The 72,089-nt window shown below is 33.9% G+C and overlaps 5 protein-coding genes across 6 annotated transcripts; 3 read left to right on the forward strand and 2 right to left on the reverse strand.

The window, feature by feature from the left end:
* Positions 1 to 9,045: 9,045 nt before the first annotated feature.
* On the forward strand, positions 9,046 to 9,654 carry LOC133297701 (uncharacterized). Its single transcript, XM_061496878.1, has one exon. It carries the CDS (start codon positions 9,046 to 9,048, stop codon positions 9,652 to 9,654), a length of 609 nt encoding a protein of 202 aa, XP_061352862.1.
* An 18,854-nt stretch (positions 9,655 to 28,508) lies between these two features.
* On the forward strand, positions 28,509 to 30,987 carry LOC133297705 (expansin-A4-like). Its single transcript, XM_061496885.1, has 3 exons — positions 28,509 to 28,659; positions 28,891 to 29,209; positions 30,584 to 30,987. The coding sequence occupies exons 1-3, from the start codon at positions 28,521 to 28,523 to the stop codon at positions 30,891 to 30,893; spliced, it is 768 nt and encodes a 255-aa protein (XP_061352869.1). The 5' UTR covers positions 28,509 to 28,520; the 3' UTR covers positions 30,894 to 30,987.
* A 2,599-nt stretch (positions 30,988 to 33,586) lies between these two features.
* On the reverse strand, positions 33,587 to 37,667 carry LOC133297704 (receptor-like cytoplasmic kinase 176). Its single transcript, XM_061496884.1, has 6 exons — positions 37,262 to 37,667; positions 36,254 to 36,576; positions 35,778 to 35,913; positions 35,315 to 35,457; positions 35,097 to 35,220; positions 33,587 to 34,266 (listed from the first exon to the last, which is right to left on the reverse strand). The coding sequence occupies exons 1-6, from the start codon at positions 37,311 to 37,313 to the stop codon at positions 33,809 to 33,811; spliced, it is 1,236 nt and encodes a 411-aa protein (XP_061352868.1). The 5' UTR covers positions 37,314 to 37,667; the 3' UTR covers positions 33,587 to 33,808.
* Positions 37,668 to 49,710: 12,043 nt separating this feature from the next.
* LOC133297706 (protein ENDOPLASMIC RETICULUM-ARRESTED PEN3) lies at positions 49,711 to 53,052 on the reverse strand. The gene is made up of 2 exons (XM_061496886.1): positions 51,575 to 53,052; positions 49,711 to 50,476 (listed from the first exon to the last, which is right to left on the reverse strand). The coding sequence occupies exon 1, from the start codon at positions 53,018 to 53,020 to the stop codon at positions 51,599 to 51,601; it is 1,422 nt and encodes a 473-aa protein (XP_061352870.1). The 5' UTR covers positions 53,021 to 53,052; the 3' UTR covers positions 49,711 to 50,476; positions 51,575 to 51,598.
* Positions 53,053 to 67,172: 14,120 nt separating this feature from the next.
* Positions 67,173 to 70,194, forward strand: LOC133297703 (transcription factor AS1-like). Of its 2 annotated transcripts, none has more exons than XM_061496882.1 (2): positions 67,173 to 67,650; positions 68,857 to 70,194. In XM_061496882.1, the coding sequence occupies exon 2, from the start codon at positions 68,913 to 68,915 to the stop codon at positions 69,915 to 69,917; it is 1,005 nt and encodes a 334-aa protein (XP_061352866.1). In that variant the 5' UTR covers positions 67,173 to 67,650; positions 68,857 to 68,912; the 3' UTR covers positions 69,918 to 70,194. The 2 variants fall into 2 exon arrangements, with proteins under 2 accessions (XP_061352866.1, XP_061352867.1); XM_061496883.1 differs by having other exon boundaries at positions 67,173 to 67,472.
* The last annotated feature ends 1,895 nt before the right edge of the window (positions 70,195 to 72,089 follow it).

Consider the following 72,089-nt stretch of genomic DNA (forward strand, 5'->3'; position numbering starts at 1 on the left):
AGTCAAACTAGCAGATGGAATGGCTTCACCAGCACCTGCATATCCTGATCAAGAAGAAACCCTCTTACATGTTATGAGGGATTGCCCCCATGCTCGTGGCATATGGCACCATTGGATCAGTGGTAGAGAGGCTCATGATTTTTTCCAAACTGATTTAGACAGTTGGCTTTGGAAAAATATGGAGAAGAAAAGCAATAATGTAAATCAGAGAGATTGGAGAGATGTTTTCTTCACCTCATGTTGGTTTTTATGGAGTTGGCGTAATAGTTCCATCCATGAGGCTGAATTTATTAGACCCATTAATGGTTATGGGGTGATTGCAGATTATATAAATTCCATTAACATTTCCAGAAGCAGAACTAATACTAGGATCAACATATCTAACAAAGGATGGAAGCCCGCTGAACATGGTTTTTTAAAACTTAACGTGGATGGTGCTTCCTCTAGACATCATCACTTTGCTGGTTGTGGGGGACTTTAGAGAGATAATCTAGGTAGGTTTATGGGAGGTTTTGTCCAAAAATTGGGTTTTTGCAATCCACTAGAAGCGGAGCTTTGGGGAATTCTGAAAGGTTTAGAGCTTGCTTGGGGAGCTGGAATCAAAAAATTATGTCTGGAAAGCGATGCCTCAGAAGCTCTACATATTATTCAAATGGATTCAGATCCTTCAAGAAATTCCCGAGTGATTTCCAGAATTAAAGACTGGCTCAAGGAAGATTGGATTATTACGATGAGCCATACTTCCAGAAACAATAACCATTGCGCTCACTTGTTAGCCCAGAAAACATCAAGCATGAATTATGGAACTATGATTTTCATGGAGCCACCTCAAGACTTGCAGCAGCTTCTGCTTCAAGATGTTAGAAGTATCCTAGATCCTGTTACTTTTGTTTAATCTCTTTTTTTTGGGGCCTAGCCCCTCCTCTTGTATTAAAAAAAAAAATTATTCCTGCACTAAATCAATTCTGAGTGGCATATACCCTGCAAGGCTGCAACATCATTTGACAGTATAGAATTAGAGGTATGTGATGAATATATGAGGATATTTTAAAATAAAATAAAAAAATCTGTCTAATTCATGAGAAGATATTTATATAATGAAAAATGTTAAACTCAAAAAAGTTGCAAATACTAAAGGTCACACATTGTAGAAGGTCGGTGGATTACATGTGGATCTATGTAAAAAAATGTCGATGCAGCCATGCCCATATTTTCATCTGTGTTTAGTTTTGGATGTAGCATTACTCATATAAAATACAATGGAGGAGAATTATCATGAACAGTACACATAACCAGCTAAGATTGTTGGACAGGTCAAAAGATGAAAAAGTATTTACATAAACAGGCAGAGTCAAATTTCAGCATAAACCTCCATCTACTATTTGCTATATAAAAATAGAACTATCAGCTTATTTTTAATTGTCATGGCGCCCTTGTACGAATCCAGCATTACTTGCCTGGGTTGTTCGAATCAGGTTTCAGTCATAATATTCTCCGCAAAAAGAATGGACTCGACACGAAACAACTGAAGGTTATGAATTGCTTGGAGCTACTGACGCTAGCTTCAACAGTTAGCTCACCATTAATAGGACCATATAAATAACACAAAGAACACTAATTCGAAGTACTGCAGATGCTTATACAGTCTCATTATTTGGTTTCTAATGAGACTGAGTGAAGATCTATGGGGAAAAGAGTGAATAGAGACTTATTACATTACATTTATCTTAATTTATTAGTATAAGAAATAAGGCTTTTTGACCCTTTTGCCCCTCATTAATTAATTAATAACCAATTTGTCCCTGATCAAGAACTATCCACCAACCTGCCCCCTTTTAGTCGACTACCTTGCTGTTTTAGTCGAGCAAATGGTCAATCTTCAGAAAGTGGACTACCGCAAATTTAGTCGACTAAAAAATCATCTTAATCGACTACATTTTTGGGATATTTAGTCGACTAAGTATCGATATTTAGTCGACTAAATGTCGACTGAAACCCTATATTTTCCATGTTTTCGGTCTCATTTCGATTGTTGTTGTTGTGTAAACCTAAATAGCTCCCTTTGTTCATGTGTAATCCTCTCAATCCGATTGTATTTCATCCCACCATCTCTACAGACCTAATATTGTGAAATCATTGTCATTGCCCAATTCCAAACCCCAAAATCCGAACCCAAACCCCCAATTTCAGAACCCAAGTCCCAATTTCGTGAGGAAGATGAGCACAAGTCCAAACATGTATGTGACAATGATCTACTATGATGGAAAGCATTATGAAGGCCCCAATGGTGTTCAATTTGAAGGAAAAACGAAAATGTTGAAAATCAAACGGGGCACTACATACAATGAGTTAAAGGAGAGAATTCAGCAAAAATTGGGTTTGCAAGGCAGCCAATGCGTTCAACGGATGATTGCCAGGGTAGAGACAACAGTTGGTAAGGATGCTATTTACTACATTGGTAACGATATATGTGATGATGAAGATGTCGAATGTGTCATAGATGCAATTGTTGACCGAAAATTTCAAAATTTTATTGAGATATATGTTGAATTAGATTGTGGTCAATCTTCATCTGCACCCATGCATACAAGAAGTGAACCGTATTTTGGTCATGAAGAAAGAGTAGTCGATTTATCTGCACCTGCACATGTCATAAGTCAGATAACACTGCGGGAAATAGATGAGGATGAACAGGATGCCGATATGGACAGCGATGAGGACGGTGAACCTGAGAGTGTTATTCCACTAGGTGACACGTCAGATACTGACGTAGAGGGTGATTTCGACGCTGACACAAGCTCACCATCCCCGGGTTCGCAGGTTACGAGACCACTTCGTGTTGACCCTGTTAGCAGTGGTAAGATTTGTTTTTTAAAGATTTAATTTAGCAATTATTTTTTTTGTTATGAATGGTATTGACGGTGGCATTATAATGCATCCGTAGGTTCTGAGGTCGAGCCATTTTGGAATGAAAGCTCACATTATACCTTCATTAATTGGGCCCACCCTAATGATGAGACGGAGATATTGTATGGTGACGATGATGATCACGGTGGCTGGCAATTAGGGGATCCTTTATATTTGTATCAGGAGTTTCGTAGCAAATCTGAAATGCAACATGCAGTCAAATTATATTGTATGAAGGCTCACCGTACTGCCGTTGTGGCAAAAAGTGATGACCATAGATTTGTGATGAAGTGTCGACACCATAATGATGGATGTCCCTGGTATGTGAGGGCATTGTTGCCGAAGAATGGAAATACTTGGGTGGTTAGTAAATGGGTTAAAGAACACACCTGCCTAAACCAAGGTCTTACCCGGGATCATAGACAGTTGGATTCTGATGTGATATGTGCAACCATTATCAGTATGTATTATTCGATATATCTAACTTCCTAAGGTATGTTAACGTTAATCAGTTGGATTCTGGCTGTATCCAAAGATTTTGGAGCACATAACGGCCGGTTCAAATGGTCACGTACGAATGAAGCGTGGACGGCAGGGTCGTCCTCAAACAGATACCCATACGGGAGGTCAACAGTATCAGGCTCTTCGTCTTGTCGCCTTGACGAAGAAGGCCGCTCTTGCCTATGCTTGGTGCGTCTCTCAAGTGACTCATTGCCCTCATCGCTTGGTCTTCTGCGGCTCGTCATTTGTTTAGGGTACCTACAATGAAACATGTCAGCATTTAACTATATGAAACATGTCATGATGGTAATGAAAACTTGCAACATAAGCGCTGTAAACCAAAAGCAAACTTTTGCCCCATACAAACTTTTCAAACAAAAAAATTCACACAATGCAAAAAAATAAACCTTAGTAGATTAGGGTTACAAAACCTACAACAAACGCTTTGATTAGAGTTCACAAATTCGGACAACAAACAAATACAAAAAATTCCTAAACCTAAAACACAATGCAAGTTAAGAAACCTTACCTATCCTTCAGATTTCACGATTTGGACCAAATTTGGGGGCAATCCACACGCCTAAAGGAAGGGTTTGGGGCGTTCTTCAGCTGCTCCTGCGGATTTGGGGTTTGGGCCGCCTCCTTAGTCGATTAGGTCATCCTACTCCCCCTCTGCCGAATGGGGGGGTTTTAAAAAACAAATCCGTCGATATTTAGTCGACTAAATATCGATACTTAGTCGACTAAATATCCCAAAAATGTAGTCGATTAAGATGATTTTTTTAGTCGACTAAATTTGCGGTTGTCCACTTTCTGAAGATTGACCATTTGCTCGACTAAAACAGCAAGGTAGTCGACTAAAAGGGGGCAGGTTGGTGGATAGTTCTTGATCAGGGGCAAATTGGTTATTAATTAATTAATGAGGGGCAAAAGGGTCAAAAAGCCTAAGAAATAATGTTGAGTTTCCAAGCAAAAGGTATAAGCTAATTTTTTAGGAAAGTAATTATCAGACATAATGAAAAGTAAAAGGCTATAAAAATATCTTATGACCATATGCATGTAATTGGTACCTCTGCTGAGAGGAAAATAACCCAATTGGAGAGTGTAATTAATAGTAAGATATAAGAAATTGAGAAAGATTAGACACTCGAACCTCAGTATTGGTGCTCAAAATGCTATTGACTCAGAACCTAATTATATTGTGGTCATAGCATACTGGCCATTGATTGCACATGAAGTGAATTATGCTGAATTGAGGATATGGATTTACAAATGATGTCCCCTCAAATGCCTCCTTGAAGATGTGTAAGACTTCCTTGCAATTAGGTTTGAATGTAAGGAATACGTTAGAGATATATTCAGCATTTCAAATCAAAAGCATGCAAATAACAAACCCAGGTAAATTAATCTGTCGCCTCCATTAAACAAACAATAATTATGGTAATTTTTTTAATGGAAAAATCGAAGAATCAGAGAGAAAAATACATCATATCCGCAATGGCTCCTTTTGAAGATCGATCTATACATCATATTATAATTTTGACAAAGAGAGATGTGAGATGGGTTTCAGGAAGAGGCCACCTTTTGTTGGATATTTGACAAAGACAAAAGCGGCAAAGCGCACTTGGCCAAGGGCCAGAGGTTTGGATGACGACCTTGGCGGAGGAGAGGGTGGATGGAGGTGAAGCGATTTGGGAACGAGCAGAGAGGGAGAAAAGAGCCTAGGAGGCCAATAGATGTTAGGAACGGTAACAATGAACAAGTAAACGATTGGGAATGAAGAAAATTACACTCTGCCTCATAGCGCGAAAAAGAAATTTCACTCATGCCCGTTGTTGCTAAAACTAGAGCCTACTAGAAACTGTAGGGATGAACAAAATCCTAAAAACGTAAAGTAAGAGTCTACTTCATACAAAACAAAACTAAATATCCAATATGGGATATATTTTTCTTATGTTGTAGGAAAAGAATTACCTCATGTTGTAGAAATAAAAGTATAAGTGGGACCCACATGTAAGAGGAGAGAGAAAAAAAAAAGTGGTGGGACCCAACCCTTTTTGTGTGTGTAGGAGAGATGTTTATCTCATGTAAAATGAGATAAACATAACTCATCCAATATATATAACTCCAAAACACATCAATACATAACTTATCACATATAAGTCTATACAAAGGAAATAAAATTATAAAAGAGATCCAACATCTCTAATTTATGACAAAATAGATGTGACCAACAAAGACGCTAAGTGCAAACACGAACATTAAAGACTCGAATAGAGTTCATTTTTTATTTTCTTATTTTGGGGAAAACTGATTTTTTTTTTAATATCGTCGACTCAACCGAATTTAAGGAGTTGACTTGCCGTTTCAACCGAGTCAACTCAGTTTCCATTTCTACCATCATTTCAACACATTTCTGGATCTAAAAACATAGAAACGACCGAGTCAACTCTACATTTTAACAACACTGCTCGTGTCCCTTTTTGACATACTTTTAAGAGAGTATAACAACCAATTAAAATTTCGTAATAGTTATGAGAATTACTCAAATTTTCAATATAGTAGTTTTTTTCTAAAAAAAATATTAGTGCTTTTACAGAAAAAAAATTAACACTTTAAAAGTAATAAAAAAATATTAATTATTTTTTAAATTTCAATTTTTTTTTATATTTTCATTGAATGTAATAAGAAAAGATTTATTGAGAAAAAGGTTAATTTGACCATATAAAATAATAATTTTTAGAAATTTAAAATATTAAAAAAAATTAATTTATTATAAAAATTCAAAAAATAATTTTTTAAAATAAAAAATATTTAATTTGCTCTTGTATAATACCTTTATTCAGTGGTGAAGTCACTCCTATGCCAGCAGGTGCCTTGGCACGTGCTTGGTTTTAAAAAAAATTACTTGTTATATATAAATATATAATTAATTATAATTAACTAAGATTAAATTTGTAATTTGGCACCACCTAAATAAATATAATTATATTTATGTTTTTCAATCAGAAAAATAAAACCCAATACCCAAACCTTTTTACCTAACCCATCAATTAAAATTACTTTCAAAGTCTTAATTTGTGACTTACAATTGCAATCATAATAAAGGCTCAAATTATTCTCAAAGAAGAGATGCTACTTACTTAAAATAATTCGTAGTGAAGGCTCAAATTACTCTCAAAGAGAAGATGCTACTGCAGTTTATAAGATGATCAATTCTTTTAAATTTATCTTTAATTTATTTTTGATGAAAGAGATAATGAGCATCACTGAAATTCTTTTTCAAGCATTACAACAAAAATCTCAAGATATTTGAATGATATACAATTAGTTTCAAGTACAAAGTAACTTATTCAAGAATTACGAGATTCTATCCTTGAAGATTTTGTCAGTTTAAAAGAGCGTCGTTTACAATTTTAGGTATGCATTTTTCTATTATATTTTAAATTATTTATTAAATGTTATTAAGCATATATTTATTATATTTGTGTGTTTTCATATCCTTAGGACAATGCTTGGTCCATTACTTATTGGGATAGGTTATTCTACCTACTATTTTTCTGCCTACCTTTGCTTACCACTCTTCAATACCATTGGATCAGAATCTCAATTACATTTATTATTTCTTTCTCTTATTAAGATTCTGATCTAACGATGTTGGAGAGTGATAGGCAAAGGTAGACAAAAAAAATGGTAGATAAAATAACTTATCCCCTACTTATTATGTTGTGAGAGGAAAGTGAAATTCTTATGTTTGAAATGCTTATCGAAAAGGTTAGTGCATTTTTATATATTTGCTTTGATATATAATCATTGATAATTGTTCATTTGAATTTTCAATGTTACGTGATATTATTTAATACATAATTTAGATAACTATGTTAGAATTTATAGTAAATTTTTTTCCTGATTAGTTTGTGTAATTATAATAAATATTTTAATAATTTAATATGTTAAAAAAATTTGTCACCACCTAAAATTTTGATGTGGCTCCGCCACTGCCTTTATTGTATATTATTTGCCCTTATACTTAACGGGGGGTTTAGATTGATTATTAAAATAAATATTTTATATATTAAATAATTTCGATGGAAATATTTTCGCCTATAATTTGGACAGAAATTTCAACTCTCTATGAAACGTTTACGTCTCTAATTGTGATGAATTTAATTAGAGATAGAATTATATATTTTCATTTGTACTTTTGTCGCTGATAAAGTTTTTCCATCGCTAATTTATGTTAATAATACCAATTCACAAAATTAGCGATGATCGGTTAGAAACGATCGTGTTTTTTTTTTTTTCATTTCAAATTCTGTCATCATTAATGATGAAAAATATTTTCCTTTCTAATTATGTCTCTATTAGAGATGAAAAATAATTTCATCCCTAGATTTATCCCCGTTTATGATCAAATTATTATTGTCACTAAATTTATTTTTATTTAAAATAGAAATATTTTTTGTCAAAAATTCCATTGATATTTTTTATGTAATTATTATGTCTCTACTTTCTGTCGCTAATATATGTTTTTCTAATAGTGAATGCTTACTAATATTTTAAAAAAAAATTAAAGTTTTTTAAAGTTATTTTTTAACTCTTTGAAAAATATAGAATTTCTTTTTTTGAGGATTTATTTTCTTTAGGCTAAGGAATAATATAAAATAATAATATATTTTCACCTACTATTTTTTTTTAAGTTATTAAGTTGTATTGGTTCTTTCTATTTTTTCAAAAGAATAAATTATCTAATTATTATAAAACACTTAAAAAAACATGATTTTTTTTTAAAAAAAACTACGAAGTAATCAAAATAAACACAAACAAACATATTCTTAATTAAAGAAACTAACCGACTACCAAAAAAAAAAAATTTGGAATACATCGGTAGAAATTAAACACATAACCTAATATATCCTACTTAAACCATTCACCACTATACCAAACCTAATAACTTAACACAAAAAAAAAAAAAAAAATACTAACCAGTCACCCCAGAGTTTGACATCTGACATTAGCTTGTATTTGTGTTATGTATATTGTATAAAATAAGATCCTAAATTGAGATTATAATATTGAAATACGTTGAGAATATTATGGTTTTGAGAGTATTTGTGACAATCATATTTATCTTCATATACTTTTAGGCTGACAGATGAATTCTTGTGAGACTTTGTCGTTCCAAAAGATAACAAGCCGGCGCAGTGCAAGATCACTGTTGGATCCTTACGTCGCCATAACATAAAGGCTTTCCACATGGCGCTTTCGTTTGTGTTTTGCCTCCAATTATATTTTTGGGGGCAGAAAAAATTAAAAAAAAAAAACGGGTAATCAAATATTCAGTCAACACATGTCATAAAATCCAAAAAATAAAATAAAAATGGGTAATCAAATACTTAATCAACATAAATAAAAGAAAGAAATTGTCTACCAAAAAAGGAAAAACCGTGTGATTAAGACTCGATTACTCATCAATTGGCTGTTGTATTCAAGGCGCTAGCTATATACACAAAACCTTCTACCTGACCCTTCATTCGCCTCCAAAATAATAAATTCTCCAACTCCTAATTCATTCAGCTTCTGTAACTGAAAACAACAAGATCGCGCAGGTACCGAGCCTCTTAGTTTTACAAAAAAATGGCCAAAGTTTCTAGGTCAAGACATGAAACAATTGACCAAGAGACAGCCATGTCCTGGCCCAAGCACAAGAAAGAAAGCAAATGTTTCGTGTACATGTTAGCTGCCTTTGTCATCTTTTGTGCAGGTCTATTGGTTTTTGCATGCGTAATGCGTGTGAATAATCCAGATGTCAAATTAACGTTAGCTACGCTGAATCAAATTAGTTATAGGGCTTCACCATCATCTTCTTTTAACGCTAGTATGATCATCCATCTCAGAATCAAGAACCCAAATCATGGTGGCTTCCGTTACGAGAATAGCAGTGTGAATTTGCTATATCGGAATGTAAGGGTCGGTGGTAGGGTAATCCGCAGTGACAGAGTGAAGGCCAAAGAAACCAAAGAAGTGACTGTTCCGATGGACGTGAGGTCCGTTAAGTTGCCCGTTAACGTTGCTGGGATTCTTTCTACGGAAATCAATTCAGGGACGTTGAATCTCACAAGTTATGCCAAATTTAGTGGCACGGTTACACTGCTGAAGATTATCAACAAGAGAAAGACCATAGAAATGGCTTGCATCATGAATTTCAACTTGATCTCCCACTCAATTCAGGGTATCCAATGCTAATCACAACTTTTTCCCCTGCTCTTTTCTTCTTCTTTTTTTCTTTTCACTATGTTTGATTTTGATTTTTGTTCTCCAAATTTTTAGTTACGAATTTGTCACGTGAAGTCTAATTCAACTTGATGTTGATACACTATTGATTAGTTTTTTCTTGCCAAATTATTTGTATGATTTTTTTTAATATAAAGATTCATATATTAGAATATGGGAAATGATACTGTGACAACCAAGTTGTGTTACTACCAAGTGACTATCAATCAATCTTACCGTTAGATCGATTATATTGATTCAACGGTTATATTTATTTCCATCTTTGTATGGTCATCATTCCCCAAATTTAATACTTTATATTTATTTTTATTTTTGTATGGTTATGATTTCCCATTTTTAATGCTTTCACTTTAAATATGGGAAATCATGACCATACAAATATGGAAATAAATATAATCGTTGGATCAACATAATTGATCTAACGGTGAGATTGATTGGTAGTCACTTGATAGTAACACAATTTGGTTATCACAATATCCTTCTCCTTAGAATATAATAAAAGTATCTTAAAATATCTTGATTGTTTATTCGAATGTTTTTAGAATATTGTTCGATGATCTTTTGGAATTAAGGTTTTATTTCCATATATTTGATGATTTGTTTCAAGAATTATCTTTTATATCACGTCAATCAATGATATCCCATCACATTATAATAATAAATTTTATTCAGTCGCTACTTTCTCTTTTCTCATTCTCTACCGCCTTATAATTTTAAGGTTATATCAAAATTCAAATATCGCGACCCTATTTGTGAAATTAAAATAAGCATAAATTTAAATTAAAAAAATAAATTAAAATTGAACCTATGCAATTTTCACGTTTCAAGTTCAAAGAACTCTTACGTGAGGAAAGTTTATTATAATATAAACGATTAAAAAACATCTTTCGCCCAACATATTAAAAAGTATCCAATCTAAAAACTACAGCTAGATTGGATGCTCTTGATATGGATGCTAGCAATAGGAATTCCTTGGAGGCACATGCATTTTTGCAACTTCTAGGGGGTGTTTGGTTGAGGAGAAATTTTTTGAATACTAGAAAAATATAATTGATAGGGAAATGGTTGGAAAGTGAGTTTGGTAGAAAAATTGAAAAAAAGTTGTTTGGTTGACCAAAATTTTACTGGGGAAATTGAGTTAAATTTTGTAAGTCTATGTTTGGATGAAGATAAAATATTAATGGGAAAATGAGTTACAATTACCAAAATAACCCTTTTAAAATTTTTGAATTTCAATAACCCTCTACCAAAAACGTACATCCATGATGCATTGAGTAATTGGTCTTTACTTCAGTGATAAATTCTTTCTCTCACACTCACTGGATGTCTCATCTTGAAACATCTCAAATGAAACAGAGAACCCTCTTCTCTTCTTCTCTTATGAACATGTGAGTACAAATAAAAAGTGTTATAACAATACATCCATATATTGATGACCATGGAATATTGTTTGTTCAAAAATAGCACTTAACAATATACCATGTGTGCATGAAAAGAAGCGATTCCTGCATGAGAAAAAAAAGTAGCAGTTAAAAAAACCTAACGTTAACGAATATAAATAAAAAAACACTTCATTGCCATTTTTTTTTGTCTTTACCTATACCAAGGAGTGATGTTATCTCATAGTAGACAGAAGGAAATTCACGACATTAATCTTTGAAATACTTCCTTGTAAATTATATTAAGGGTACTATTTGTAATACAACCGTTTTCATTAAGTATCAATATCTTTAATCCATGCTTACTCTTTACTCTAGACAGTGTCACATATAATTACCCATGAGTGAAGACAGACTTGGGGAGATAAATTGCAACATGAGAAAGAGATTGTCCTTGGCTCTTATTGATAGTTATGGCAAATGAAACAATCAGGGGGATTATCTTCTTTGGAAATTTATAGGAATGTGTGACTTGATGGGCTCATCGTCATTCTAAGTTTTTATATTTTATCTCAGAAATGAACTTTCATTTACTACAATCAGATTTATAAAATAATAATAAATTATTATTATTTTTGGAAGGATTTGTGTCGTTAGTCTTTGGAATTTCACAAATTTGTATTTACAAAAATTGAAATCAAATTTAGTAATTTAATTATAAAAAAATAAGGATAAAATTTCAGTTAAATTATAAAAATATATTGGCGGGCCGGCCCTCCGGGCCGAGGTCAGTTTTCCACCTCTAACTGACAGCACTTTATATAAATATTTATTTTTTGCAAGGATTAGTGTCGTTAGCCTTTGGAATTTCACAAATTTATATTTACAAAAATTAAAATCACATAATTTTCCATTTAATTTATTTCCAGATTTTGAATTTATTTTACAATATAAATAATTTTGTTATTTTACAATTTTTTTAATGTTTTTTGTTTTTTTATGCAGCATTAATACGACTAACAAATATCCATGCAAAAAATAGTGGGACATTGAATAAGTTGTCTGCCACCATAAATGATTAACTTATTTTTTTCATTGATTTTTTATTTTGATTTTTTTTAAAAATTATTATTTATTTAATATTTTATTTCCAGATCATTTCCCACCATTACAATTTGAAATTTAAAATTGAAATTCAAAATTTGAAATAAATTCAGAATTCGAATTTCAAAAGAGTTATCAATTTCAATGCAGAAAGCATTTAAAAGAGCTTAGTAATTCCAATGTACAAATCAGTGGGACATTGAATGAGTTGTCTGCCACCATAAATGATTAACTTAATTTTCCATTGATTTTTTAGTTCAATTTTCAAAAGAAATTATTATTTATTTAATTTTTTATTTCCAAATCCTTTTCCACCGTTACAATTTGAAATTTAAAATTGAAATCCAAAATTTGAAATCAATTCAGAATTCGAATTTCAAAAGAGTGAGGGATGAGAAGAAAATCGAAATACGTGCATTAAATTTTATAGGTATTAAATTTTAATAATTTTTTTTTTAGAGAATCATAGATGTAATTTTTAAATTTTTTATTAAAATTTAAAATTTAAATTCTTTTATATTAATTATACCTATTTTTTTTAAAGTAAGTTTTTTCTCTTTTAATTTAAAATTTTATATTTTTAAAATTGGTTATACATATAAATTAAAAACGTTTATATTAATTTTTTATTTAAAAAATACTCATACGAAAATTTTTTCTTTTTTTGAAACTTTTTTTAAGTTAAATTTTTAATTTATTTTCTTTTAAAGTATAAATATGTCATTTCATTTTTTTTCATTTAATTTCCAAATTTAAATTATTTTGTATTAACTATATTTAAATTTTTATAATTTGAAACATTTTTTTTGTTTAATCTATAATTTTCTCTTTTAAATTTTAATTGTGTTTTGGTAAGAAATTGATTGACTAGTAAATGGCAGCTTATGGTGTGTTGTTATGTCTGATTCTTTAATCAGTCTTTTAAAATTTCTTTCACTATATAATTCAAAATTTGAAACCATTTCAAAATTCAAATTTTAGATCAGATGAGCAATTCCAATGTAAAAAGCAATTAAAACAGCTGAGTCATTCCATTTCAAAATTCAAATTTTTAGATCAAATGAGCAATTAAAACAGCTGAGTCATTCCATTTCAAAATTTGAATTTTAGATCAGATGAGTCATTCCAATTAAATGAGCAATCAAAATTTGAATTTCAAAATTCCAATGTAAAAAGCAATTAAATCAGATGACCAATTCCAATGTGACGGGCAGTGGGACATTCAATGACTTGTCTGTCACCACAAATGGTCATTTATTTTTTGATTTAAAAAATAAAATTCAATTTTTAAAAGACAACGCCAACATTAATGTTATGGTGAATTGGTTACCAATGGTATTACTATTTTTAAAATGACAACTCAATTCTCAATGTAAAAATACATGACCACAACGCCAACTTTAATTATCATTATATATATATATATATATATATATATATATATATATATATTCTGCAACTTTTATGTTACATTGAAGGAATATTCAGGAATCATAAATTCACATAATTTGTTTTTCTTGCCGTTATTATTATGAGTTTAATTAGCAACATTTAACAGAAAGGAGTTGCCTTGAAATATTAAACGAATATTCAGGAATAATAAATTCACATAATTTGTTTTTCTTGCCGTTATTATTATAAGTTTAATTAGCAACGTTTAACAGAAATGAACTGCCTTGAAACATTAAACATAATACCGTAAATACACTAAGAAATTAAATCGAAATATTTAAAAAATGAAATTTCAAAAACAAAATCGAAATCATATTTTGAAATTTTAAATAGAAATCACATCTTGTTTTAAAAGAGCTGATCATTCCAACGTAGAAATCATGATCAGTTTGAATTTGAAATTTGAAAAGAGCCTCTCAATTCAATTTTAGAAATTATCATCATTAAAGTCTGACATGAAACAACTAAGTGGGACAGTTGGGCATTGAATGAGGTGTCTGCCACCACAACTTAATAAAACTTTTTTTTTATTTGTTTCGTAATTTATATTTACAATTTTAAAATGTTTAACAATATTTAATAATTTGAATTTGCCAAAGAATGAAAGTTTTTAAGGGGTAGTGGTGTGAACAGAAAATACTATCAACTTGTAAAATAAAAGGAGATTTCCAATTTTCTCCATTTAAATAAAATTAATGACGATTTCATTATTTTTCTTTATTTTTCAAATAAATTTTGAGTCGTTACAAATGCTAACATTAAACCACTAATAAATTATAGATATTTATACCTTGACATTAGGGGTGGAGTGGGGAACGAAACAAACATGAACAAAGGCTACGTATACACCCGAAAATACAAAGTATTAAATTTTAACATTTCAAACAAACATTGCATGTAGAGAGACGAACACAACCACTTATTTTGAAGTGAGATCCCTTGATCAAATGCTTCTTTTTGTCACCATAACCTTCAAGCCATGTTTCATATGAAGGAAAACGGACATACTTGGAGATATGGGATGGCCTTCGACGACGTGGATGTGATACTTCCACAATGTAGAAGCAGCAACAGTCTTCATCTGAGTGAAGCTTATGTTCTTACCCAAACAACTTCTTGGTCCAGCATTGAAAGCAATAAACTTGGAAGTTGGAAGAGGGTACATGAATAATCTCTCATCTCTTAGAAATCCATGTCTCTGGTCTAAATTTGAAGCAATCTTCTCCCCATATTTCCTCCAACCTCCTCACCAAGAATTACCTACACAGAGCATAAGAAAGAATAGTTTTTCAGCATGGAACTACAGCACAATCAGCCATAAATGAAGCAAGATAATAATACTTACCATGTTTGGATGGGACTGGAGGGTGCATTCCAAAGCAACATGTGATGCCTTCCGTCCCATAAGACGGATGAAATAATAATACTGAAAAAGAAATCTCAGTCAGAAAAGAAAATTCACGAAAACAAAAAGCTTACTTGAACAATCAAACATATATATATATTATATGCCAACAGAAATGATATGGGAAAATAACAAGATAATTAGACTCGTTACCTTTTCTGCAGAGAGAGCATCAGTGCAGACATTGCTGATGAGTTGAGAATTCACCTGATTAAATAAAAAGCAAAATTTCACTGGTACTTCAATCCTCATCATTTCATAGCACAATCTTGCAAGCTGACATGGTCCCAATTATCCCAATTTGTCTTTCTTTATAAGGGCACTCTCCAAGGAGAATATGCAATCATTTCATCAAACACAATGCAAAAAAGAAATAAAGGGAAAAAAATCCTAATACAAACAAATTGGCCATTATCGCATTTTTTTAATAGGTGATATAACGTCAAAATTACCATCTTCACAAAGACATCAAGTTTCTATATAGACTATAAAGCATAAAGAAGAGCAAATGTTTTGAGGTCCATCACATATTATATTTAGAATCATTTTTAAACTAAATTTCTCACCATCATAGGACAAATACCTTGCAAATTGTATCAAAACCAACATTAGTTTCCACAAACCGGTTTTTAAGATCTCCATTCAGAGTCACAGGAACACCAACCACCTCCAGAATCCCAACACCATAATCAATAAATTATTGTTGAAATTGTACACTGAAATTAAACTAAATGATATAATGAACAAATAAGGGAAACTATTAACACTAATTTAAAGATAAAAAACTTTCCATTTGGATGTACATATTACCTTTCTGTAAAGAGACAATACCATCATTCTTCAATTTTGAAAAATCCAAGGAATTAGCAATTCTTAATAGGGGACGATCATGAGGTAATCCCAACCTTGAGTGCAAGGATCTCTTAACTTCAACTGCAGAAAGCATGAACAATTCATAAATCATGACACATGCAGATAAAAGAAATGATGTAGAGTGGTAAAAAAAATTACCCTATCCATGCCAGAGTTCAACACCATACCTTGCTTCAGTTCTGTCTCCCCAAAACTCAGTTCATAGAAAACAGTTACTGGATGCAGAAGAAAAAAGAGAACAATAAGTATATAACACATATGTAAGACAAAAAAAAGAAGAAAAAACATTACTATGAAGCAACATTATAACTAAATAAATAATAAAAAGTTAAAAGACAAAAAAAAATTAAACAGAAATTACGATTATATATTCTTCATAGAAACAATATCAATTTCTTTCATGAATTTCTCCAGATCCATGAAAATGGCGTGAAGAAATTATTGAAAAATAATAATAAAAAATGGAAGAAAGAGGAGATAACCATTTACACTCAAAAAAATAGCGTGAAGAATATCTTCAAAGAAATCAGAGATTCAAATGCTTCTAAGCATATCCACTCAAACTCGATCTAATCTGCAAAACGCAAAGGAACACTATAAGAAGCAAAAAAAACAACAAAAAATGAGAAAAATTTGATTAAATCTGCACGAAAAGAGAACGACGAAGAACAGGAGAAAGAACTACGAACAAAAAAATTGTGCACTGATAAAAAACGACAAACAGATAAAAAAAGAACGACTAAGAACATAAAGGATGGATTTTTCCTCTGATATAGCAGGTGAAAAAAAAAAGAACTTGTTATCAAAAAAAAAAAAAAAAAAAAGAACAGAAGAACAGGAGAAAGAAGAAGATGAGAAGGCGTTTAGGGTTTTGTTAAATGTTTAACAATTTCAATGCCAAAAGCAGTTAAACATTTACTGAGTTGTCAGTTTTCAAAATTTAAATTTTTCTCTTTTCTTCCACATTTAAAATTTGAAAAGGATTATGAGTTGTGTCCCAATAAAGATGAGAACAGATCTAAACCATTGATTTTGGACAGCAAATCGTGGCCATCAATTTTGAGTCCAGATTATAATTTCTTTTTGAATTTTTTTATTCCCTGAATTACCCAAAAAGGAAACTTTTTGAATTGTGGAGTGTGAAAGCAAACACGTGTCAGAAGGAGAAGCAGCCACATGTCAGAAGTTGCCAAAGAATGGCTTTGTCTTAGAATATAAGATAAAAGAGGATATATATGAAAATTACATAATGTGAGACTTTATCTCATACACTAGAGTATTCTATATACAATACTTTTAACACTTCCCATTAAGATGGGGCATATAAATCGTAAACTCCAAGTTTGTTATATATATAATCTATTCTAGGACCCCTCAAAGACTTAGAAAAGGCATTTGTTAGTTGATCATTTGAGTTGGCAAACTGCGTAACGATCTCACCTGATAATACGTTCTCCCCGATGAAGTGACAATTTATCTCAATATGCTTAGTTCTCTCATGAAATGCTAGATTGGAGTCAATATGCAAGGCAGCTTGATTATCGCAAATGAGAGTTACTACCTTGGTGTGACAAACTTCAATTCCTCGAGCATTTGATTTAGTCAGATAAGTTCACAAGTGGATGTGACCATGGAGCGATGCTCTGCTTTAACACTCGATTTGGCAACCACACTCTGTTTCTTACTTTTTCACGAGACTAAGTTATCTCCCATAAACACATAATATCCAAAGGTGAATCTCCTATCAATAGGACAACCTGCTATGATGCGCTTGAGTCACCATAAGTTATTATAATTGCAAAGTTATTATAATTGCAGACGTTTCAGTTTTAAGGCCTTTTAGGAATTTTAATAATTGCAGACGTTTCAGTTTGCATGACTTTATGTTTGGTTTATGGTTATTTCCGTTTTGAATTAGTTTTTAAGACCATTAATGGTCCTTTATTGTGAGTTATTTTTTGTATTGCCCAATTAAAAGGCTTGATAGAAGGTTGTGAAAGGAGGACTTTTGATTGTTGAAGAAGCAGAAAACTTCTGCATTCTCGCAGAGGTCGTGATCGTGGTCGTGGACGAAGAGGTCGTGGCGGCAGAGGACGCGTTCAACCTACCGATGACGATTATTATATTGATGCGAGAGATGCTAAAATTGAGGAAAAGGACAGACGGATCCAAGAACTCGAACAACTTCTTGCAGAGGCACAGTTGCACGGGTCAGAAGGGAGACAGGAATCCGAACTGTCATCTCCAGAGGAAGAGGAGGACGAAAAAACTGGTGATCAACCCTTCACATACATTTTGGGATGAAGATCGGGATTCTAGAATTTGAGGGATCAACTCACCCTGATGTATTCATCAACTGGTTACACACCGTCAAGAGGGTCTTTGATTTAAAAAACCTCACAGATGAGCAAAAGGTGAAATTAGTGGCAATCAAATTGAGGAAGCATGCCTCAATCTGATAGGAACATGTCAAGAAACAAAGAATCATAGACAGAAAGTATTGGTGTACCTACAACAGTATTGGTCTTATGAAGATGTATGCAAATTGTCCTTGAAGGTGGAAGGACAATGTAAAACAAAGGGTGAAAGTTCGAAGTTTCAATCAATATTTCCTATAAAGGAATTCGGAGCTAAATCAGTGAGTTCATTAGTAACTTCACCTGCTGGAAGGAGTTCTATGCCTTAAAAAAATATTCCCAACAAGGAAGGGTCGAGTAAAGGAAGTAGTACAGGGAAGAGATGTTTCAAGTGCCAAGGAATTCGACACTTTGCTTTAGATTGTCTAAATAAATAGATTGTGACGTTTGTAGAGGCTCTAATTTTTTATGAAGAACCAATTTATGACAATGTACTTGAATAAGAAGAAGCAGAATCTGAAGAGGTAGAAATTGTCTATGCTGATACCGGAGAATCACTAGTCATTTGGAAGGTCTTGAATGTGGACATGGTGAATGATGAAACATGGCTTCGACACAACATTTTCCACACCAAGTGCACCAGCGGGGGAAAAGTTTGCAGTGTGATTATAGACGGAGGGAGTTGTGAAAATGTGGTTTCTATCACTATGGTACAAAAATTGGGGTTGAAAACAAAAGAACACCCGCAACCATATAAGTTGTCTTGGCTTAAAAAAGGGAATGAGGTGAAGGTAACCAAAAGATGCCTCGAGTGTTTTTCAATTGGGAAAAGATATTCAGATGAAGTATGATGTGATATCATTCTTATGGATGCTTGTCACATTTTATTAGGCAGGCCATGGCAGTTTGATAGGAAGACAAATCATGATTGTTTCAAAAATACTTACACCTTCAAAAAGGATGGTCACCTTATTACACTAGCACCTTCAGATTAGAGGGAGGAAGCGAAGAATTCTCTATTGTCCAAGGAAGAAATTTTAGAACTGACAGAATTCAAAGATGTAATGCCGGAAGAATTGTCGCATGGATTACCACCTGAAGAAGTTGACATCAATAAAGACGACACAGATTCGAGGGCGAATCTTTTCCTAGTGGGGGAAGATGATGCACTGGAGTCACAATAAGTTATTATAATTGTAGACGTTTTAGTTTTAAGGCCTTTTATAAATTTTAATAATTGCAGACGTTTCAGTTTGCATGACTTTATGTTTGGTTTATGGTTATTTCAGTTTTGTATTAGTTTTTAAGACCATTAATGGTCCTTTATTGTCAGTTACTTTTTGTATTGTCCAATTAAAATGCTTGTTAGAAGGTTATGAAAGGAGGACTTTTTATTGTTGAAGAATAATAATATAGTAGAAAACTTCTGCATTTTCCTGAAAGCCTACTTTCCCTATAATTTTGCATCATGCTCAATTAACATCTGAGTTTCCTATGACTTTAGTATGACATTTGTCCCCATAAAAGACCTTTCCCAGGAGCTGACTTGATGTAATTAAGAATATGAATTACTGTATTCCAATGATCTTCATTAGGAAAGTTAAGGAACTGACTCAGTACAATAACATAAATGAGATATCTAGTCTAGTGACAGTGAGGTAGTTTAGTTTTTAAACCAATCTTCTATACCTTTCTGGATCGGAGAATGGCTCCCCTTGATTTGGTTGAAGCTTGACATTTGGATCCATAAAAGTGTCAATTGGCCTTGCATTCAATAAAGTTGTTTCCTAAATAATATCCATAGCATACTTCCTTTGAGATATCACAATGTCATCTTTAGACTGGACTACCTTTATCCCTAAGAAATATTGAAGTTTACCAAGATCCTTTGTTTGAAAGTGATGATTGAGATGTTGTTATTTTACCTTAGTAAGCCATGATGATCGTTACCTATAATGGCAATGTCATCAATGTACACGACCAAGTAAATGGATCCTAAAATTGAGTGGTCAGCTTCACTCTGAGGGAAACCAAATTATTTAATAACAGTGCTAAATCTTCCAAACCAAGCACGTGGAGACTGTTTGAGACCATATAGAGATTTACGGAGGCAACAAACTAAATCAGACTCCCCCTTAGCAACAAACCATGGAGGTTGCTCCGTATAGACTTTTTTTGTAAGATCTCCATGTAGGAAAGCATTCTTAATTTCCAACTGATAGAAGGGTCAGTGACAGATAGTAGCCATACTAAGAAAAAGGTAAACATATGTCATTTTCATCACAGGGGAGAATGTGTCTACATAATCCAAATCAAATACCTAAGTGTATCCTTTGGCCACCAGTCGAGCCTTGATATAGTCCATATGATCTTCGGGACCAACCTAGATATATGGTAAAGATCCACCTATAACCAACAATAGATTTTCAAGAGGGAAAAAGAATCAAATCCCAATTACCACTACTCCAAAGTGCATACATCTAATCAAGCATAGCTTGTCTCCATCCGCGATGAGATAACACTTCATCTGCTATCTTAGGAAAAGACACAAAATACAAAGAATATAGGTAAGTAAAATGTGGTGGAGAAAGACGACGATAACTTATATTAACCAAGTACCTGGGTGGCGAGCGAGGGTTACGAGTACCTTTACGAAGAGCAGTATGTAAGTCAATTTCAGGGGTGGGACTAAAGCCATAGGCAGAATGACGACGTAGGTGAGTCTGAAGGAACAATATCAGTGTCCTGGGGCATAGGTAGATCTGGTGCTAGGTCATCTGGAGGTGGTGAGTATATTCAACCGGAATAGGTGGTAACAGGGTTGGGACAGGATCACTGGGAAAGGATGTAGAGCTAAAAAAATGGCACAGACTCAAAGAAGGTAATATCTGCATAGATAAAATACTGACTAAGATTAGGAGAGTAACAATGATATCTTAGTAAAACACATTTATGAGACTTGGCAGATAACTTATCACGATTGGGACTAAGATAATGAGCAAATCAAGTAGAACCAAAAATGTGAGGGTCATAAATGCAACGATTGATGAGGAAATAAGATAGATTAAGGTACTTGATCATCAAGGACAGAGGAAGGCATGCGATAAATAAGATAGCATGTTGTGAGGATAACATCTCCCCAAAAATGGAAGGGGACATGACCATGTAGAAGAAAGGACTGAGTGATTTCAATGAGGTGAGAATTTTTGTGTTTGGCAACCCTTTTTTGTTGAGGGGTGTGGGAATAAGATGTCTAGTGAAGGATGTCAAGAAATGAAAAAAAGTCTGAAATTGATGAGATAAATACTCATAGGCATTGTCACTACAAAACATGTGAATGTCACCAAATTGAGTAAATATTTCATTGAAGAAATGATGAAAAATGGAAAACAATTCAGACCATTTTTTCATTAAGAATAGCCATGTACACTGGAATAATCATCAATAAAACTGACAAAGTACATAAACCTCATAGTGGAGACGGTATAACTAGGACACCAAAATTGAATGAACTAAAGCAAATAGAGACGAAGATCGGCAAATGCTCGATCGAGAAACAAACTACGAGTGTATTTCCCTAACTGACAAAAGTCACATGATAAGTTGGATAAAGTAGAGAGATGCAACACCAACTTTTGATGTTTACCAAGACTTGGATGACCAACTGAGTGTGAATAGTAAGCAGAGTAAAAGGAAGCACTTAAGTGTGTCTTTGCATAAGGGGATGCTTAGTATTTATAAGTGTTGAGGGTGTGATTTGGATAAATACTTTTAACTCAAAATTCAATATCTCACTTATTGAAGTTGAAAAAAAATTCTCACTTGATTGTATTTATTTGGTCCTTCTTTTATGATCAATCACATAAATCCTGATTATTAGGAATATGGCTTTCGTACTTAACAAGGGATGATTTACGTAAGATAAGATTTTTACAAATACCATCTTGTTTCTAAACTACAACTTCATGCAATGTTTGATATATACAGAGATAACGGGTAAATAAAGATGGAAAATTTCCTACAAACTATCACAAATATACAAGCAATGTTAGTACATACAAGATATCCAATTAGAAAATAAAGGCTTATAGTTTAAAGAGTAAATGATGGAGAAGTACAAACTCAATTTATCATGGTTTGGTTACCACCACTATGACCTATGTTTAAGTTACTAGCTACTCAAGGATTCTTGACAAACCTTTACAATCTTCAAGATTTCAAGTGCTTGGAAATCTTACAACAACCAAGTCTTTGGTTATTTGCTAACCTTAAAACTTCCACAAAGTTTATGAATATTTGGTAACCTTAAAAAACTTTGGGTCTCTCTACCCGCAATCACTCAAGTTTAGTATAAGAATGGATTTATACTCTTAAAGTAAGGATAATACAAATTTAAGCTCTATAGGTATATGGTTTTTCAAGAAATGAGCTCAAATATGAATTATCTTTGGAAATCATTGAAAGATATGCAAAAGATAGTGCAAATATTCTTAAAGCATCCTTGAGATATGTAACAATGATGATATTAATGTTTTAATGCCATTGGGAATGTATATGTAGTGTTTCCATTGAAAACTAATTATTTATAGCTGTTATTTTCATTTCTATTATAAGGGAAATCGATTCCCAAGCAAGTGTAATCAATTACCAACCTTCCCAGCATGAGGGAATCTATTTCCATTAAGAGAGTCGATTCCCTTCAGGGAGTGAATCTATTTCCAACAGTCGGAAATCGATTCCAAACCTTACTAAAGGTTAGGAATTTCAGCCAAACTCATTTCTTTTCAATCCAAACATGTTTCTAACATCCAGAATAATAAAAATGACTCTTAGAAAGATGTATATGAGATTAAGACATGTTAAAACGTATTTCATCTATATTTGAGAGCTTTTTCCAAAACATTCATGCAATTTGAAATATGCAACTTTGGAAACACTTTGAGTTCACGCAATGCAATTCAACATATACCCTTACATATAGGTCTAAGTCTTAAAAGTATAATCTAATAAGGCCTTAGACTAAGCTTCTTAAATGATGGCTTGAAGTTTGATCGTTATATTAAATCTTAAACTTAGCTTGTTAGCTTTCTTTATGCTTGAAACTTATGTATTTGTTTTTGCTATCCCATTTTTTATTATTTCTTCTTAACTTGAGTTTGATGCTCAATTCTTTATATTTTTTTATCTTGGACTTAATGTCTTATTGGTCTCTTCATAGCTTATGCTTGTTTTGGCCTATTTGATATGTTATTAATCTATTTCTATGACTCCACATTCATCTTCAATCTTTAGACATGTTTTATGCTTTTTCCTCTTGATTAATACTCTACTATTTTTTTCTATTATGTCTTTATTATAATCAAAACATATATTGTATATGCACCAAGAACTAAAGATTTGCTAGCAATAATCACCAATTACAAGGTTTTCCTTAAGTTGGGTTGTTATCCCTCTCATATTTGGCTTCCCAACTCCATATATAACACAAACCCTGACCCTTACTTTCATGTGTCCTATGGGAAGTAATCTTACTGAAAATTGGTAAGGTGATTTACTTCATTATGTAATTTAATGATAGCTTAAGGGCATATTTTATGGACAAGATACTGGAGACCAAATAGAATAAACTATTATATTATGCTCTTAAATTGTTTAGTGAGCCAACAAAATATAATATTCTTTTATCCTTTTGGTTCATTTTATCTTGTAAATAGTCTGATAAGCTACCCTAAAATGGGCTTGGGTTAGGATTCAACAGGATAAAATAGGAAACTCTTCTTCCAAAAGTTGTCCTTTGTCTTCTTAAACTTCCCTAAGAACATGAGAGTCAGTTTTACCACTGCCATTGACCTCTAACATCATTGCCACCGGCCAGCCACCTTCATCATGATGTGGGGCGCTTGAAAGAACTATACCGAAGGAACTCAGCAAATTGACCGTTACTGGCCCTGACATATTAACGACCAGTAAATCCCTTTCTCTAGGATATGACACTTCACTATAAAGTGGAATAAATTCTTCTCCAAACCATCCTAGTAATAGGGGGAAAGAAAAGTGGGTACATGAGCTTCTTTCACTTTCATTTTGGATAGAGCATTATGGAGCAACAAAAGGAATAACTAAATTAGAACTCGCTAATTGTCTCATGACACCTCGAAAGATAAGATATTCTCATATAGCAAAGATAGGACTTACCACTTGGCCACACTTAAAAGGCGGAGTCTAAGCTAGTAGCTAGCCCAGGAATAGAACTGGAGTCTCTATCAATAAGTTGGTCGAAAAGGAAAAGAGAGATAGCACACCCCCACAGAAGCACTACCCAATGAAGGGGGGACAAGGAAAGATACAGGCCCAAATAGAGGATGGAAAAAGTGTGGTGTGAGATCAGCGACTTCCCAAATCAAGCTTCATCCTTGGAAGATGACCTTCCAACACGATGACCACAACTAAAAGCCTAAGCATCTCAGCCATTAAAGCAACCACTAAACAACAAATCTCTAGCCTTATCATGATAATATGAATTAATTTTTTTGTACTAATATTCAAATTATTTTGACATTTATCATACATAAAAATTGACAATCATTTTAAAACTTATTTTTTAAAAAATTATTCGGTAAAAATATAATTTTTATTTTGAAAATTTTTGTAGTTATTTTTATATTTTAATAGATCTTATTTAAAATTATTACTTTTAGAATTTCTTTTTTTAAAATTTAGAATCGGAACTAATCCATAAATAAATCAAACGAAAAAAAATTTAAAAGCCAATTTTTTAAAATTTTTATAAGAAATCATTTATGAAGGATACTTTTGTCTATTTAAATTGTATCCCGAGACTATCTAGTTTCATTCAAATACAATATAGATATAATAATTATATTTTGCTATTTTTTTTAGTGCATATCAATCACGGAATAAGATATGAGCTTATCAGGCTGTTATTATTTCCTATTTTTATCTAGTCTTCTTATCCTATATATTGTTACCTTAAAATGTCCACCAAACGAGTTGCAAATTTTATGGCTATTGGGAGATATCATTACGATTATTGAAAAATGTGCTTCACAATTGAAGTCAAAAAGTTTCTTGATATCAAGTCTTCTATATGTAACATCTTCCTTTTCATTCTATTGCAAGTTACTATGCCATTTTTTCTATTTTTCTCTACTTTTTGTGTTTCCTTTGTTAGGTTTTTTTTTGTTGGGTTTAAGCATTTTAGGCCTTTTAAGATGACTTCTTTCTCTCTTTTAGGTACTTTTTTGACTATTGCTACTTCTCATATACTTTGATATTTGAATTCCCCAATGGTCTCTTCTTCATTATGTTTTCCTTCTATCAATAATAGAAGGGTTTTATTTCTGTTTTAAGATTCATGTTTCTTTTCTTTCTTTTCTTTGGGCTATATGTGTTGGGAAGATTAATCCTTATGAATTTTCTCTTTTCTAGTAGTTTAGGTATTCTTAATTCTTCTACTTTTGACTAATCAATAAAGACTTCTTACTTTATTTAATCATTATGAAAAAAGCTTGAATTCTACTTATGTAAGTTTATTTTCTCTAACAAGATCAATCACCCAATGCTAATTACCAGGGATAAACCTCCAAACAAAAGGAAAGGAGTTGGTCATGATCGCCCTTCATTTTGAGCCATAAAGTCAGTCATTATTTAAGTTCTTGTGGGATTATTCATGGGTAAAATTTGGTGTTTGTAAGAATGCTTCTCAATTTCTTTCTTTTGGGATTAAGCGGGTCGTGCTTCGCTTATAAAATTTATTTTTCTAGATACATGAGAATACACAATGTTTTTGAAGTTCTTATTGTGTTCTAAGGATAAGACGATTTTTATTAAATTCCTAAAGGTTGTTCCATTTTTTATTGCCTAAGAATCGTATTCAATCAATAATTATTCTTTTCTTTCTTTTATATGCTTCGAAAAATATAAAGTAGTGGGTGTATATCTTTCTATAATCTCATGATATATAACATCTTAAAATATTTTGTTTGTCAATCGAAAACTTTAAGGGATAATTACTAGCAACACTCTCTTCAACACTTTTTTAACACTCTTTATTATAATAGGTGAAATCTTATGTTGGCTTTACTAGGTAACTAAGTTCCACTCTCTATTAGCGGTGTCAACATGATATTTTATCTAATAATAAAAAATTTTGAAAAAAGAGAGTTAAAAATCTGTTACTACCATGTCTCTTGTCTAACAATATTTCTTTATTAGTGGAACTAATGAGGTATTCCCTAATAGAAATTGTCAATATTACATTAGTACTGAACACTTAGTGCTATCTTCATTTAAAAATATGTCACTTAGATAATTATTTTATTGTCATTTGTATTAGGTGGTGTTTTAATAAATAATACTAATAATGTTTCTCATCCTACTTTTTATGATGTCTTATGAATCTTGTGAGATAACCATTGAGAAACCAAGCCTTAGCACCTTGCTAGAGCCCCACCTCTAGAGTACGAAAATCTCCCTCACCTTTGCTTGTGATACTTTCCATAGAAACTCATTCCTTCCTATTCAGCATCCTAAAACACCCTAATAACTCACCCATCAACAACCACAAAGAAATGTCAATTACCATAAGTCCATAACCACACCATGAACTTATTCCAACCAATTAATTGGTATTTATTCCAAATTAAACAAGTTGAGAGAAAGTGGATGTTCCTTGCAATAATTATATTTTTTTCTTGACATAAAGATAAAAGTATTTCATGCAACTAAAATGATGCGTTTGTTTAGGGAAAAAGTATGGAGTATTTTAGAAAATTTATGTCGTAAGAGAAAAATAAAATTTCTAAGATACCTTGTATTTTTTTCTCTAAATCCCAAACACTTTTTTTAATGTTTTATTTATATATTTGATGCTCGTAAGAAAAGGAAAAAATAGCATAGTAATTTTATTGTCATTATCTTAGATTCCATGTTTAGATGTATCTTTATTTCATTTTGACGTAAAGTACTTCTAAAATTAAATTTTCAATTGAGAGGCTATAAATTTGATGTTAAGAGATTAATTTTATTGGGAAAAAGAAAATCTTCATATTATGAGCTGAATAAGATTACTTTTATTTGTAGACAACATGAAGCATGATTTAAGTAAGAAAGCAAGAGCAGAGCCTCACAAGTTTAGCTATGTGACTTCAAAGATCGATCACCATTTTCTTCTACAAATTAAGCTCAGGCTTGCCTTCTTCGGAACAGTGACCAAAGTATCATTGTTTGTCAAAAAAATTACTAGACTGCTACGCTAACAGTAAATTTTGCCAAAACGTCACGTAGTAGCGAAATATGTGTGCTAATAATTCGCTACACAGTATAGTGAAATATGTCACGTCAGATTGCTCAGAACCAAAAATGTTGTGTCAAAATTGAAGAAATTCGCTACCCTACAATTTTGACACGTGACATTTTTGATTCTGACGTGGCATATTTCGCTACATTGTATAGCGAATTATTTGCACACATATTTCACTACACAGTATAGCGAAATATGCCACATGACATTTTGATAAAATTTACTGTTAACATAATATCTGATAATTTTTTTGGCCAACAGTAACAAAATGGTTAGTGTTCCGCCTTCCTCTCTTGTGACCAAACAAAATTAACCTCAAGGAAGAAGGCACATGTGCATTGCACATGCACATCAATTCATGTTCTGTCAATGAGTGGCCCAAAACCATTTCTTGTAATAAAAGTAAAATTGAAACCAATTAATTAATTATTAATGGGATAGGATATTCTGACACACAAATAATGTTACGCACAATGTTACGACCACATCTTAACCGTTGATTTTCGTCAATCAACGGTTATTATTTTTCAAATCAAACTCATTAATTAATTATTAATTCGCAATAAATGATAACCGTTGATTGGCGGAAATCAACGGTTAAGATGTGGTCGTAACATTGTACGTAACATTATCTGTGTGTGAGAATATCCTATGATATTATTAATTATTGAAAAACAAAAGCCCCTTTCAAACCACATTGCCCAAAAATAAATTAAATAATAAGATAGTGACTAAAAGAAAAAGAGTGAAGAGAGAGAAACTGCATTAACTAGCTGGTTACAATTTGCAGATTCTCCCCACTCCTTAGCCTCTCTCTCTCTCCATAAGTACCCCTTTACCTCGTGCCCATTCCCATTCACTCAAACCAACACAACCTAACAAATTTCTCTCTCTCTCTCTCTCTCTCTCTCTCTGCATTGGCTGGAATGGGTCCTCTCTGCATTGCATCATTGGTCACTCTTTTTGTTGCAACAAGTGCTCGAATTCCGGGTGTTTACACCGGTGGCTCATGGCAGAGTGCCCATGCCACTTTCTACGGTGGCAGTGATGCCTCTGGAACAATGGGTATAACCCTTTTCTACAACACACATTTCCTCTCTCACTCTTCACCATTTTGCATTCTATATTTTTTCTTCAAATTTCCTTTTGGGGCTATACCCATTAAAAAGTTCTCATTTTTAATGCTTTACAACACCCCAATAGCATTACCCTTTAGTCTTAATAATGAAAGTTAACATCTTTTAGCTCTGAAATGATTTTTTATTTTTATTCTTATTTTTTACCATTTTTTGTTAGGTGGTGCATGTGGATATGGGAATTTGTATAGTCAAGGGTATGGTGTGAACAGTGCAGCACTGAGCACAGCACTTTTCAACAATGGCTTGAGTTGTGGTGCATGCTTCGAGATCAAGTGTGACCAAGATCCAACATGGTGCAACCCTGGAAACCCTTACATCACCATCACCGCCACAAACTTTTGTCCTCCGAATTTGGCTCTACCCAGTGACAATGGTGGCTGGTGCAACCCACCACGCCCTCACTTTGATCTCGCCATGCCAATGTTCCTCAAGATCGCTCAGTACCGTGCAGGAATCGTCCCCGTCAGTTACCGCCGGTGAGCTTAGCAACCCCTTTTCTTAGATTTGCTTTTTCTCATGTTTTTTTGCTGTTTGGATGCTGGGAAAATCAGGGGGAAAGTAGTGAGAAAATTTCAGTCTGCGTTGTTTTATTTGTTTGTTAATTACTTTTTTTTATTATAATATATTTTTTTTGAAGTGGGGGTATTATTATAGTTCTCTTTATAGAAGTCCCCTGAAATTGTAAATTTGCATCTGAGTTTTGGTGTTTTTTTTCCATTTTGGAAACAGAGGTCACATGTCTTATACAGTTATACCCCAATACCCAGACCAAACAGAACTTTCAGAAGATGAGGTTAAAAAATCTTGCTTTATGTTTATTATTTTCTTCCCAAATTCCTGCTGATTTTCTTGGCAAACAAACAAACAAACTCTCCATTACCCAACCAGAATAGCCGTTTTACTTTTTTTTTATTTTTTATTTTTTAGTGGTTTAGTAAAGTTTCACCTAAAATCATAACTTCAAGATTGGAACATAATTAATATTTAGTCAATTTGTATTAAATAGTTATGGCTCTTTGGATCAAAATGTGGCTTAAAAATATAATAATAATATACTGTTAGCTTCGTCGTCCCTTACCCAAACGGAATAGCCGCATTACTTAATTAAACTTTTTCTTTTTTTGTAATTGACATCAGTGGATAATTAAATCAAGATATAATTAAAATCATGCTTAACATAATTAATATTTAATCAATTTATATTTATATAGTTCTGGCTTTTTGTTTCAAGATGTAGCTTTTTTTTTTTATTATATAAAATCCAAATTCGTCGCTACAGAATATTCTACTTCTACTTGTTTAAGATGTAGCTTTTTTTTCAATAGTATACTTTTTTTTTTTATACATTTTTAATAGTATACTGTTGTACATCATAATCATATATTTATTTCTCTATCGCAGATTAATTTGTCAGAATTTATTAATGAGAACCTTTTCTCTTTTATGATATTGGTTATGCTTTAGTTATAGTATTTACCACATAATGACCAAACTAACCTCAAACCATCAACAGATCACAGGCTGAATCTGTAAATTCATAATCCGACCTTGGGGGGTTCACTGGTAAAATGACCCGAGAAAAAAAAAGAATTTTCCCGGAAAATATGGGCACGGCCTAGAAAACATTATACCTAGTTCTGTGCCGGTGTGTTAGGTCACAGTTACACATCCTACAATGAAAATGCACCAGGGTTTTTTTTGGGCTCCGTAAAATATTAAATTACCAAAATTCCTAGTCAAACCTTGAAGTTTTAACCGTCAACAGTGATTGATGTTACTATTCTGTTTTTCTGAACTTTTTATAAATAATTTTATTTATTTATTTATTTATTTATTTTATTGTGGTACAGGGTCCCATGCCGAAAGAACGGTGGAATCAGATTCACAATTAACGGTTTCCGTTACTTCAACTTGGTTTTGGTAACCAACGTTGCTGGTGCAGGGGATATCGTGCACGTTAGTGTGAAAGGAACCAAGACAGGGTGGAACAGCATGAGCCGAAATTGGGGGCAAAATTGGCAATCCAATGCTGATTTAATGGGCCAGGCCCTTTCCTTTAGAGTCACCGGCAGTGACAGACGCACCTCAACCTCCATGAACGTGGCATCACCTAATTGGCAGTTTGGTCAAACCTTCACGGGCAAGAATTTCCGTGTCTAAAAAAAAAGTAAAAACAAAATAAAAAAAGTTCTATGGCTCTTTTGTAGTTTTGAAGTTCGGTTTAGTTTTCCCGCTTTCAACTTTCCTCTATTTTCCCGGGAAAGTTTGAAGCTATGTTGGGTAAAGTGAGTTGGGACAAAAAAGTAAGAGAGGGGTAGATAGAAAAGTTAAAGTGACTTTATTATAAATGTGAGTGAGTGGGGGGGTGTATGGTGAAGTTAGCTTTTTTTTTGTTTTTTTGGGTGATTTATGAGTGTTATTATTATTATAAGTATAATGGGCATTGGTGGTATATTTATTACCCAGCAATGCTTTTTAACTGAATGGATGCTGAGGAGGCTACAAGGTGCATGTAGCCCGCAGCTCGCTTTGTTATGAACGTGAAATATTATATATAATATTATGTTTTATTTGTGATAAATGCCTCTTTTAAATGGTTGAATTGTGTTGCTATCTGATGTAGTTCCTGCCAAATTGAGGTACATTTATTTGGTGTTAGCTCAAATGTTTATTTTATGGCTTAAATATAGACGTGTAGTAATTACGTTGGTAATATTCTTATGTCCCGAAAATGATGATTCTCTGTGCTTTTGAAATATTTTGTTTGTTCTTATCACTTTGTCTAAAAGTTTTATCTTTTCCTATTTATTTTTTTTCACGAATTAAAGTACTTAGGAGAGCCATCCTGTAATAATACAAGTTCCAAGCTGCTGATTTGGAATCGAGCGTTGACAATAAAAGCAAATGAATGAATAACTTAAAAAATTACAGTCAAGTAGGTATACATTGAATTCTAACCATTTTTTTTTTAAACAAAAATGCAATTGCCATTTTAGGGTAACTTTTGTTGTATAAGAGAGTATATCATATGTTGTGAAACAAAATCAAGGTGGGTTCTGGACATTTGTAGAAACACATTTTGATTGTTTTGGACCCGGACCATGAGACTGCTAAGGTCATGGTAATTTCATGCTTTTCAATTTTGGATTGTTTTCTGATTTCTTGCAATCGCATCTGATGCATATTTTAGGATAATACTGTGTCTTTAATCATTTAATAGGAGAACTTTATATAATTTATAATTGACTTAAGAGGTAAGATAAAGATACAAAACTGAACAAATTGTCCTTACCCTTGATATAATGTGATATGATTTTCACATCCTTATCCTTATTTCTAATCCTTCACTTGAAGTTGGAACATTGAGGCAATAAATGCCCAACTTGTAAAATAGAAAAATCACAATGATTCTTACCCAATATTTTAATGAAAAAATATATAAAAGAGACAAAATAAATATCTATTCTTGGTTTCACCACATTTTTTCATGACTTTTGCCCAGTTAGCGTAAAACCCTCAAAATAATAATAATAATAATAATAATAAAAATAATAATAAATCAATCATAAATTATTACAAATAACATTCCAAAACATATAATTCAATCATAAATTATTACAAATAATATTTTTAAAACATATAATTCATAACAAATTATTATAAATAACATTTTAAAAATATATCAATCAATCATAAATTATTATAAACAACACTTCAAAAATATATAAATCAATCATAAATTATGAAAACATAATTCCAAGACATTCCACATGTGAATGTTTTCTTTAATGATTATTAGGTGAATAATATTTTACTATTATCATATTAATTTTTACATTTGGCATGGTAATATTTTTCCTATAAGTAGAAGTTAGATGAACCATTAGCCATTGCTTGAAAATAAAGAGAAATTAAGGAGAGAAGGGTCTCGAGAAATTTAGAAAAAAAAAAAAAAAACTTTACTAAGAAAGAGGAAGATAAAAGAAAGGAATTTTTGAGTGAAGAAGCTTTATAATAAGGAAATATAAAAGTAATACTGAGGATGTAGAAGACAGAGCCTAAAGTAGATGATGTGTGTGCAAGAAGAAGTATTAGCCAATAAAGTCTATGTTTTTATTTAGTTTTGTATTAGACCACATTTATATTTTGGTTGTGATAATTAGATTTTGTAAGGATTTGGTGTAGTAGTTTGTACTTTGATATTCTTGAATAAAGTCAATTTCAGTAAGACTTAAATTCCAAGTATTTTGTATAACATTAAAATTAAAACTCAAAGCATATAAGTAGTATTTCTCAGTTAATATTTGTTCCACGAAGACCGTGTATTAGAGTTTTTTCAATCTGATTTGAATTATAATTACTTTGATTGCTAAATATTGAGATTGATCACCTCAATATTTTTGTATTTTTGTTCATTGTATTTATAATTCGAGCATTTAACAAAATATAATAGTATAGATTCTTTAGTCTAATAAGTAGTTGAACCTTAAGTATATCTTTGTAGATAACAGAATAAGAAATAAGTACCCATTAATAGAACTAGGATTGTGATTATGAAGTTGACTATTTTGAAAATTAAGGAGTCATAAAAGGCGAACTAAAGCATAATCCTAGGATTAGAATGGAGGAACTCTCAAAAGAGTAGAGGTTTGAATTCCGAAGAAGACTTTTGAAGTTAAAGCTGGATATTTATCATGCCACTCGACTTGAGATTAATTTCATATTTATGCGATCTCCTTTTCCCACCTGGGTTGGGGAGATACCGAGCGAATCTGACTTGTCGAAAGAGACAATTAGGGTCATTGAATTCACAAAAAAAAAAGGTAGAGCATCATCGACATAAGCTACCTTCTAATGTTGTACAGGATTACATAACCATAAAACACCTTACGGATCCAGATTAGATTGCACTATGACAAAAACTCAGGACCACAATGAAAAAAGAATTTCAAATGTAGGCCAAATTACAACAAGAAAGAAAAAAAAGGAACTATACATTGCTTAATAAATATGATTCATGCCACACCTAAGAACTGCTTGCAGTTACTTAATATTCACCTCATCACAAAATTCCCTCACTTAAGCATAGAAGCAGAAGGTCTAGGATAAACCATCTTTTTGGGAGCATCTACACTTCCTTTGCAATATGGAGAGAGCCCATTAGGATGGCCAAGGCCAGAACCACGTACTCTATGCTCTTTCTGATTAACATTTTTCAACTTGTCCTTTGATTCCTGTAGCTGCTCCAATGCTTTTACTATCTCATCCATAGTGGGTCTGTATTTAGGATCTACTGCAAGACATTGAAAAGCAAGTGTGGCTGCACTTTGAGCTCGAGTTAGGGAATACTGGCCTTCAAGACGGCTATCCATTACGCGAAAAACTCTACGTTTGTTAGAAAGATAAGGTTTTGCCCATTCAACTAGGTTATGTTCTCCAGATGGCCTGTTCTTGTCTATAGCACGTCTTCCTGATAACATTTCCAGAAGAACTACTCCAAAACTATATACATCACTCTTGGCAGTGAGATGGCCTAGTATAAAAAAAAGAAGGAATAATTTAGTAACAAAAATATAATATGCATCACCTCCTTGTGTTCGGCCTTTTGACCATAATAATGTCAAAAGGGAAACATTTTCCCTAATTGATTCAAAAGTCAAATATCTTACCAAAATAATGCGGTGAGACAAGCATGAAGTATGCACATTTAAGTCTCGCATGGAGTGATGCGTGACTTATGCAAAAGCTAGACGCACCTGACAGTGTCGGGGCATTGCAAGTTACGCAAGGGGTGATGTATGACTTGCACGATAATGCAAGCTTTTGGACAAGTTGCACATCACCCCATGCGCGACTTAAACACACATATTCATACGCATCTCACTGCATTAATTTGAAAAAAAGTTTGGGTTTTGAATCAATGATGGAAATGTTTCCCTTTTCTATTAAACAGGTCAAAAGGCCCCTTGTTTTCATATTAACGTAAGATACTAAATGTCACTCAAATCTAGTATTATCACAACCTATAAATGAAAATTGAAACAGAATGGTTTTATGCAGAAAGTGCACAGGAATATCCCATGAAAAGTGGTACTAGCAAACCATGTAATTGGTATTCTGCGAAAGCTTGAAGAATGTAAATGCAACTAAGGGCACTAAGTACATGTAAGTTTGCTTGAAACCTTTCCTATGGAATAATGTGTAAACACCACTTCAGAGAAGAGTACTAAACAAAGAAAGTGGCATAAAAATGATCTATGCAGTCTATCAACAAAAACAGCATATTTTAAGATTGAAAAACTGTAGCATGGAAACCCAAAATGTAAGTTAGAAACCCGATTTGACAAACACCAGATTCTATACCTGTTGCTAGATATTCGGGTGCTGCATATCCATGGGTTCCCATGACCCTAGTAGAAACATGGCTCTTATCACCAGTTGGTCCATCTCTGGCCAGCCCAAAATCAGAAAGTTTGGCATTATAGTTCTGCAAAACAAAAGTGAATCAAGCAGCTTAGTGATTGAATGCTAAATACATCATATTCAACCATAACAAGGCCAAATTTGCAATATATACATACAGTATCAAGCAGGATATTCGAAGTCTTAAAGTCGCGGTATATGACTTTAGTTTCTGTGCCGTGGAGAAAAGCAAGACCCTTTGCTGCCCCAAGGGCTATTTTCAATCTTAAAGTCCAAGAGAGTGGCTGAAAATATGATCCTCCTGCATTAAGGATGGTTTCTGTCGACGTAAGTATCATCCATAATTTATATTACTAATAGATTCAATATATTCTAAAGATATTGTCAGATAATCTAAGATATCCTAAATATTCTCTAACATTCATAAACTAGAAAAGAGAGCGAGTCTGGAGCAGTTGTAAAATTGCTCCGTTACAACTGAAAAGTCACTGATTCGAATTCGGAAATAACCTCTTTGCAAATATGCAAAGGTAAGACTAGAAGGATTCAAACCCCAGTCTTGCTAGTCGAAGTTTAATGGGGAGTGAATTCATATAAACTGGAAAACTGGAAGGTACTTACTCCTGAACAAATGATTCTCCACACTGCCCTTAGGCATAAATTCATAAACTAGAAGCCGATGCTCATCCTCTAAGCAGTAACCTATCAACTTGACAAGATTAGGATGCTGTAGTTGCCCAAGATAGTTGATTTCAGCCTGCAAGTCAAAACAAGAAGAAAATTAACCACTAAGCAATCAGTGTTGGACATCTCTTGAACTTTAGTATCCTAATCTAGTCATCCAAAAAGTTCTATATTTTAGTTGCACCATTTGGCCATTAATGCCCATAAAATCAAAGGAGGAAACCAGGTAAAGTTAACAAGCCGAGTTTTACAGAAATCCCTCAAACAGGATCAGGCATGTTAAGCAAATGAGTATTCAAAAAAGCTTGGAGCTGCCTAGAATTACGCTACTACACTACTACTTAAAGCCAGATTATGCATCAGAATGGGAAAGTTAATGAGTATCCAGAAAAGGATTGATATTTGATACATACCAACCATTCCTTGTGACCCTGAAACCCGTCTTGATTAAGTCTCTTCACAGCAATAACCATGCCTGTTCCTGGCCTGGTAGCAGCAAGTAAATGCTCATCAATCCAGCCCTTAAAAACTGAACCAAATCCACCCTCTCCTAAGACACTGTCTGGTCGGAAATTTCTTGTGGCTGTTCTTAGCTCACTATAGCTGAAGCTTTTCATATTGGAAGATTGTAAGATCTCACCCTCACTCCGAGGAGTCAGGGGTATGGAGGCTGATGAGCTCCTGCTATTTGAGCTGATGTCATAGCCATCTCTGCTCACACTTCTAGAAGTGAACCCTGTAAAAATAACAAGTTCACAAAACTTCAGTCACCATCATTGGCCTTATAACAAATAAAATAAACAAGGTCATCACTCATTACAAAATTGACATGCAATCCAACAAAACCCAAAATTATCCTTATGTTGTTAATGATATATTCTCTCAAATTACAGTTTTTTTTCCCAAGAATCCTTTATGATTGAAAGGTGTTTGAATCTGGAAAACAATATCTTTGCAAATATGCAAGGATAACCCTACATAGAAGTATTGCCCTCACCCCTACCCTAGCTAGTGATAGTCAAATGAGGAATGGTTTTTAATCACCTTAGAGAAAACCCTACTCCTGAGTGGGGCTTCTCAAGGGGTTTAAAAAGAATTAAAGTCTACATTAATGCCCAAATCTAGAATTTAGGAATGCAATGGGCATCCCAGATCAAATTCAACGGTGAGGAAGCACACATCACCATATCAGATAAGACATAGCAACCTTAAAATGAAAGGATCTTAAGCATATCATGCAGACTAGTATACATGTCTATGGCAGCCCAAATCTCTATAAAGTTAACAACTTTAAGTTTGTGACAATCAATCCCATATTCACCCCAACCCCAAAAAACCAAATCTTGAGAGAAAAATAAGCTCATTCAGATATTAGGAGGAAACAAAATTGATTCAACTTGCAATTCAAGAAGCAGCTTTACCTGTATTTGAAGGAGTCACAGCCTTAATCCTATTGCTCCAGCAAGCACCCATCAACAAAAATCACCCCAAGAATCAAAGATTTTGGGTTATAGCTTTCATGTACAAGCAAACAAACAAACTCACAAAACCATGAGTAAGCCAAAATTTGCAAAGTGAGTTGAAAAGAGCAACAACCCAAAATGCAAAAAGCACTATCCAAACAGGAGAAAAAAAAAGAACCCACTAGACTTTAGGCAGGTCCTAGTGGTTGCGCACTGAGTAGCGGAGATTTCAGAAACTTTTCAACTTTTGATGATTTGGGTTTGGATTAGAAGGATCATAAAGCAAAAAGTACAAGAAAAAAGTGGAGCTTTGGTCACTTTGTTAATGGAGGCTCTTGACAAACCATAGGAGTAGATGGTTGACTTAAATTTTCTATCTACTTTTTCTTTTCGTCGTCTTTCATCCAATAAACAAAATGGGAATTTATTCATCTCACAATAAAAAACGGTCAGGTAGGTGAAAAATAAATGCATAGGTCATACATCTTCTTTGATTTTATTAATAAATGACAGGTTTGATCTTATTATTTTTGAGCCAACCCCGTGATCGTTCAAATCTTCATAATCTTTTAATGTTATATTCAATGATCATGACCTTTCAAGTCACTAGTTTGACACATTTAATGATCCAATGATTAAATTGGTTTTGGCTCATGAAATTAACCATGTAGCTAAATGTTCGGTACAATTTTTTTATACTTGTTATGATGATTGAACTGATTCCAGGGATTATTAGTCAAAGTTGAACAAAAGGTTAACTTAAAAAAATAATAACATTTGGAATTAGGGATATGAAAAACGGTGAGGATATTGTAATAATCAATTAGTGTTACTATCAATGAATTTCACTTTAGATTGATTATGTTGATCCAATGGTTATATTTATTTGTTTCTTTGTATAGTTGTGATTTTTCATATTTATTGTGAAAGCATTAAGTATGAAAAGTCGTAACCATACAAAGGTGAAAATAAATATAAAGTATTAAATATAGGGAATCATAATCATACAAAGATTGAAAACATATAACCGCTGGATCAACATAATCGATCTAACGGTGAAATTGATTGGTAGTAACATTGGTTATAACACTAATTAGTTGTTACAATATTATTTCCCTATGAAAAAACAAAATAAATGAATTGATCCAAACTATAAATCAATCTGAAGTGCATAAAAAAAATTTCAAACTAATTCAAGATCGGATTCATTTTTACAAATTGATTCAATAACTGAATCATTTTCCAAAATTTGATTCGGTTTAAGAATCAAATCACTTTACCGATTTGATTTGTTTTGAGCTAAAAATCAAACTAAATCTACTACTAGGAATATAAAAAAAAAGTTTTATTAATCTCATGTTTAAAGGAGATAAGTTATCTCATGTCATAGAGACAAACTTGTGAGCTCCTTCACCTGAAAAAAAAGTTTTATTAATCTCATGTTAAAGGAGATAAGTTATTTCATGTCATAGAGACAAACTTATAGGCTCTACTACCTAGGAAAAAAAAGGAAAAAAAAGTGATACGGTTATCAAATGATATATAGGAGAGAAAATTTATCTAATGTAGCATAAGAATAATTTTTCCCTATAAAAAAATAAATGAATTGGACCAAACGGAATCACAAACCAAACCGCAAACCAACATGATCACATTATATGTTTTTGAACCTGTTTAAGAACCAAATTGGTTCAAAAATCAAACCACCCTTTTAAAACCGATTTAATTTACCCGAGCCAAATTACTTTTCTAAATCCAACCAAAGTCAACCGCACACCCCATTTGGGACCAAGAATAATCCGAATGTGAGCAAGTATTTCTACAATTTGAGACTGTTTTAGTTGACTACATCTAGTTATGACGTATCTGATACACAGCATATGCATGCACTCATACAAATGATGCAAAATTAAGGTTAATTCTAAAGGTATTGGAGGAAATTATCTTATGTTATGCAATATTCTATTTCATTCCGAAATTATTTCATGAAATGTTAACACGGTCAATTTTCTATTGTTATGATACTGTAATGGAAAAATGAATTTGAAGACCACTGCGTGGAACTGAAATTAAATGGTTTTATTATGGGTTCGATTTGAGCTCAAAACAACGTTGTTTTGAGGCGGAAATCAAGGTATTTTTATAATTAAATTTATTTTAGTGTTATTATAATCTTTTTTGTTATAATTTTTTAATTTTCCAATTGAAAACGATGTTATTTTGAGGATGAATGTAGATAATTTATTTATATTGACTGTAGAGACGTTAAAGCCTTTATTATAATATATTTTCGACAGTTGAAATATTGTTGTAGTAAGTCATTTCAAGCTTGAAAGAAGAAACATGTCAAACCTTATCACGCGAGAAACTGAAAGGGTCCAAACACTCGCAAACAATGAGAAGAAAGTGTCAAACCAAATCAAACGAGAAATTGAAAGGGTCCAAGCACACACAAAAAATAGAGAAGAAAGGGTCAAATAATTTTCCTAAAAAACAGAGAAAATTAAATTGTGACTTTTGTCATTTTAACCCCTTCTCATGCAATTATTATAAACAAACTTAATCAATAATATATTAAAAAAATGTTACTTGTTAATTAATTTTTTTTACATAAAATCAAAATTAGAAGTCAGAAGAATTTGAACCTTATGAGTTGTCTTTTAATTAAGATATTTTAAGTTTTAAATTAACACCAACGTCTATGATGTTTTGTGAAAATTAATATAAGTTATCACTCGAGTTTAACCATAAGTCCAGAGGCCACAGTCAAGTATTGAATATGATGATTATGTCACTTAGGTGCTTGCACGTCAAAACAACACGAAAAATCAAGTTCAAAAATGAAAACTCTTTGGATGTTGATCTTTATCCGGTATGACAATTCTTTGGATGTTGAGTTCTTTCTAAGACTACCAAAAAAAATAGTTCTTTCTAAGATATATGAAGATAGTGTTGAACATGAACAAAATTGATCACTTATGATTTAGTTCTTGAGGTTGTGATTTTTGAACTTGGGACTTAGATTACTCAAATCATACACCAGATCACTTTATTTTATATTAGGAAAAAGTTATAAAAAAAAACATGTGATTTGCTCTAGAATAATTTATCCCGTGTGTTTTTGTTTTGTTTTCTTTTTTTGTCACTTACCTCACTTGTGATTTTTTTTAATCTAAATTCACTTTTAATGCAGTTAAAAATTTGGCTAATTTGTTCATTTTGCCTTTATAAACACTAAAGTACTTGATAAGGTAAGTGATAAAAAAACATGGGGGTACCAATGGTAAACCATATGGGATTTTTTCAATTTTTTGTTTTACAATAATTAAAAGAAAAAACTCATTCAACTTGTGAAGAATGACCTCGAACTGAACAAACTAACAGCGTGTATAGTCATTGCAAATAAAGGAGTTTTGTTTAACATCCATTATAATTTATTGTCTAGGGAAAAGATTTCAATACCCCATTGAGAAAAATGAAAATTGGAACGATGAACATACAGAGGCCTTTGATCATGTGATATTGTTTTTTGTATTTTATAACTACGGTAGTTAAGGATTTTTATTTTCATAAATACATGACGCTCACACTTGAAATTGACTTTAGAAAAGTTGTAAGTTTAAGGTGAGAGTTCAAATACATTTTTGTATTTTAGTTTATTTTTTAAAAATTGACTTCTAAATCAATCATTCTTAATTATTTCTCCTACATAAGTGAAGCCATAAGATGATATCTCTCGGTTTAGCCATCAGGGGAAAAAAACATAGCAGCATGTAACAACGATCTTATGGTCATTTTGGTTAATCTGAGATTTTGTAACTTATACATCATATTATTGTTATTATATACCAATAAAATAATTCAATCAATATTGTTGTATACACAGATTTCCAGATGCACAATCAGAAAATGCACAAATACTGATGCAGCTTTCGAATCAATCCATTAAGAATTCACAATCGGTTGATTTTTGGAAGGAAGCTACAACGAAATTTATTTGTGACATAAAGGATTGTAGAGAGGTAGTAATGTATATTATGACAATTGACACTTACATGATTTAAATAACAGCATGGTCAACCTTGATTTTTAATGTTTGGTGTAATTAGGCTATGACATGTGTCACGTATGCCACTATCAAGGGCATCAAATCTGCTTTCAAGTGGTGGTACAAAGGCTCTAAGAAATGCACCCATTCGGTGTTTGCGAATTTTTGACAAGTGGTATTGTAGAAATTGTGACATTCATCTGCCCACTTATTATCCCAAGTGAGTCTTTGTGTTCATTATCGTCCTGCCTTACAAAATATGCTTTATAGTCCTAACTTTTATTCATCCAAACTTAATCTGACTTCTACTTGTAGGTTCAGTCTGCAAGTCATGGTGGTCGACGACACAACTCTACTTCGTTTGTTTTGTTTGACAAAGATGCAACCAACCTGTTATGCATTACAGCTGCAGAATTGCATTAGCAGCATTTTCAATGGGCAAGTCTTATGTGTCTATGGGTTTACTATTTGTTTATTTTGCTTGTCTTAACACAAACCAATTAACTAGTAATTTGCATATTTGATTTTAGGGCGATAATTTGGACAAATATCCTCAAGAGCTTGATGCTCTGATTGACAAGTCATATCTGATAAAGTCAATGTCAAGAAAAGTTCATGTAATTTTACTATTTATTTAATTATATTTTTTACTTTTTACTTACCACCGTCCCGTGCGAAGGCATGGGTCATAAACTAGTAACAAATAATCCTAAACTAAAAACTCTAATTTTAAAAATTAAAATTCTAAAATTGTGCAACCAGATGTGGTATATAAAATGGATTTAATAAGTATAATGTTGCATGATGTAAGAAAATTTTTCAACACTCACAATAAAAAGGAGAGAGAAAGTGGAATAAAGAAAGAGAAAAAAAATATGTGGACCCCACCTCTTAGTTATGTGTGTAGGAAAGTTTTCTTGGGTCATGTAACATTATACTCATAAAACCCATATAAAATCTGATAATATAAGCTTATATTATATGTGATGGTATTTTTAATTGTTTAATATAATTAATGTATAATATAAACTTATATAATAAAAATACTTAATATATTAAAATAATATATAATTTAATCAGATCTAAGATTGAGATTAAACCTGATAAAAAAATTGATATATTATGTTAGATCAACTCTGCTCCGAGAGAGTCAAAAAAGCAAATATCAAACCAAGATGACGGAGGGACATTGACCATATTGCTCTTTTTTTTAATATAATATACTTGAATGTTACGTAGTTGAAATTTTTTTCTAAACTGCCATGTCACCATAGTCGTTAAGGTAGTCAGCTACTATGGATGGGACACGTGTCACTTTCCTAGCGGCTGGAAACCAAAGTAGCTGACTACCTCAGCTACTTTGGGTTGCATGTCCAGTCGCTAGAAAAGTGACACATGTCCCGTCCATAGTAACTGACTACTTCAGCGACTATGGTGTTCTTACGAGTTGAAAGGAAATTGAGAATTGTATTGAAAATGAGTAAAAATGCAAAAGTTACATTGAGTATCTAAAGAATTGATACTTATACTATCTGACTCTAATATCCACGTCACCAAAGTGATAACTAACTCCTCTAACAACTTTACAACAGATAATTAACTAACTACGTAAATAACGGATAACAGTTAATTAAAACTTAATTGTAACAGCCCCCCTCAAGTTGGGAGGTGTAAGTCCACAAGTCCCAACTTGGAAACAAGAGACTGAAAAGGAGAGAGCTTCAAAGGTTTGGTAAGGACATCAGCTAACTGCGCAGAGGAAGGAATATGCAGCAAACGAATTAAGCCATTCTGAACTTTTTCGCGAATCAGATGACAATCAATCTCAACATGTTTAGTACGTTCATGAAACGTGGGATTATGGGCAATGTGAATTGCAGATTGGTTGTCACAGTAAAGACATGAAGGAGTGGATTGGGATAGATGCAAATCGTGCAGCAAGTAATGGAGCCATTGCATTTCACAAGTTGCAGCAGCTAAAGAGCGATATTCTGCTTCACAAGATGATCTAGAAATAGTTGTCTGCTTCTTGCACTTCCAAGCCACGAGAGCTGAACCCAGAAAGATGCAGTACCCTGTTATGGAACGGCGGGTGTCAACACATGCAGCCCAGTCTGCATCAGAAAAACCAGTATGGACAAGATCATTATCAACTGGAAAATAAAGTCCCTTGGCAGGGGATTTCTTCAAATATCGAACCACGCGAAGAGCAGCCCGCATGTGGGAATCAAATGGATTGGACAAGAACTGACTCAGTTGTTGGATTGCAAAACTGATGTCAGGTCTAGTATTAGTGAGATACAGGAGCCGTCCCACTAACCTTCTGTAACTGGTGGGATCAGAAAGAGGTGAACCTTTATCATGCTGCAACTTACAAGAGGAGTCCATGGGTGTAGAGGCCGGTTTTGCACCAAGAAGGCCAGTGTCAGATAAGATTTCAACAGTGTATTTCCGTTGATTCATGATGATACCCTTGGAAGATCGACAAATTTCAAAACCAAGAAAATAACGTAAAGTACCCAGGTTCTTAATTTTGAAACGAGCATCAAGTTGAGACTTAACATTTTCAATCTCAGGGAGATCATTGCCTGTAAGAACGATGTCGTCCACGTATACAAGCAAGGCAGTAAAAGAAGTATCCTTGGATTTAATGAAGAGAGAATGATCACAAGGAGATTGGGAATATCCCAAAGACAGCAAGGCCGAAGTCAACTTGGCATACCACTGCCTACTTGCCTGACGAAGCCCATAGAGAGACTTTTGTAACTTACAAACTTTTGTGGTTTTGGAAGAGGTGAGAAGACCAGGAGGGACACTCATGTACACTTCCTCATTCAACTCTCCATGCAAAAAAGCATTATTAACATCAAGTTGTTCCAAAAACCATCCTTTTGCACTAGCTATGGAAAGAAGAACTCTAATGGTGGTCATTTTAACGACTGGTGAGAAGGTCTCAAAGAAATCAACCCCTTCTAATTGAGTGAAGCCTTTAGCCACTAAACGAGCTTTGTATCTTTCGATGGATCCATCAGCTTTCCTCTTTATTTTATAGACCCATTTACATCCAATAGGTCTCTTGTTGTCAGGAAGATCAACTATGGTCCAGGTACTGTTCTGCTCAAGTGCTTGAAGTTCGGTTGACATGGCCTCTTGCCAACAAGTATGTTTGGCAGCTTGTGTGTAGGAGGAAGGTTCTACATCAGTGCTCACACTTAAGCAGTAGGATGTATAAATGGAGGAACAATTGTCAAAGGACATGACAGAAGATAAAGGGTGAGGGGTCGAGTGGTGGGATGCAGGTAAGGTTTTTGTATAGTTGCAATAGAAATTATGAAGGTATTGTGGTGGTTGTCGAGGTCTGCTTGATCGGCGAATAGGAAGTGAATCAGGTTGAGGATGATTTGGTTGCTGAGTATGGTGTGGTTGTGTTTGTTGTGGTAGTTGATTGATTAAAAATTCAAAAGGATCAAGGTGTGTGGGCACATTGGAGTCAGGTTGGAATGTGTTTGGTCTTGGGAGTTGAATATCTTGTTGATCATGGAAGGGAAACACCATTTCATGAAAGACAACATTCCTTGACAGAAATATTTCTCTGGATTTGACATCCAAGACAACATATCCTTTGCATCCTTCTTTGTATCCTATGAAGACACCTTTTCGTGCTCTGGGAGAGAACTTTGAACGATGAGAGGTTAAGGTACTACTATAACACAAACATCCAAAAACCTTTAAATGATTAAAAGAAGGAGGACATTTATACAGCATGTCAAAGGGTGTTTTGTTAGAAAGCAAAGGAGTACATAACCTGTTAATGATGTGTACAGCATGTAAAACACAATAGGACCAAAAAGGCAGTGGAAGATGAGCTTGAAAAAGAAGGGCACGTGCCACATTCAAGATATGCTGATGTTTTCTCTCAGTGATGCCATTTTGCTGAGGTGTTTCCACACAAGTCCTTTGATGCAATATGCCTTTCTGGAGATAATACTCAGGCATGATAAATTCTTTTCCATTGTCTGAGCGAATGACTTAAACACATTGTTCAAATTGAGTTTCAACCATATTAATAAAAGACTGTAAATGACCACGAGTTTCTGCTTTTGTTCGCATGAGGAAAGTCCAAGAAAATCGTGAAAAATCATCAACTATTGTCAAGAAGTATCGATGATCATGTATAGATGGAACAACAAAGGGTCCCCAAATATCTACATGTATCAAGGCAAAAGAACGAGTGGAATTACTCACACTGCTAGTATATGGTAAACGTTTTTGATGTGCATACTGACATATATCACAAGCATGATCATATGTGTCATCAATGTAAGGGAACTTATTACACATGTGTTTCAAAACAGTCTTTGAAGAGTGTCCCAATCTAAAGTGCCATAATACAGAGGCTGAAATTGGTTTATTATTCTCTTTATTACTAAAACAAGCTGATGAAATCTTCTCTTGCTTCCCATTTTCACTTGGAGTTGCAAGGTAGTTGGGTTGTGTAATCTTCATCAGGAACAGACCATTGTGCCTCTCAGCTGTACCAATCATCTGCTGAGTAGGCACCTGTTTTATCCAACAAGTAGAAGCACGAAAAGTGAGTACACAATTGAGTGAGAGGAGTAATTGGCTTACTGATATCAAGTTGACAGAGAAACTTGGAACATATAACACATTGTGTAAAGTAAGCAATGGGGAAATAGAAACACTCCCAGACTGTGTAGCATAAACTTTCGATCCATTAGGCAATGTGATTGGAATCGGTTTAATGCTTTTTATGGCAGAGAAATGATATAAATCATATGAAATATGATCTGTGGCACCAGTGTCCAGAATCCATGAGGAGGATTTCTTACCAGAATCAGGGATCACTGTGTCATTGGCAAGAGCTGCGAATGCATTTGAAGTCTGAACCAGATTGGAGGAATGCACCACCTCCTCAGTCACATCTTTTTTCTCAAGAAGTCCAAGAAGACGTTGGTACTGATCTTGAGACAGCATCACTCCTGGATTTTCGTTCTGGTTGCAGTATGGTTCTGTCTCCAGATTCTGCATAGCAGCATTAGCAGATCGCGAAGCTTCTCGCATTTTATAACCTGGAGGATAACCATGCTTCTCAAAGCAGGTATCCACAGTGTGGTTGGTCCTGCCACAATGCGTACACAATTTTGTGTTGCGTCCTCTTCCTGCAAAATTACCACGACCTCTGCCTCTTTGAGGAAAAGAACCTCGATTAAAAACTCTGTTAGAAATAAAAGCTTTCGATTCAGTAAAAGCTTCGTTGTGAATATCTGAGTTAAGTTGACGTTCCTGTTGAGAAATGAGAGAAAAGACTCTAGTCAGATCCGGTAAAGGCTCCATGAGCATTATCTGTGAGCGAACTTGGTTGAATTGCTCGTTGAGTCCTTTCAAGAAACGTATGACTTGAACTCTTTCCCTTGACGTGCGTACCTCCACCATTGCACCACAAGTACACGCTGGAACACAGCTGCATACTGGTAAAGGCTGCAAGACTTCAAGTTCATCCCACATTGACTTGAGTTCAGTAAAGAAATCAGAAACTGAACGATCTGTTTGTTGTAGACGAAAAATATCTTCAAGTATCTCAGCTATTCTGAATATGCTGGATTGAGCAAAACGCTGCTTCAAATCATTCCAGACATCTGATGCACATTCCATCCACATTATCGAGTTAATAATTAGATCTGCAAGCGAGCGATGGATCCAAGAAAGGACCATATTATTGCATCGCTGCCATGTTGGATAAAGAGGATCTGCTAAATCTGGTGCAACGATCGATCCATCAACAAAACAGATCTTGTTCTTGGAAATTAAAGCCATGCTCATGGCTCTCCGCCAAGTGTGATAGTTTCTCCCGTTCAAAGGAGAAGCAACCAACGCCATGGAAGGTGACTCACTCGGGTGCAAAAAGAAAGGATGTGAAGGATTTGTGAGGAACTCAGGAAGTGGATTCTGATTAGCCATATTCAACGAGGATTCGGAGAAAAATTTCAAGTTTCTGCAAAAGAAATGCAAAGAACTTCAAGAAAGGGTGAGAGTAGAGTGCGAAGAAGATAAGCGGAAGACATGTGATTACCAGAGCCCAAAAATGAGCTCTGATACCATCTTACGAGTTGAAAGGAAATTGAGAATTGTATTGAAAATGAGTAAAAATACAAAAGTTACATTGAGTATCTAAAGAATTGATACTTATACTATCTGACTTTAATATCCACGTCACCAAAGTGATAACTAACTCCTCTAACAACTTTACAACAGATAATTAACTAACTACGTAAATAACGGATAACAGTTAATTAAAACTTAATTGTAACAGGTGTCGTGACAGTTTGAAATTTTTTTTTGACTCTGTGACATTCAGGTATATTATATGAAAGAAAGGGACAATATTGTCCATGTTCCGATGACGGAATCCAATTGGTGGTAGTTATCATCTATAATCCACGTAGCATTCCAAATAGGACAGATTTTCCATTTCCCAAGAATAAAGGGGTAACAATGAACCTGCATACTCAACATCCAACATAGGCTTGTCTCATCTGACAATTGAGGAACAATCAGAACTTTGGGAACTTAAAAGAGACGTAAGGCATATTGAAATAGTTGAGACAAGGAAGGATGAAATGTACCTCTCAAAAGTGTTAGGTACTCCATATTGAAAACAAGATAGTATTCATATTACTAGACAGGTTAAGTAATAATGCATTAAACACATAGTAGTCTAGAATAGGAAAATCTTTTTTTTTTTTTAGTAAATACTCTAGTATGCATCTTTATAAAGGTATACGTTAACTTTCAGGACATATGCGTACCATAATAAAGTCGCTATATATATATATATATATATATATATATATATATATATATATATATATATATTAAAACCATGAGCCTTATGATTTACTTTATTAAGGTGTGTTTGGTATAGGTTATCTTCAAATTTTGTTAGGCATCTGAAAATGGATAAATAGGTTATCCATGTTTGGTATAGGGTATCCAAAAATTTACCTAGCTAACTGAATTGCCTAACAATTGAGCTTTGTATGCAAATTTGAACCAAAAGTACAGTGTTGAAATCCAACTTTGATGGTGGTATTCGATGGATAACCAGTTAAATTAGGCAACAGTAAAACTATAATATAAACCATCATTATTTTATGACTGAATTATCCTTTTCATTTGATGACTTTAGGCAACAACAGAACTAAATTAAAATATTGTAAAAAGTTATTTTATAATTTTAACCTAGTTTCCCATTAATATTTTATCTTCAATCTAATATAGATTCCGGGAATTTCACTCAATTTTTGCGGTAATATTTTATCTAATCAAATAATTTTTTTTTACTGGAGATCTCTGGTAATTATGTTTTTTTGATAAAAAAAATTTTTTACCTGTACCATGGTACACCTGTTACAGTAAGCTTATATTGTTGGTATTCAAATCACGAATATGGGCAGCAAAAGAGTAACGGGGTGGTGAAGGGATAAACCATGTAAAATTTCAAAATGACCTCTTACCAATAGACCAATTAACAAAACTATTTTCGCTTAACTCAACAATATGCAATACTCAGATCTAATTTCCTAGTTTATCTCTAACTAAACACCTAAGTAAATAACCTAGACCACTGTTCATAACATTTATATCCATCAATATGAGGGTGAAAAGCATAAAAGAATTTCAACTTGATGCCAAATAAATCTAGAAATTTTTTCAAAAAATAAAAAAAAATCTCATAAATTTTACACCCCTATCAGATACGAAATTGCAAGGCAACCCATGAAGATGTACAATTTAGCAAATAAAATGCATAAAAAAATCTTACTATAAGGAAATGAAGGAAATCAGTGTAATTATTTGGTAATTGTCTGATACAAATCTCCTGTCTGTTAGTAAACTGAAACATAAGTAGGAATTGGAAGGAAAATTACATGAAAATGACAGAAAAATGTACGATAAACCTAGATCACTTAGAGAGGCTCTAGTCTCTCCCGGTCTACGTAGCACCGATACGACACGCAACACGACACGATACTCCAACACGTCAATTCTAAAAAATTATGAATTTCGACACGTTAGGACACGTTTTAATATTAAATAATATTTTTAATTTATATAGTGTATATTTCATTTAATATTTAATAATTTAACAAAAAAATGAAACTAAATTAATAATACCCATCAACACGTTATAAAGATAGAAGCTTCAATAAAAAAATAAGAACTGGGATGAGAGAGAGATATAATATCAGATAAAGAAATCAAATCATATTAGAGAGAGAGATCAGAGACAAGGAGATACAACAAGAGCATGATAGGAATTGACAACAATGATGCTGAGATGATCTCTTATCTACTTAAGGGGAAAAAAGACAAAAAAATAAAATTGATATGATTAGGTGGAAGCTTTATTAATATATTTTAATGTTTAAAAAAAATAATTTTTTTTAAAAAAAATTAAAAAAAAATTACGAAAATGCCATTTGACCGTGTCGGATACGGTCAAATTCGCGTGTCGGAATGGTCAACGCGTCGGAAAAAGTTGACCGCGTGTCCGACACCGTGTCGGAGCGTGTCACCGTGTCGGAGCGGGTCGGACACGACTCTCCCTGTTTTTACAAGTGTCCATGCTTCCTTGCTCCCAGTTCCAGCCTAAATTCAAGTTCCAAATCTAACTTTCCTCTAATACAATTTCCCTACTTTAACAAGCTCATTCCCTACAATTCCAAAATCTAACTGATTTCTGTTAAAAGTTCCAGAATACTCCCTTTGTAACAACCCATCACTTGCTGACTCAGCATGTAAAACAACCCTTCTATACTTAATAGGTGAACCTTCCATTTCATATTCACTTTGACAGACCATATGATGGCCAAAAGTTTATTTCCTAATGCAACCAAGAGGTTTAGAGTTATCTGGAATTCAATGGATTTTAAGTTTCTAGCCTCGCGATTTACAAATATTTATTAAGATCTCTGTCTGCATTTGGCTTTGTCCGAGGCATCTAAACTCTCCAAAAGGTATCATATGCAAAGCTCTGAGTTCAGACTTCAGATAATGAGCATAAAAGAAAATAAGAGCAGATAGCGATGCTCATGTCCTTATATCTGCATCATATCAATAAACAATAGCTTGTGACAGGAAATAAAAAAGTATTATAACCAGAAAATAAGCAATCAACTAATTGACAAAACATGAGTGAGTAGTAATGAAATCTGGTGCTGAAAACTAGTTCCTATGCCCATCCTACACCAAAAAAGGATAGCGAATTCTAATTCTAAGTAATTAATGTAAAAATAGACAGATTTTCAATGCACTACTTATAGACTAGGTTGATCAACAACTCATTATAAATTACTAGTAATTACATATTTGAATGATAAAATCCACAAATAAAATGGTTAGGAATGACAATCAACAAATATAGACAAATTACTAGTAATTATGTATGCAATGGAAGGCTTAAGTTGGAGATTCTTGGAACTAAAGTAAGTCGTATTCTGAATAAAGTGAAGTTCACAACTAAAACAAACACACTGATCTGAGGCTTCCATCACAGAGGTTTCTGTTGCAATAGAAAGGACGAAAGTGGAAGGGTGAGTAGGAGAGTATGGATGGAAGAAGAGGACCTTTTCCTAGAAGGTGGGACTTAACAGTTGTATAATAATAATCTGTTAAGACGAAATTGTTAACAAAATGTTGCAAATAAAATAATAAAGCTCAATATTATTATATCAATTAAGAAAATGAGCAAAACAAACAACTAACATTTTCGTATATGTTTATGGTAATTGTTAAAAGCCTATCTTGTAATGGTCTTTAAACTAAGCTCCAAACATTCGTGAAAGTGCTTCATCATCAATCACAAATCATATTCTCTGACATTAGGTTAGATATACAAGGACCACAATAGAAGAGAAAGAAAGTTCAGTAAGGCATTAAATGCACTTGCCCCTAAAGGTTAGTTGATCATGAACATCATAGCGACCACATTTCAGACCCATTGTGGTTATTCATGATCTTAGAGCTTTCACTACAACAACTGCAGGAAATGATACAAACTAATACAACCAAAATAACAAAAGTATAGATAAAAAAACTGCATCAAATTATGGTTATTCATGTGCTGCTGACAAACATCAGAGATTTAACTATCTCCATAGTTTTAATGAAAGAAGAATAATATTACAATAAAGAAAACCTACCCAAAACTTTTACCAATTCCTGTGTCACAAAACAGAAATGGCTCCAGGAGAATGTGAGCTCTCCCACACTTCAATACCTTCAACATCTTCTCTACTAACAAACAATCTATCTCCACCACCTTCAATCTTCTTGATAACCCCTCTCTCTGAATCCTCCCTCTTATCCACAAAATTCCTCCTATAAAATCCCTCACTTCCTCTCTCACCATCACCACTTGCAACCTCTTGCAACCTTGACCAAACCTCCAATTCTCCACCTCTCCCAATAAACACTTGCCCCTTGTAACAATGCACCACACTGTTGCTACCCTCCACACCATTACTCAACAAGCTAGGGTTCTTCTCCTTCAAATAAACCCAAGGATCATCCCCCAAACGCCTCATATCAGCCATAGCCAAATCCCCTGACTTTGAACACAGCTTGAATAGTAACAACCCTTCCACATCAACATCCATAGCCGCAAATGAATCACCGAACCTACTGCTCCGACCCGCACCAGGCTCGTTCGTCTCCCAAACCACCTCACCGCACCTCGGGTCCCACAACCGAATGTACCCTGAGTACCCGAACGCCCCGCCGGCGACCGCGCTTCCGACGAGAACGCCGGTCGCCGGAACCCACGTCAGCTTCCCCGGAACCATGTGCTTCGCTTGGTTCCCCGATCGCCGACCTAACTCCGACACGACCTGAATCTTCGTCTTATCAACTTCGAGGATGCAATTCTCCCGGTGAGGACAATCGAACGATGCGAAAACGGAATTCTCCGAAGCGGTTATCGCGTTGACTCGCGCCTTGAAGATCCGAGGATCCGACGGATCGATCCAGTGGACTGATCCGACGTGGCGGCTGCCGGAGAAGTTGTAGAAGTGAAGTCCGGCGTCGGATTCAGATCCAACCGCTGTGATCTCCGGCCAGACCCTGCACATTGAGTCGATCTCATCGAGGTGAGTGCGGATGGTTCCTGCGTGGATGAGGTTAGAGTCGTAGCTGGAGACCTGACCGCCGTGAGCGATCCAGACGGAGCCGTTGTCATCGGCGGTGAAGGTGGAAGGGAGGCCTTCGGACGCAGGCCGGATCGAGGCGACGATGGAGGCGTCGATGCCGGAGAACGGAGGCGGAGAAGTGGCGGAGCGGAGCTGGGAGTCGATGCCGTAGAAGAGGGCCTCGTCGGCGAGCTCTTGCTTGGAGAAGCGGCGTGCGGTGGAGGGCAGGTGGTTGGTGCGGAGGAGGGAGAGGAGAACCGAAAAGATCTCAGGGTCACGGTCTATGAAAACCGGGTTCGGGTCGTCGGACCCACGGTTCGAGAGCGCGAACAGGAGGGAGTCTGGACCGCCGGACCGGATGGTTGAAAGCGTGGTCTCGAAGAGCTTTCCACCGACGTTGAGCTTGATGCGGTCACTCGTGTGGGACTCTGCGGGCACGTGCGAAGTGCTTTCTTCCTCCATCAATATAGAACAACGTCAAGGTGCTTCTCTTGCTTTCGCCGTTTTGTTCATTTTTATTTTTTTGTACATGTTAGTTATCCAGATTTTTATTTTTATTTTTCATTTATTGTTGAGAGACTAATATTTATTTTAAAAAAAAAATAGTGTCACAAATTTTTATATAAGAAGAATATGAGATAGTTATTTTATGTAAAATAAAAAAAATAATTTTTTTGTTTATTTATAAAAGTAAATACATAAAAGTAATGAATACACAAATACATAAAAATAGGGTCTAGATTTTTATGTGTATTGGGGTATTTTTGTCTCAAAATTTATTGTTGTGCTTTCCCTTTACTTGGTATTCTGATTGGTATTCCGAATTACCATATTATTTTTGGTAATCTGAATAGTGACTTTTCTTTATAAATCAAATTACCGGTAATCCTTGGATATCTGGGAATCGTAATTTATTCCTTCTACCAAACGTGGTAATTACATTTACCAAAGAAGGATTACCGGTAATCATCTCCAAAAACTTGAACCAAACACCCCCTAATAGTATAGGGTTTATTAGCTTGGCCCATTGGCCCAGCCCCTCATGTCTGCAACCCGCTGCTCTACATTGTCAAATGAATACAGAAATAAAATTGTGCTTTTTGATTAAGGGGCAGGTTATATTTACAAATTTTTTTGTTTACAAACTCTTACAAACTACACTATGTAGGACCGGTCATACATTAATCACACAGTGTACGACCGGTCCTACCTATTTGACCATCCAAGAAAGATTAAACACAAGGTTTCAAAGCTATTTTATAGGGGAAACTAAGACACTAAGAATATTCAAACCAAACCAATATATTGATCATGCTCTGACTATCTTTACTTGTTTAGTTGGGAGTATACTAATTAAAAAATGCATGCACAAATATATAGTGAGGTAAAGGAGAGTTAAAACTGAAACGTACATGCATATTCAGGTGGCAAATATCCAAAAGTTCCAGCCATTTTTGTTATAATCGACTCTTTTCCTCGTTGAGATCCCTATGTATGATGCTTTGACTGGCCAACTCGTGGAGGTACTCAACTCCCCTTGCCACATCCAAAGCAATGGTCAATCTTCTATCCCAATTCAGTGGTTTTAATTTTTCATCCTTTAATTTGGTGCTTTAAGGAATTTTATTATTCATGCTTATTATTAAAAGACGTAGTTACTCAAACATGCTGATTAGCTCAATGTTTTTTTGTTTTATTTTATATAATATTCTCAAAACCCTTTATTTTGTTGTCTTCAGCCCCACTTGATTACTCCTACGGCCCTACCTAACAAAACAGAGAGTAAAAGCCAAATGAAGTCAGTAATTACAACCATTAAATGAATAACCACAGATTAACGTGTTTTGTGACATTCTATACCACATTAGAAGAAGGGGTCGGGGTAGAAAAAAATGGTTCTGTTTTCATTCTTCATTCTCGGATTCCATCTTGACATTCTCGCCTTCAAGTTTTTTAGTTTCATTCTTCAAGTTTGGTGACTGGTTACATTGTCTGCACTCTCTCTTTACACAAGGTACGTATAATTTTATTTATTTTTTATTTTATAAGTTTTTGAATTTTATAAAGGATAGTGTAATGACACATAGTGTATGTTAGGGAGATATAGATCTTGACAGAGACTCTGGCTTGTTGTTCTCATGTTTAGGACTTGTATGCCGTTGCTACACTTAACACAAAGGATGGTTAGATTTCTTAGGTTGCTTGTACTGTTCAGTGTAAAGGTTGCATTAGAATATTGAATTGAATTCTACCGAGTAACTACCTTTGTTGGTCAAAATACTTGAGTTTTTGGTACCTGATTGATTCATTAATGATTGATTACCATTAAACTAGCATTTCACAAGTGTACTTGCTTTTGGATCATTTGCCTACCATGTGCCATTAGTCTATAAATTTCCAATTCTTGTTTAAGAAGTTGCATCACAAACATGCTCAATCCTATTTGCATTTGTTGTAAATAGTAATTATGTAGTCATTTATTAGTAATTATGTAGTCATTTATTTGTATTTATTTGAAGGGCCGGCTTGGCTCAGCGGTAAGCTTGCTTGCCGTGGTGTGTCAGGTCGCGGGTTCGAATCAGCCTCTCTGCAAAAAGCAGGGGAAAGACTGCCTAGAGTATTCCCTTCCCCAGACACTCACAAAGTGGGTATTTGAACTGGGTCAGCCCTTTATTTGTATTTATTTAGTCTGTTACTTGTATATTGGGCCAAGCCCATTAGGTCAAAATTAGGTCAAGAAGTCTCTATAAATAGAGACCCCTATGTACAGATTGAAATACGATTCAATAATATTTCAAATACCCTTTTATTTCAAGTTGGTATCAGAGCTCTCGATCCTGAGGACTCTGCTTCCGCGCCTATTGTCTTTAGAACAAGAACCTTTTTATTCTTTTTGTCTCTCGCTGCCATCAGCCGCCACCGGATTTTTTCCGGGGACCTCTTGGACCGAGAAGATCTCTGTTATACTAGATCTGTGCTCCTCTCTTTGATCGGACATCGTTTGGTATTTATTTGTGATTTTTTGGCTTCTTGGAGCTTTTCTTTGACCATTTTCTGTGCAGTATGGCATCTTCTCAAAGGAGTTCTTTTTCAAAATTTTATGATGGTACCTCTTCTAGACCTAAGAGAGATGATCGATGGTGTTCTTATTGTAAAAGAACATGTCATATCAAGAATTTATGCTTTCGCCTTTATGGAAAGCAATCTGTCTTAGAAAAGATGGCAAAGTTGTGTGGTCAAGCGCATTTTACTTCCTCTGAAATAACTCCTACACCTAATAAGACCCAACCTGCATTTCGTCCAGATGAGTTGGAACGGCTCCGAACCATTCTTGATTCTATGAGTAAGCCATCTGATACTAGTGCTTTGACTATGACTGGTATGAGCTCCAAAACTTATTCTTTCATTTCTTCATGTAATGATTTTAAACATTCTTGGGTTGTTAATTCTGGTGCTACTGATCATATGGCTAGTTGTGCTGACTCCTTAACCTCTTATCATCCCACCATTGGAACTCATACAATAGCCGTAGCTGATGGCTCTCATACATCAGTTGCGGGTTCTGGTGACATAAACTTACAGCAGTCCTTACATCTTAAGGATGTTCTTCATGTTCCTAAACTCTCCACGAATCTTCTTTCTATTCATAAAATTACAAAAGATTTGAATTGTACTGTAACCTTCTATCCTACCCATTGTGTTTTTCAGGATCTCGCCACGGGGAAGACGATTGGTAGTGCTAAAGAGCAAGGTGGGCTGTACTATCTGGTGTCACAACCTCCTGCAAATAAAGTAACAAATCACATCTTGATGTCTCATGGTCAATCAACTGCTGATTCTTTGATTTGGCTTCATCATAAGCGTTTGGTACATCCTCCATTTGGTTTACTCAAGTCTTTATTTTCGTCATTGTTTTTATCTAAGCCTATTGAGTCTTTTCATTGTGATGTTTGTGAGTTTGCTAAGCATCATCGTGTGTCTTTTCCTTCTAGTAGTACTAAGAGTGTTGAACCTTTTGATCTTATTCATTCTGATGTTTGGGGTCCTTCTAAAGTCCCTCATGCTTCTGGAAATAGATAGTTTGTTTCTTTTTTGTTGATGATTGCACTCGTGTAACTTGGGTTTACTTAATGCATGAAAAGTCTGAGGTACCACATCTGTTCTTTCAATTTTATAAAATGGTTGAGACCCAATTTGGTAGAAAAATCAAGAGACTAAGAACAGATAATAGTACTGAATATGTTAATCACAGTTTTTCCCAATTTATACGAAATCAAGGTATGATTCATGAACTTACTTGTGTAGACACCCCTCAACAAAATGGGGTTGCTGAAAGAAAAAATCGTCACCTTCTTGAAATTGCTCGTGCCTTACTGTTTCAAACACATGTACCCAAATGCTATTGGGGAGATGCCATTCTTACTGCAGCGTTCTTGATCAACCGTCTACCCACTCGGGTTCTCGATCATGTAAGTCCTATTCACTCCATGACTTCTTTTTTCCTTCTGTTCCAACTTTGCAAAGTCTTCCTCCTCGAGTGTTTGGGTGTGTTGTCTTTGTTCATATTCATAAACAGCATCGCAGTAAGTTGGATCCTAGGGCTCTTAAATGTGTCTTCCTTGGATATGCTCCTGATAAGAAGGGCTACAAGTGTTATCACCCTGGTAGTCGGAAATTTTTTGTTTCTATGGATGTTACATTTCAAGAATCTGAGTCCTTTTTCCAAGGTCCTCATCTTCAGGGGGAGAATAATTCACTAGAAGACTCATCACCTTCCTTCTTTGAATTTGAATCTTCAGTGTCTACTCCTTCACCTGAGTCAGTGTCTCTTCCTCTTGTTCCTGTTCCCAATGTGTCTATGTCTGATCCTCCTATGACTGATACACAGCCCACATTGCCTCAGCAGCAACCTCAATCGTCTGAACCACTGGTAAGTCCTGAATCTCATATTTCTGATCATGATACTTCTGATGACTTACCCATTACTACTGATTCTGATGATTTACTCATTGCTCTTAGAAAAGGAAAAAGATCATGTCCCAAGAAATCTTGTTCCTCTTGTACTCAATACCATATCTCCCATTTTGTTTCCTCTGCTAATCTGTCTGTGCAGCACAAAAGCTTTGTTTCAGCACTAGACTCTATTGCAATCCCAAAATCAGTACATGAAGCCTTGAAAGATGGGAATTGGGCTCAAGCCATGCAAGAAGAGATGAATGCATTGGAGAAAAATAAAACATGGGAGGTTATTGATAGACCTACTGGAAAGAAAGCAGTATGGTGCATATGGGTTTATGCCCTGAAATATAATTCTGATGGAACTCTTGAGAGATACAAAGCTGGATTAGTTGCCAAAGGTTACTCTCAAACCTATGGCATTGATTATGAAGAAACATTTGCTCCAGTTGCAAAGATGAATACAGTGAGAGTTTTGTTATCCCTTGCTGCCCATTACAATTGGGACATAAACCAATTTGATGTGAAGAATGTTTTCCTCAATGGTGAGTTAGAAGAAGAAGTCTATATGAAAATTCCTCCTGGTTTTGATTCTGTGAAGGGAGAAAATAAAGTTTGTAAATTAAAAAAGGCCTTGTATGGATTGAAGCAGTCACATCGTGCCTGGTTTGGAAAGTTTACTAAGGTTATGATAACCTTAGGATATAAACAAAGTCAAGGAGATCACACTCTTTTTTTCAAGCACTCCTAAAATGGGAAGCTTACTGTGCTCCTTGTATATGTTGATGATATTATTATCACAGGTGATGATTTTGTGGAGAGACAGATTCTGCAAACACGGCTTGCCTCTGAGTTTGAAGTCAAAGACCTTGGGAAACTGAGATATTTCCTAGGGATAGAAGTAGCTCATTCGAGCAAAGGAATCTTTATCAGCCAGAGGAAATATGTTCTTATCTTCTCAAAGAAGCAGGAAAGCTCGGGTGTAAACCCTCTAATACTCCTATTGAGCAGAATCACAAGATGTGCTATGAAGAGGAGAGTCCTCTAGTTGATAAATGACAATATCAACGGCTAGTTGGGAAATTGATATATTTGGTCCATACTAGACCAGGCTTAGCTTATGCTGTTAGTGTTGTCAGTCAGTTTATGCACGATTCAAAGGAGAAACATATGCAGGCAGTTGAGAGAATTCTTCAGTATCTGAAATGTACTCCTGGTAAAGGGTTGTTATTCTGACGTGATGACAATCTATCTTTAGAAGTCTACACAGATGCTGATTATGCTGGATCCGTGACTGACCGTCGTTCTACCACTGTTTATTGCATGTTTCTTTGTGGTAACTTGGTGACATGGAGAAGTAAGAAACAAGATGTGGTCGCCAGATCAAGTGCAGAAGCTGAATTTCGAGCTATGGCTCAAGGCATTTGTGAGTTACTGTGGTTGAAAATTGTACTTGATGATCTAAAAATAAAATGTGAGGGACCTATGAAGCTGCTATGTGATAATAAGTCTGCTATTTGTATAGCTCATAATCCAGTTCAACATGATTGGACTAAACATATTGAGGTCGACCGCCATTTCATCAAAGAGAAACTTGATAGCGGGTTGATTATCACTCCATACATTCTCACTGGGCGTCAATTAGCTGATCTATTGACAAAGGGGCTTCCTTCAGATAGATTTCAAGAACTTGCTAGCAAGCTGAGAATGATAAATATCTATTCCTCAGCTTGAGGGGGAGTGTTGTAAATAGTAATTTTGTAGTCATTTATTAGTAATTATGTAGTCATTTATTTGTATTTATTTAGTCCGTTACTTGTATATTGGGCCAAGCTCATTAGGTCAAAATTAGGTCAAGAAGTCTCTATAAATAGAGACCCCTATGTATAGATTCAAATACGATTCAATAATATTTCAAATACCCTTTTATTTCAAGTGCATTCTTTAATTACATGTAGATGTCCCGTATGAACGACACTCCCTGAATCACTTCACCCCATTCTCATTTCTCTCTTTGTTTTGTGTTGTGCATGAATGAAGAAGACGAGGAAGCTGAAGAACAAGACTCACCTTATCTTCGCTAGTTTCCTCTCTATCATCCTCTGCATGAACTCTCAAGATGATAGTTCCATAATGATTGATTTCAATACCAACCTCAACCTCAATGCAAGTGGTAACAAGACCATTTCACGAAAGCATTGTGGATAGACTCTGCCATACCAAAGCAGTTGATGAGACCCAATCTGAGGATAGCATTCACATTGCAAAATGTTTCCACAGAATATACAAAAAGAAGGACTCGTTTGGCAATGCCATGGACCCCACAATTGATCTCAATAAGGGAAACGCTTGGTAGCATTCACACCGGCAGCAGAGTTAGCTACAGTACACACTGCTGTTAAAGGGAGCCTTATCAAAGGCCTAAAATGAGTCATGTTGCTAATGTGCTTTCTTCTATCGTAGAACTCTGGAAACCATCTGATCTGAATTCTGAAGACATATGTGAAGATATATCTAGTACGTATTGACCTTGACATGTCTTTATCACAAGAACCTAAGAAGTGGCAGCCTTATGAAAGAGAAAGTCAAATGGAGTCTTCTTCTTCTACTCTTCTTCCACGATTGGATAAAAGTCATAAAAATGTATTTGATAATTGAGTATTAAAACTATGGGATATGTAGCTCTCGTGTCACTGCAGAAGAGAAAAAGTGTAGCAACACTTATTTTTCTTGAATACGCGTGCGGATACTAATGTTTTTTTTTTTTTTTTTTTAGGCCAGGATACGACCACGTATCCTAGTGTTAAAAATTTGCTGCAACTTTTCTCATCAGCAGTGAAAGGAGAACCGACCAACCCTAAAACTATTTACTTCTTCCTCACAATATTCTGACATTGATAATTTTATGTAATGGAACCTAATACTATTTGTGTGTTAAGTATGATGATACAGGATCCCAGATGTAAGGATATTGAGAATATGTTGATTCTTCTAGCGGATTTTGTTCAAGTAAGGCATCATAACATTTAATCAAATAGTTCTTTCCTCTCTCAATTCAGTTGCGCACAAAGTATTTACTCTCAGAAGTAAATATATGCTGCCAATTCATAGTTGTTTCATTTCCTCTTTTCTCCTTGACTAGATATAAACTCACCCGGTGTTGATTGATAGGTCTTTGTTTGCTACTATAGTAAATTAGATCTTAAGCATTTCAATGCATTGTGACTTGTGACTTCATTTTTGTTTTTTTTTTGTTTTTTTGTTTTTTTTGTAATCACATGTGACTTCATTTTTAATCGATCAACTATCAGTGTGTGCTTACATTATTTTCTCAAATTTTTTTATTAATAAATTAATATTTTCTTAAAAAAATAACATTTCAGCATATTGATTTTCGAATATTTATTATTAAATTAAACTATTACTCGTTTAAGTGGCTTTATATTTATTCAAAAATTAAAATGATGACACCGAAAAAAGTGATTTTATATATTTGAAAAATTGCTTTAATAATAAAAAATTTATAAAATTTAATTTGAGTAATTACGTCTTTTAATAATAAGCATGAATAATAAAATTAATTCCTTAAAGCACCAAATTCAGGGCCCTTCGATTTTAAATATGTGACAATATATATGGGTGATTCCTTAATAAACGCACTTGTTTCATTTTTATAATAGTTTTATGGAAAAAGTATTTCTCCAGTCATCGGAGATAAAGTTATCTCCAGTGAGCTCAAAACGACGTCGTTTGGGTTATAAGATTAAAAAACTATAATCACAAAGACTAATATAACTCTGCAATATATTATAATTACAAAAACACCTTGATTTTCGTCCTAAAACGATGTCGTTTTAAGCTCACTAGAGATAACTTTATCTCCGGTGACTGGAGAAATCTTTTACCCTAGTTTAATTATTTGCAAAGACAAATTTTATGTGGACTCTTTGTATACACGATTTTAATTCAGGGCATGTTTGAATTAATTTACTTTCGAATTAAAATTCTTTTAATTAAACTAAATTAATTATTTACCACACATGCAGTAATTATCAGATTGATGAATCACTTAATTATTTACAATTAACTATTTTTTGCGATGAGAGGAGCAGTTGATTAATCATTTCACAATTATATTTAACTTATAAGTAATTAGTGTAATTTGTAAAAAAGGTTTGTAAACGTATCCTTTCTATATATATATATATATATATATATATATATATATATATATATGAGTTCGCTTTTTTCTGCAATTACTGCAGATAAGTTATCTGCAGTAAGCCCAATACGATGTCGTTTTGGGGCGAAAATCATGGTATTTTTGTAATTTTAATTTATTCCAGGGTTATTATAGTCTTTATAATTATAATTTTTTAATCTTTCCATCCCAAAACGACGTCGTTTTGGGAGTAAATGCAGATAACTTATCTGCAGTAACTGCAGAAATATTTTTCCCTATACATATATATATATAAGGAAAAGTATTCTCCAGTCAACGGAGATAAAATTATCTCCAGTGAGCTCAAAACGACGTCGTTTTGGGTTATAAGATTAAAAAATTATAATGATAAAGACTAATATAATCCTGCAATATATTATAATTACAAAAGTACCTTGATTTCTGCTCCAAAACGACGTCATTTTGGACTCACTGGAGATAACTTATCTTCATTGACCTGAGAAATCCTTTACCTATATATATATATATATATATATATATATATAAATATTTCTCAAGCAGCTTGAGATATATTTATCTCTTTCTACCCAAAAAATACGTCGTTTTATTTATTTATTTTCTTATATTAATTGATTCACATTTGAATGATTATAATTCTCTTTTTCTCTCTCTTCCTTTATCACCATTGATCCATTTTTATACGTATATGATTTAGTAGCCGACAATAAAATTATCTCAAGCAATTTGAGAAATGATAAGCCCTATATATAATATGTATGTGCGTGTGTGTGTGATAAGATTTTCAACACCGAAGTTTGACATCTCATCTGAGAGTCATTGAACTTACCTTGATCAAAGTTTGACACCAGTGTCAAATTTCAAATTTGACACCTCATCTGAGAGCTGTTAGATCAAAAAAGATCAACGACTCTGATTTGTAAGCATATGACACCATTGATCTTTTTTTGATCTAACAACTCTCAAATTAGGTGTCAAATTTGAAATTTGACACTGGTGTCAAAGATCCTACCTCATATATATACATATATAATGGGTTCGCTTTATCTGCAGTCACTGCAGATAAGTTATATGCAGTAAGCCCAATACGACGTCATTTTAGGACAAAAATCATGGTGTTTTTGTAATTTTAATTTATTTTCGGGTTATTATAATCTTTATAAATATAATTTTTTAATCTTTCAATCCCAAAACGACGTCGTTTTGGGAATAAATGCAGATAATTTAGCTGCAGTAAATGCAGAAATATTTTTCTGATATATATAACTACTAAATTTAAAAATGGATTTTTGGTAAATTCTCATTGTTTGATTCTGTTGGATCGAGATGTTCAATCTGAGATTGGTCAATTAATATTGTATCGGGGTTCTTTCTTATATATGTGTGGGAAAATCAAATCTTATGTTGTAGGAATCCAAATTTTTTTCTCCAGCTTTCTCTTCGAAATTAGCGTCACATGTTTTTTTGTTTTATTTTTATTTTTATTTTTCTTCCATGTGGGACCTCCACTTGATTGTTTCTGCGAGAAAAAATGTCATCATCTGCAACATAAGAATTCTATTGCCCTATATGTATAGGGGAGATACCTTTACGGGAAGTGGATTATTGTGCATTATGATAGACGACATAGCCAAAGGGTGAGGTGTGTGCATAATGACAGCTAAGAGAGAGGGTTCAAAAGTGTGTGTACCTTATTATCTTAACGCTTTATTTATAAATGGGTTACCTAGTAGAAATGAACTTTTAAGCCTCATAAGAATATTGGGGTCTAATTTTTAATCCTGTCACAATAGGATTAATATAATTAAAAAATCTTTTCTTAATTTTTCTCTTAACTATTAGCCTTCTCGGACTTTTAACTATGAGCTGGTCATTTACAAAGGGCATTGAAAATAATGAACCTTGATGAAAAGCCGACGGGAGCTGAGAGCTGCCCAGGGGGAACACCAATCGAATTAAGGTTGGCATTGACGATGAGTAATAGGTGAAAAATGTTTCGGTTATGATGTGTTCTGAATGATGAACTAACGAGACATTTGGTAGAGAAGAAATTTTTTTTATCTGAGAATCTCGATTTTCAAAAATATGATCAAAATATTGAGTTTACGATAACATTCGAAAATTAAAATTTTTGAAAAATTCAATTTTCCGAAAATTCTACAAAATACTTCGTTCCAAAAGCCCTTTTAAGAGTAACCATCAACACATAATATAATGTGATTCCACACATACAACATGCTTCTAATCTCCTCAACAAGAATTATTATGTTGGCCGTTCTTTGTAATAAGTTATGGACTCGGCCCTGTCTTGTCAACCGAAAGTAATAGTTATTGTGGGTAATCACCATGATTTGTTTCATCCGTGAAAGTAATAGTTATTGTGGGTAACCATTTTGCATTATTTTTGCCAATCTTCTTCCTGACCATTGGTCTTAGCTTCAACTCTTGGACTCGTCTCGACTTCATAATTTTAATCTCCCAGTTGTTAGATTATTCACAGTCAGAAGTTTTTAGAAGATTTGACGAGGGCGATTAGAGCGGTCAAAAAGGGCTGCAGCCCGCGGGACAGCCCATGCAACCCCATTTCCATAGCCTCTTATGCATGAAAAGATTCTCTTGGCAACTCAAAATGTTTCAATGGAACTCTCATAGGTATTTACTTGCCATTTCCCCTTTCTCCTGTACACTTTTTGTTGGGTTTGATACTTAGAAACTAACTTCTACTTCTCTTGGTTCGTCATCACAAATCTAAATTTCACAAGTTCTTTGATGGCATGGATGATAATGGAAGTGAGTTTGAAGATGATTTATAAAATGATGAAAACATTTGATGCAATTGACGAGGCAAAGTTAATAAAGTCATTGGATGAGAAAGATACGAAGGAATTTATGGAGACTGTAGCACCTGAAGAATTAGAGTCATTGGACAATAGTGAAAGGGTTTTATAAAAGTTACGTTGTAGGAAAAATGATTCTGTCATGTTATAAAAATTCGTTTTCTGTGACTTAGTTTATGTTTTTTTTTGCTTCAAAAAATACGAGCCTCACAAAATATTATGTATGTAAAAAAGGTGATTGTATAATATTACATAATGAATACAAACTCCATAGTGAAAATGAGCAATCAAAAATAATGCTGATAATGTAGATGAAGATAAGAAGGCATATTAATTAAGTTTTTTAACACTATTAATAAGTGACTTGGACGAAAAAAAAATTTCCGACGTAAATGATAGAAAAAAAGTAGCATACGCAGGGTAAGGGATTCAAAGACAAACCACATGGGGTATTTTAACTTTTCTCTTAAATATTTTTAGGGACAAGGTAACATAAAATAGAGTTAGACAATTTTCGTTGTTTATTATTTATATTGATTTTGTTGATGTTAAAAAAATAATTTGAAATCAAGAAATAGAATAAAAATATGATAATAAGGGAGAAATATTGAAATAAAAAATGAAAAGTTTTTACCCATGCTTTCTCCTTTTAGCTTCTATCTTTATTTTATTTCTTTATTTATTTATTAGTCTTCCTATTTTAGGGTAATATTTAGCACTTTATTTTTAGAAGTCTTTTGTTCAATAAAATATATATTTATTTTTTAGAATCATAAAATCTAGATTTTAAGAATTCTTTTTCGTAAGAAGCCTTTTAAATTATTAATGAATTTTTAATAAATAATATTTAACTTTTTTTTAAATATTTCTAAAAACATAAAATTAAGCAAGGTCGATGAGCCGAACGACTTGTTCACCTCGTAGTTTTTAGAGACATTTAGCTATACAACTCCCTAACCAATATTTTTTCATATATTTTCAAAATATTAAAATAACAAAAAATTACTTATGCTCTAATGTTGTAATGGTTGGTAGTAACTTGAGCCTCAAGTTTTGGGTGTGAAATCCTCTGTTTTAACTCGAATTTAGGTGTTACAACCTTATCTTATGCTTATCTTCAATCCAATTTATTTTGGATGCTGACGCTTTCGAGATGTGTGCTTTGGGAAGTTGTTTTAACTTCAAAATAGTTTTATCTTCTGAATTATGGTGATTTATCCGAGATGTGTGCTTTGGGAAGTTGTTTTAACTTCAGAATAGTTTTATCTTCTGAATTATGGTGATTTATCCATAATCTAGAAGGTTTATCCTCAGTTTGAATTCAAATAACAACTTATCGTCTTCTATCCCGCGCTCTTATCATCTAAACGTTGTGTTTTGTGGGCCTCTTTGATGTGATGTATAAGGTCTGATAGTATAAGCTTATATTATACGTTATGATATTTTCAGTTGTTTGGTGTGACCATCGTATAGTATAAGGTTATACAGCATGACCCCTTTATACATCAAAATGATGCATAACTTAATCCGGCCTAGGAGTGGTGGATTAGGCATGATAAGAAATTGATGTATTAATATCGCTTGTAAGTACAATTCCCAAGAACTAATATTTCATTTCAATATTTATATATTAAAATAATTTTTTTAATATATTAATTTTTAAAATATTGGAGGATATTATCTTATACAATATCATACCAAACGCTGGATAATATTAAATTTAATCAGGTCTTATACAATCAGGTCTTATAATATCAGATCTTATACTATCAGGTCTTATACTATACTATGCACCAAACATGCCCTAAACGTTGCTATAACACTCCAGGGACAATTTTCACATTATGAGATCTCTTATTTTTTCACTGCTACAATAGTCGTGTATAATTTTTTTCCTTTTATAAAGGACCTAAGTTATGTTCTTTTATTTGCATATAATTATATACTTTTGAGAGTACATTATTATAATATTAAATTTATATTTTTTTACTTTTCACGTCAGCTAACAATTTCAGAAGAGAAAGAAAAAAATCTAACTTTAATATTATAAATTCCTATGAATAACATAATTTAAGTCCTTTAAAAAGACATATCATTTTTCCATAAAATAAACATTAAATTCTGCTCTAACATCAAGAACAATGGTATTTTTCATATTTTTTACATTTTATCATCTCAAAACATTTAGACATGAACTGTGCAACATTAAACTTATTTATTATGCATTTGAGACATTTATATTAAATTTATGCAGCAAATTTATCCAAGAAAAACCTTAAATTAACTCTATTTGAAGAGTTAACGGCTAAAAAATATCCTGTGTGTCTGATGATGAGACTTGCACAGCGTATCACATGGCAAAAAGTGTTTGGTTGGGACCAATAACGAGACTTTTTCGTGGCAAATTAGGAATTTGATTTTGAAACGTCATATTTTGATTTTTACTATGGTGGATGTGATGAGACGGTCATGGTGTTGTGTCACAAGTATTAAATTCATTCTATGTCAAAAACACTCCAAATGTAAATGGTTGGAATACAAGGTGATATGGTAGTGGCAGTGCGCTCAATAATTTCCAAGTAAACGCAGAAAGTGTCGCATTTTAAGCGCTGAAACCAACGTACGACGCTGCTGCATTAATGCTTTTTTCTACTTTCTCTCTCTTCACCTTGTGAGCCTGTGGGGTCTCTTCCATGTCTTGTCCAATTCCAACTTACTCTCTCTCTCAGTGCTCTCTGTCTTTACTCCACAATCTTTACTCCACAACCGGGTATATTTTCTCTCTCTCTCTAGGATAATGGTATGGGTGCTTCTCACTTTCCCATTTCTCTTTCTTTTAAGAACCCAAAATTGTGCTATTCTCATGGACCCTGAGATGCCTCGGAGAAGAAGTGAGCTGCTGGGTAGTTAGGGAGCAAGTGTAAGTAAGCGTTTCTACATATTCTTCTTTGTTTTTCAGCATCTGGGTTGGCTCCAGTTTTTGCGTTCTGTCAAAGACCAAGGTTCGTTTGGCTGTTCGGAAGTGGGGAACCCTTTGGTGTTGTGCTGCAGTAGTAGATAAAGGATAAGTTTTTCTGTGTGTTGGAGGCTTTAGAATGGTGGGTTTTGAAGCAATGCTTGTTTCTTGCTCAGTTTTGGTGAATTCAAATTTTTTGTTCATGTGGTTATGTTCTTTGCGTTTTATCTTTATCTATACCTGGGGCTTAGATCATGTAAATTTTTTAGTGAAGAAAATTCATGCAAAATCTTTACCAAGTAAAAAAAAAAAAAAAAAAAAACTTGAAAAATCGTAAGTGTGTTAGTATGGTTGCACGTTATATGTTTCAGTTTTAGTTATTTTGCTCTGTTGTTGCTTGAAGTTGTATGCTAAAATTCCCAGGTTTGAAGGTGCTCTAACTCCATGATTTTAAACACTCGTTTACTTTTATTCTACCATTTTGCAAATCTGTTGACGTGCTATGGAAAGGATTCATAACTTTTTGCTCTGAATACTCTCGATTTCAATTTTTTGCTCTGTTTTCGAGTTGGTATAACTTATTCTTACTTGTGCTATGCTAGTGTGAAACCACAATTTGAAATTAGTCATGAAATGTATAACTCTTGGAAATTCTTGGGGCTTTTTTAACTACTGGTTCGGTGGTTCATATTCCTTATAGAAATCATCCGAATAACCTAGTTTTGAGAATCTGGATATTAGTATACTTGTCGAATATTGTAACTCTTGACTTTGGAGACTTGATATTATTGTTACATTGTTTGTGTTTAGGCTAACAAAATTTTACTTCTTTTAAATCAAAGTTATTGATAGTTGAGCATTTGTGTTCTTTTCGAGTTTGCTTTTCCTGAATATTTTGAATGAATGGTTTGTCTTGATTATATACTTGATTGCTTTATTGGTGTTCCGCCCAAAGGATGCAAACAGAATTTTTATGACTTATATTTGGAACTGTGACGAATACTCTAATAATTCACATGTCTCGGTGGGTTTTGTTGCTACAATGCAATAAAAGTAGACATTGAGAGAAAATGATGTTCAGGTTCTCTTGTTTCTTTTGGTATATTCTGTCTTCTGCTAGGCTTATTGTCTTTTTAATTTTTGCTTGGCTGAATTTCCCGATGATTTTGAGGTTAATCTTGTACTGTTAAATATTCTATTCTTAGTGCATATTCCGGTTTTTGGACTACATTTGTCTTGTGTAGATATAAATTCATGGAAGATGGTCTTGCTTCATCTTGAACATGGTATGAAGACATTGATTGTCATGGGAATTGCTTGATGTATTTAATTGTCATGAATTTTGTAGATACATGATGAAGAGTTCAAGTTTCAACAAATGGGCAGTGGAATTTGCACTTGGAAATGAAGGAGAGGCAACGTTGGAAAGCTGAAGAGGATGCTTTATTATGTGCTTATGTCAGACAGTATGGTCCTAGGGAATGGAATCTTGTGTCTCAGCGCATGAACACACCACTTAACAGAGATGCAAAGTCATGCTTAGAAAGGTGGAAGAACTACCTCAAGCCTGGCATTAAAAAAGGATCTCTAACTGAAGAAGAACAGCGTCTGGTGATTCGCCTTCAAGCAAAACACGGGAACAAGTGGAAGAAGATTGCTGCAGAAGTACCGGGTCGCACTGCCAAGAGGTTAGGCAAGTGGTGGGAAGTATTCAAAGAGAAGCAACAGAGAGAAAAACAGGAGATTAACAACAGAACAGTTGGTTTAGTTGACAACACCAAATACGATCATATACTTGAAACTTTTGCTGAGAAACTAGTGAAAGAACACCCTTCACCATCATATCTTATGGCTGCTTCTAATGCACCAGCACCTGCATCAGCTTTGCTTCCTCCTTGGCTTTCAAACACTAACAATAATCAAGCTGTTAGGCCACCTTCCCCTTCTGTGACACTAAGTCTCTCTCCCTCCACATGGTTGCAACACGAAAGAGGACCAGAGAATGCTCCTCTTGTTTTGGGGAATGTAACACCTAACATGCTCATGTCTGAGTTAGGGGAGTGTTGTAAAGAGTTGGAAGAAGGGCATCGCGCTTGGATGGCGCATAAGAAGGAGGCAGCATGGAGGTTAAGAAGAGTGGAGTTGCAGTTGGAGTCAGAGAAGGCGAGTCGAATGAGGGAGAAGATTGAAGAAATGGAAGCAAAGATTAAAGCTCTTAGGGAAGAACAGAATGCTGCTTTGGATAGAATTGAAGCAGATTACAAGGAACAGTTAACTGGATTGCGGAGAGATGCAGAAACCAAGGAGCAGAAGTTGGCTGAGCAATGGAATACAAAGCACTTGCGCCTTGTAAAGTTCATGGAGCAAGTGGGATGCAGACCTTGGCTTGCTGAGCCTAATGGGAGATGAAGATATGATTCAGAACCAATATCTGATTTTGCTCTTTAGGCTTGAATCATATATGCAGTTATTCTGATTATAGTTTTGATCTTGTGCCTAGTCTCTAGTTTTATTACATATTTCTATTATTATTATTATTGTCCTCCTACTTATTCTTGAGGAATTTGTATTAGGAGCTGACCATGCACACGCTTAGTTTTCCATGAGTTGCATCCATCTTTAAGAATATGAACTTAATTATATTCTAGTTTTTATGCGAGCTATTGTACGTATAGTTTATTTCTTGTGTTGCATCTTGTTTCGATTTGAGCTGATTGTGAAGAATTTAAGTGGGTGCAAAATATCCCTTGCTATTTGAATTAGTCACTTATCTTAGTCTTCCATTTCTAGAAATTGTGGAGACCATTGGGTGGGTCTAGAACACATCTCATTGGAAGGAAGTTGTATTATTTCATTTGGGCTATATGTAAATTTAATGTAGATAAATGGATAACGTGTTGCTACATGGTATCACTACTAGTGGGTTAAAACGTAAGACAGACTTTAATGGAAGGATCTAATAAAGTGACAACTATTTTTGAGATTAATTACGATAACTTTAAAAACTAATCTAACAATTTTCATAGAAGTCAAAGTTTAAATGGGCTCTATGCTCCCTCCCCTCCCTAATTATATATGCATACCTTACCCTTTTGGTGCGACCCTAAAAATATAGAAAGGTGGTAAGTGGAGTAGTGGACTGCATTCTACATAGGGCATTTATTTGAGATCATTTTTTATTTTTCATGTGTATAACAAATACGAGTTATTAAATATTTACGGAAGAGATTCTTTATAGACTTATTTACATAAGTTGTTTAGTTTATGCTAATAAAGAACGGGATATCATCTTCTCATGTAATGGGAGAAGTGACATCGCATATTGCTGACACAATGTTCTAGCTGGTCCCACTATATAACATGCATTTCGAAGTGTTGAATACAAAAATAATTGTGTCACAAATATTTAGACAAATTATTTAATATAAATATTAAAATATGTAAATTATTTATTAGCTTAATCTATACATCTTATGTAAACTAAGTCTATAAAAGTATCTCATCGTTTATTGGATGTTGATATCAACATATCCCACACGGGATTACAGATTCAACCAGTGAAAGGCCTCCAGAAGAAGAAAATATGGTCATCCTATGTACCTTGACAATCCCTCAACACTCTAACACACGACATCAATGGCTAGAGGATATGCACATGCTTATAGTTGCATTTATAGGGTACAACTCGACATTAGGCATCCCGCACACAGAATCGCCTACAAAGGCGATTCCTACCCGCCAATAAGAATAAACAACATACTAAAACAGCATGACGAGGACGCTCAACTACTATATATAGAAACACTAAACCTGGGTATGATCATTTTTCCATTCAGACTTGACTGCATAAGATATCTACTGACCTAAGCATTAGACCGTCTTGCAATTATCTCCCCTCCGTCTTCCCCATCAATACAAAGAGCTAAATTCCATCCTCCCATCCCAAAGCACATTGTGTTGATTAGGAATAGAGGTGGAAAAATGGGCCAACCCGCTCTGCCAAAAACGGGGAGGGGCGGGTTGACCCGTCGTTTGATAATGGATTGAAAATATCAACCACCCCGTTTTGAGGTGGATTGGCAGGTCAACCCGCCTAAAAAAAAATTTAAAAATAATAAATTATATATTTTATTAAGGGAAATGTATTTCTCCAGTCACTGGAGATAAAATTATTTTATCTCCAGTGAGCTCAAAACGACGTCGTTTTGGTTATAAGATTAAAAAATTATAATGATAAAGACTAATATAACCCTGCAATATATTATAATTACAAAATACCTAGATTTCTGTCCCAAAATGACGTCGTTTTGGGCTTACCGAAGATAACTTATCTCCATTGACTGGATAAATCATTTACCCTTTTATTAATTTTATAATATTACTTATTTTTATTTCACACTCCCCTTAATTTTTTTTCAATCTCAAGCCTAAATATAAGCTAATATTCAGTCAGATATTTTTTAGGAACTTATTTTTGCCTCTGTATATGGATAACCTTTGTCATAAATAAAGTTTTTCTTTATTTTTCTAGGGGAGTACTAAAATAAAAAAAAATTATATCACAAAAGCTTAGTGACAAAT

Source organism: Gastrolobium bilobum, unplaced genomic scaffold (genome assembly GCF_033153095.1).
Source record: "Gastrolobium bilobum isolate Gb01-03AN ecotype WA unplaced genomic scaffold, APGP_CSIRO_Gbil_v1 utg58868, whole genome shotgun sequence".
NCBI classification, from domain to species: domain Eukaryota; kingdom Viridiplantae; phylum Streptophyta; class Magnoliopsida; order Fabales; family Fabaceae; genus Gastrolobium; species Gastrolobium bilobum.

What these genes read in the sequence shown, in the direction of transcription:
- LOC133297701 (XM_061496878.1), top strand. Translation starts at nt 9,046, where the DNA reads ATGGCCAAAGTTTCTAGGTCAAGACATGAAACAATTGACCAAGAGACA.
- LOC133297705 (XM_061496885.1), top strand. Translation starts at nt 28,521, where the DNA reads ATGGGTCCTCTCTGCATTGCATCATTGGTCACTCTTTTTGTTGCAACA. An exon ending in TGATGCCTCTGGAACAATGG is followed by an intron (nt 28,660 to 28,890) that starts GTATAACCCTTT and finishes ATTTTTTGTTAG; the next exon opens with GTGGTGCATGTGGATATGGG. An exon ending in GTCCCCGTCAGTTACCGCCG is followed by an intron (nt 29,210 to 30,583) that starts GTGAGCTTAGCA and finishes ATTGTGGTACAG; the next exon opens with GGTCCCATGCCGAAAGAACG.
- LOC133297704 (XM_061496884.1), bottom strand. Translation starts at nt 37,313, where the DNA reads ATGGGTGCTTGCTGGAGCAATAGGATTAAGGCTGTGACTCCTTCAAAT. An exon ending in TGTGACTCCTTCAAATACAG is followed by an intron (nt 36,577 to 37,261) that starts GTAAAGCTGCTT and finishes TTATTTTTACAG; the next exon opens with GGTTCACTTCTAGAAGTGTG. An exon ending in GGAGAATCATTTGTTCAGGA is followed by an intron (nt 35,458 to 35,777) that starts GTAAGTACCTTC and finishes TCCTTAATGCAG; the next exon opens with GAGGATCATATTTTCAGCCA.
- LOC133297706 (XM_061496886.1), bottom strand. Translation starts at nt 53,020, where the DNA reads ATGGAGGAAGAAAGCACTTCGCACGTGCCCGCAGAGTCCCACACGAGT.
- LOC133297703 (XM_061496882.1), top strand. Translation starts at nt 68,913, where the DNA reads ATGAAGGAGAGGCAACGTTGGAAAGCTGAAGAGGATGCTTTATTATGT.